Source organism: Mytilus trossulus, chromosome 14 (assembly GCF_036588685.1).
Source record: "Mytilus trossulus isolate FHL-02 chromosome 14, PNRI_Mtr1.1.1.hap1, whole genome shotgun sequence".
In the NCBI taxonomy this organism is placed as follows: domain Eukaryota; kingdom Metazoa; phylum Mollusca; class Bivalvia; order Mytilida; family Mytilidae; genus Mytilus; species Mytilus trossulus.
The window spans coordinates 5744736-5816824 of NC_086386.1; the positions used below are offsets into that span (position 1 = coordinate 5744736).

Below are 72089 nucleotides of genomic sequence, written 5' to 3' on the forward strand. Positions count from 1 at the left end.
TCAATGATGGTGATACATGGCTGTGTACATAATGTATATACAACTCGTCTAAACATCAACCCAACAATGTTAGATCTGTAAATTTGCTTTCGCAAATTTTTGGTTCTTCCCTCGCCGGGATTCGAACCCATGCTACTGTGATATCGTGACACCAAATCGCCTGCACTGCAGCCGTCCCGCTAGACCACACGACCACCTGTGCTCTCAAATAAAGAGCTTTCGGTGGGCATGTGTTACCTTTCCTCGTCAGTTTTAATCTAGCGGCGTACTACAGTACATGATATATAAGGCATGAAGATGTTATTGATTATATATATATGCAGATCGAAACTAAAAACAGCAACACTGATCATGTGGGGGGGAAATTGAACAAATTTATAATTATAAGATTTCAATGACAAGAAAATACTTGTTACAATTTGTTAATTCCAAAAAAGGGACAAAGATACCAGAGGGACAGTCAAACTTCTAAATCGAAAATAAACTGGCAACCGAGCTGGCAACGCTATGGCTAAAAATGAAATGACAAACAGGCAAACAATAGTACACATGACATAACATATAAAACGTAAAAAATAAGCATCACAAACCTCGCCAAAAACTGAGGTAATCTCAGGTGTTCTGGAAGGGTAAGCAGATCCTGCTCCACATGTTATGCTCATGTTATAACAAATCCAGTTAATAGTCTTATTCGGTAGGTCACATTCATGAAAGGGAAATGGATTGTAGTTACGACGTAAGGAACATATTCGATATCATCTGTGAAACTGTTATTCCGTAACGGTCAACCAACTATAATTTACGCATGGATGATTTCAACTTCACCATTTGGAAATCTTGATTTAAAAGCTCTCTTGCGTGCAGTAAACCTCTATCAAGAAAATCGTGATAGGAGAACAAGCACGGGAATATCGTATCAATTGGGAGATATAAACCACTTATGCAGTTGCCGCTGGAATGTTGCTTCATAGAAATGAAATGTTCACAATTTTTTTTTATTATTATAGATCTTTTTTGTGTTCAAACTACAATGCATACATACATACATACATTTTTACAATACATAAGTGATTGACCTATAGTCATACTATTGATATTTTTTTTAATAAGACATAGTAAAAAATTACAAGTAAATGAGGTGAATAATCGGTATATGATACAAGTAAAGGATACTTTGGAATACATTAAATATACATAATCATATCGAGAATAAATTTAATTAAATAACTTCCATACCCCACCCCCCACCCCCAATCTGTCGACAAATGACTCATGCTTGTCTTTAGAAAGATATAAATATTCTAATATCTTCAGACGTCTTTTAATTTTTTTTAGAAAAGCTTGCACAGATATAAACAATCTGTCTAATTGTGTGTACTTCACATAATTAATGCAATATTTTGCATGTAGAATACATTAGTTCAACACTAAGTTACCAGAATTCAATATACCAAAAATGACACTGTCTTTATTTAAAAATAGTTTTACTCCAAAAACTAAATGCCACCATTTTAGAAAATTCTCTCCAAAATTGTTTTATTTCTATGCATTCAAAAGATTTATGCTGTATAGTTTCTATTTCTTTACAACTGGCACATTCATTAGTTAAAGAAAGTTTATATTTTTCAAGGAGATAATTGTGTGAGACTATTCTGTGTAACACTTTATTTTGAAAAGCTTGTAGTTTGCTTTCAACAATACATATAAAAGCTAGTGAATAAATATTTTTCCACTTTTCGTCACTAATTTCTATATTATAACTTTCTTCCCACCTTTGTTGTGAAATAGGAGAAACACTCACCCGATCGATAAAAAGTGAATATACATCTTTAGCATATAATTTACTAATAGGCATTTTTTTAATTCTCTTGCTCAAAAACGAATCCAAAGGAGTTGCTCTTAGGTGACATGTGTTGTTGTAATAACAAATCTTTCCAGTCACGTGGTATAGTAAGTTTAATACATAGAATGTCTACAAAAGTAACATTCAGATTATATTTTTTGTTAATAGCGTCATGAGACAAAAATTCGCCTTTATCATCTACGAACCTTATGCCTTTCGTGTACCAAGAACTGTAAAAAATACTCGTTCTGTTAACTTTGATAAACGAATTGAACAAATAGATTCTTTTCTAACATGAAATGCATTTAACGGGATGAAAATACCCTTGAAATGTTTCCAAGCAGATAACACTTCTATATAAAAAAAAAATCACATCTGCTCGTAAATAAATCCTCTAAATCAAAAAGGGAGAAGAATGCTTTGGAAACATGTTTCCATTTAAATTCATGTTCTGACAAAAATCTTTTTACCCACATAATACGAAAGGATAACAGCTGTACTTCAAACTTTGATGCTTTCGAGGTGCTTTGACAATTGGAAAGCTGAAATCATCTCTTTTGTCGTAAAGGTTTTTTTTTCAACCAATCCTCATTGTCAATTTCTAGAGGAAAGTTAAGATATGAGGCCGACTTAACTGTAGCTGTTGTATCCTTTATCTCTAATTCGATTGGATAGATGCGTTCAACATAGTCACCAAATTTTGAATTATTTTTGAGAACATCATCTATATAGCGGAAAGTAAAGTTTATATAAAGGATATTGCTTACTTCTTATCTTATTATACCGACATTATGTAGAAAAACACGTCCTCCGAACGTAACAAATATGTTGTTATTCAGGAAATCAAGCATCTCGATAATGTCAGATTCAGAGAATTATTGTTTTAATCAGAGTGATCCTTTACAAAGTGTGATTTATATCTCCCTAAGACAATATTGTTGTATCTACGTTAGTCATTCTTTTTTTATGAAACAAAGCAATACCGATTCTTTCAATTTGTCTTTTAGTTTGGAATATGGAATATTTGTGTAAAGTGTACAAATGTCAAATATTTTAATACTATTGCAAGATGAAAGAGAGTTATAAAATAGAAGATGTGGTATGAGTGCTAACTATCCACAAAAGACCAAAATGACACAAACATTAACAAATATAGGTCACCGTACGGCCTCCAACAATGAGCCCATACCGCATATAGTCAGCTATAAAAGGTTCCCGATAAGACATTGTAAAACAATACAAACGAGAAAACTAACGGTCTTATTTATGTAACAAATGAACGAAAAACAAATATGTAACACATAAACCAAAGACAACCACTGAATTACAGGCTTTCAGAATTATTATATTGTTTGTACACTAAAAGACCTTTGGATTTTTTTAGAATCCACATCTGATTCACACCACCTCTAGAATAGGCAGTTTCACAATAACTCTGAAGCCCGGCTTTGATTGCTGATAAAATAGATGTTAATGATTCAGAAAGAGGTTTCATGGAGAACTTGGAAGACTCAGCAATATACCGTTATTTGTAAGGACGCTAGTGTAGATAGGGTATCCTATACAGTAATGAGAGATCTACTTTTTCATTTTTGGTTGAAATTCCAAAAGGAACATAGAACAGACCTATGATTATCCAGGATTTCCTCTTTGCTAAGTGTCGTGAGTGTATATGTAGAGTTTCCAAGTGATTTGTCAATACCTAATTCGTTTATCAAGCCGTTAATGTAATGAGTTTTACGCACAACAACTATGTTGTTTGGGGCTTTATCTGCGGGGACAACAATTTATTAGCCATGAATGTAGGATAAGTGTTTTGCAGCATTTGGGTCTTTGAAGATTGACGTAGCATGGACATTGATAGACCCATTCATTTTCTTAATTTCGAAAAGAACATCTACGTCTTCGTTCTCGCACTTAGCCCATTGTCCTGCACAATCCTCGACAGAATCCATCAAAATTTTGATATTGTATTTCCAATTGATAGATTTAGGCTCACAATATTTCGGACCTTTCGATAACACATTTCGCAGGTAAGTGTTATTGACAATATTGAGGTCACCGGTAATAACGTGGCCAGCCGATTTATATGTGTATTTGGACCTAGCACAAATGCAATCAGGAGGTTTAGACTTGAAGTCGTCAATATTGAGATCCTCCAATCCTCTCCCAGGCAGCAGCTTCTTAAAAACTATCAATACTGTGCCATCAGCACCGAATTCTCTTTAAAACAACCAAAATAATAAAAAGAAGAGAATAAACTTACGCAACGAGATTTAGCAAGTTTTCAGAGAACACCATCCTTACAAAACATTATTAGTCAACCAACAACAGGTATATTAAAAAAAGTACACACTCAGAAAATTAATTGCGCAAGTACTGGAAAAACATTTATATATACCAACACTTAATAATTAATCTTCTATTTCATTTAACGCACTATGAAAGACAACTCTAATTTGTCAATGGTTCAAAATCAGTAGCAGGGTTGATCAATGCTGGATTAAACTTCGTAATGATATTTACTCTCCTTTGTGAATAACAAATACGATTGATTTTGTGATTGTTCCATTTCTAGACAAGAAGTGAAAAATATTACATGTACCTTCATATTCAGGAGAGTGACCATTAGCAGTATAGGCAATAGACTGGTCGACAGAAATAAAGGACTGAAATTTCCGTGCGTCTAGCAAATGAGGCTGTTTCGAAAAGGTGCTGAAGAAAAGCGTAAACTAAATCTTCTATCTCATCACGTGAAGATACATATATACTTCCTTGACTTTCAAACGTTTGTATGTGTGCGTTTTAATTCAAGCATAATGCTTCGGACACACTAAATGTATAAATATCATTTTTAATTTACATAGTTGTACTAACACTAAATGTGTTTCTTGAACGAACAGTCATACCATTACCAAATCATTCAAAAAGAAGGATTGTACCTCATGATATCTACAAGTTGTCGTATCTATTTATGTTAGCATGTTATTTTTTTTATTTATTTAACGACCCGTGACTTATATTTCACACATACCTAAGTAGAAGATCGAGATTTGTGTTTTACCGGCATGGAAGTCTGAGTACAAGGTGTTATGTTAAATAAATGAGATTATTGTCATTGCAAAAGGTAACATAAAAAACCCTCAATGTGCCTTAGTTTTAACATATTTGTATATGCAAAAGTAGCAAATGGGATAAGACACAAGATATGATAACATTAATGACGTCCTCTCCCTTCATGTGCCTGTTGCAAAATTTAAATTACAATACTACTGAACTCAAATTCAAAACAGAAAATTCCTGATCAAATTGCAAAATCAAGAGCTCAAAAACATCACACGAATGAATAACAACTGTCACAATCCTGATTTGGTACAGGCATTTTCTGATGTAGAAATGTTGGATTGAACCTGGTTTTATAGCTAGCTTAACCTCTCACTTGTATGAAAGTCAAATCAATTTCGACAAAAGCTTTTGCAACTTTTTTAAAGTGGGGATTATAGTTATGGAGGAGTACGTCGTTCCGGTTTTTTTTCAAATCTTGAGTCCGTCTATAAACAACATTTTGAACTGCACTACATTTTAAAATGATAGACTAAACTTAATATCGGCCTTTCTTTTAATGCCCTATTTTGGTCATAAAGCTCCCTCAAGATTCAAATATTTATTGAGACTTACCTTTCAAATCTTTGGATTGCATCGTTCTTAGTGAAGGTACATCTTGTATAGCGCTTTGGATCCACTAAATATTATGGTATTATTGCGTAACAATTTTCATATTGGCTTAGTTATAGGTCCGAGGGTACCATATTGGCCTGAGGCGAAGCCGAAGGCCAATATGGCTGCCCTCGGACCTATAACTAAGCCAATATGAAAATTGTTACGCAATGATACCTTTATTAATTAACCAGTCCAATATGAACTCTAGCCGGGCCAATATGAAGATTGAAAATAGTGTGAAAATCTGACATTCAGGACTTCAATAGTAGTGATTTGAATATGTATCAATGAAAATTGATCTAAAAAAGTATGCTTATGTCAATATTTAAAGAAGAATTATCCTTCCTGTCTGTACAAAACTTTCACTTTTATATAACAAAAAACATGTATTGCATAGTAAATAAGATTTGTTTTGATAAATATAAAACAATGGTTAATATCCTTAAAAGCACAAATTACCAACTTTTGTCAGGACTGTTGTACATATACATCCATTATCCACAGAAGTATATATTCTGTGATTTCTAAAAGATTTAAAATATCAACTATTTAAATGATGGAAATCATAACATAATCTCACCATTAAATTCCAAATACTCCTTTCCATCAGATGTAGCTTTTAACTTGACATCTCCCCATGTCATGTTAACATGGTCTTGTCGACCTCGTAGACCAAAGTATGTTGCATTATTTAAAAACACAGCATTCAGTAATGCATCAGGGTTTTCTGGAAAAAGAAAAAAAAAGAACTTAACTAAAATACATGTATCTTAATGTAAATATCCAACTTAAAATAGTATTTAAAGGACAAATAATGTATCAAAATGCAAAAGACCTCTGGAGACACTCTCATTGTTCAAGACCTTATGTGTATTTTAAACATTTTTTATTAGAACAACCATTTAATAATCAGGGATGGATAGAGGGCGACAAGGAAATAAAATAATTTGTTTGCCACAAGGTTAGAAAAATGTTTAATTAAAAGTTACTGACTGACACGCTGGAATACAACATTTTTTTTAAACTTACGTGTTCCAATAACGCCTTTCTCCCTCAAGATTTGGATTTCCTCAGTCGTCAAAGGTTCAGCTCTGTTTGGCTTACTGCCCTTGCCCAATGACTTTAATGCCTTTCGCTTCGCTTCTAATACCCGTCTTGTGTGGTTGAACTCAGGATCCTTTTTAATACTGAAACATTAAAGAAAAGATATGCATAATATCTGACATGTAATTTTTGTATGTACATGTTTTATACTTATAGCAAAGAGAAACCAAGGAATATTCATTGTACACAAGCTTAAGATCATCAAAACCACATTGACCCAGATGATATATATAGTTTTTACCAAAAAAAATGACACAAGGCTAAAATTAAAATATTGGCACTGAATATTCGAGTCATAATGCTTGACAGAATAATGCAAAGGCTATCATGCTATATCAAGACAAGGGAGTTACATGTCTCGCAGATATCAAATAATCTACATGATAATAATCGTACCTTATACTACTTTTTGAGTCCTTCAAATGCAATGTCTATCCAAGCTGTTGAACATAGAGGATAAAGAGTCAGGCTCATATTCGTCACCATTTTTCTTCAGGACTCCAAGAAAAAATCTTGATAACAGACTGTCCAAGTCTTTGGCAGGTATTTCCACTGAATCACGCATTTCTCCAACAGATATGAAAAAATCCAGCATCACTTTCAAGTCACTCTTTGTTTTAGTTTTTGTGTTCTTGTTAACACTTAAAGCTAGAAAAGAGTCAGTGTCTTCATCAGTGACAGAGCGAAACCTCTTGCTACTCGAGCTATTTTCTTTGTCTGATTCGTCAATCTCATGATTCAGTGCATTTTCAATGTCCTGCAGAATTTCATTTGGGAAGTTGAAATTCGCTGAATCAACTTCTTCCAGAATCAAATTTCCTTCCCCATTGACATCCGCGAGATTTCTCTTGATGTACTCTGCCTCCCTATTAGATAAATCGTCGTAGTGAAAATAGTCTTCAACTAACGCATCCATCGCATCATCTATATTTTGTATAGAGCTATTGCTCCATCGTTTTGTTGTCATTTTCTCCTGTCAGACGATACTAGCCGTAGTTCTCTAGAGTTATCGGGATTTCAACCGATTAGTCTAGAGCTAATCGAATATGCTAATATTGGGCTTGCTAAACCCGGGCCAATACGGAAAAATCCGTATTGGCCTTATAGGACAAAATTATCGATTTGGCAGTTTTACTCGTATTTAGTCAAATAAGCTCCAGTTAATTAATAAAAAACGTTATTTTTGTTTTTCTTTTGTTGTCCTTTGTATGCCATATTTATTTTTCGTTTATCATGTTTAGCATACGGCTGTTGGCTTTGTCTTTCAATTGATTCACATGTTTTTATGCCAGGATTTTTTTTTTATAGTTTACTATACTATAGGGATTGTGATTGTTAAATGTCGTATAATGTATATATACATCCTCGTCCATGGCCACTAATGAATAATTTACTCATCCTACTATATATTCTTGTTCAAAAACACATACAACTGACTCATGTTCATTGTAGTATCTTGTAAAGAACGTACGGCGTGGTGCATTCTATTTGTTGTTGGTAACAATAATTGTTTATCTCAGTGAATTGGAACTTAGACCGTTGGTTTTCCCGTTTGAATGGTTTTACACTAGTATTTTGGGGCCCTTTATAGCTTGTTGTTCGGTGTGAGCTAAGGCTCTGTGTTGAAGGCCGTACTTTAACCTATAATGGTTTACTTTTTAAATTGTTATTTGAATGGAGAGTTGTCTCATTCACTGGGGTAAAGCTGATGACCGTAACTGCATTCACGGTCATCCCAAGATGTCCGCTGAAAAATTAGGTCAGTATTTTTATTGTCTGTTAAGGTGTTTCTACATCATTTTCTTTACAAAGCATACCTTGATACGATGTAAATTTATAAAAGATTCACACGGAAGTCGCAAATCTCTACCGAGGAACGTGTATAAAACGGGAATTTGGATTTGAAAAATTCGCTAGGATGACCGTAAATCGTAATCAAGATGACCGTAACAGGATTAGCGATTCATAACAAGGCTGACCGTAATTGGTTAAAAGATGACCGTAAATTGTTAAGGATGACCGTAATTTATAAAGAATGACTAGATTTAAAAGAATGACCGTCAATTGAAAGAAATATCCATATTTGTATGCATTGTTTTTGTTGAGTTTGTCGCAATAGGGACTGCAAACACTAGGTGATTTTAACTGTGTAACTGAGTGGACCTTATCAAATGAAACTCGTATGTCTGTTTATTTTGCTATCTTCTGCATATTTAAAAACAAATGCAACTAAAAAAACAGGTAAGTTAGTTTTTTTCTCTCAAACATAGACTTTACATAACTTTTACATATCTAAAGGTCCTGCCATGCTTAAAGGTTTATGTACTACCCTTCTGAAGCCATTTTTGTACGATTTTTATTTAAACATCAATTGAATCAAAACTACAGATATAATGAATAATAGATACAGTCCATTTTGAACATATACTTGATACAAAGCATTATTATTTACTGTTGCATTGCATTTAATTGAAAAAGAATACTTTGTGGCAAATTAACCAAGATTTTTATAGAAAATTCACAGCCTTTAATAAAGAGATTTTTGTTATAAAATTTGAAACATAGATTACTCACTTGCTTTTCTATGCTGTGCTAGTGTTTATTTTTTTACAAAAAGGTCTAACCAACCTGTAAATTTCAAAATACCTCGTGCAGAGTAACTAAAGTCGAGCGCACCCAAAAAGCTGTACTTGATTTGGTCCATATTTTTATTTGTTCTAACCAATAACTACATTAATAAACTTGTTTTAAGGAAATCAATGCTAGCACTGCATGCAATAATCCTATATCTATCGGTCATCAAATTGCCAAATATGATAGAACAAGGATAAAGGCTGTGGAATTTCTATAAAATTTCCATATGTTTAGCATTGAAGCAACACAAGGGTACATAATCCTTAATACGTTCCTAGCTGCATCAGTTTGTCTGTTCTCTTAATAGATATGTGTGTGTAGAAACGGCCATATTTTTCAATTCCCTCAGATGAACCTTTAACATTATGAATATCCGGTAATTGAGCCCATCCCAGTGTATTGTAGTTGAAACGATATAATATAAATGGGCCATTTGGCTGTACATCCATTGTCTCTTTGGCATTTTTATAAAGCTGTATTTATTATTTAAAGTTAATAGGAATCTCAGAAATAAAAAAAATCTTTTGGCTTGTAGTTGGATGCTACATATGATGAACCGTGTATTTGACGCACGTCTTATTTGTGTCTACCATTATGATAATGTTGTCTTATAAATACGTCTTACACTAATTAACACGATTAATTATTTGATACAAAAAAGGTAATACAAATACGGATATTTCTTAGAAATGACGGTTATACTATGAAAGTTACGGTCATCCTTTCGAAATTACGGTCATCATTTCACCAATCACGGTCATCCTTATTATATGTTACGGTCATCTTGAAAATATTTTAAAGATGATTTACGGTCATCTTAGCGAATTTTTCAAATCCAATTTCCCGTTCTATACACGTTCCTTGGTAGAGATTTGTGACTTCCGTGTGAATCTTTTATAAATTTACATCGTACCAATGTATGCTTTGTAAAGAAAATGATGTAGAAACACCTTAACAGACAATACAAATACTGACCTAATTTTTCGTCCGACATCTTGGGATGACCGTGAATGCAGTTACGGTCATCAGCTTTACCCCAGTGTCATTGGCACTCACATCACATCTTCCTATATCTATTATAATTGTCATTTTGCAAATGATGTTATTCGATATCTACCTTCAATGCAAGCATTACAACATTATTGTACTTTCCCCTGAAAATAAAGTGTCTAAAGCGACCTTTTCATTATTTTTATGATCAGTTACTCTCTTTTGTAACGTTTCCTTACAGAACGTTTAGCCATTTATATTTCAAGGCTATTTTGATTTGACACTTTTAAGAAGGAGTAATTGAACTTTTTTAACTACATATGGTAGCATAATATCAAGGTCTGTAATTATCTCATTTTTATTTATATATATATTTACATAGTTATATTGTAGATGTGTGTTTGTGTGATCAGAACGTACCACCATGCTATTTTCATTGTCGGAGTTATGGGACTTGCACCATTAATGGATTGTTGTAACTTAAGAACAACTTATTTGCGATACTGCTGGGAGAGTATTTGCCTGATAGCTTCCATATAAACTAATAAAGTATATGTTGCCAATCGATTACCAGTATACTAGGAGCCTATTGGAGCATAATGAGACTCCGAAAATTTTTCCAACAGTTTAAATTTCGACATTGAAAGGATTATCGATCATCATCCGTTATTGGTCATGTACTGCCATTTTTATTTTGTGATTTTGTTCGAATTATGGGATTTTCTAAAATCGATCAAGTGGATATTTGTTTTTATGTCGACTTGTTTTGTTTGTATTCTGATTCATGTTCTGCCACTTATTCTATAATATTAGCGTTTGACATTGTCCATGTTCCACAATTTACATATAGATATTTTGTATTGCACTCCACGAATTGTCTCGGAGGGAACATTTCCCTAATGTTTCACACTTGTATAACAGACGAAGAATTGATTGGTAGATAGGTTTTTGTTTAACCCCACTTTCAGCTTGTTGTTACTTCGGTGCGGTCGGTTTTTGTATTGATGGAGGAGGCAAGAGTGCATAGAGAATTTATGGCAAATATTTGACCTATAGTCAATCGAGATTGAAGATCATTGAAATCACAAACCTGCCACGTGCGTGACTCAAATACACAACGTCACCGTTGACAAACAAGTGATACAGAAGTTGACCTTCTTAGACCACTAGGCCACCGAGGCCCATACCGATGAGGGATATTGTACAACTTTGTGTTGTCTCACACAAACCAAGCAAGTATAAAAAAAATCATAAAAAAATAAAACAATTTATTTTGGTAAAAATCAAATTAATATTAATTTACATAATCATCTTTTAATATAAATAACAATTCATGCTCTCTTTTGCTCGAATTACATTCATATCATCCAGACATTTTAATTGTTGATGCATAAATTGAAGCTTTGTGATATAATATGTATCCTGTTGTTTTAATGATACATGTATACAATGATATGTTTTACTAAAGCAGACCTGGACGGTTTTTAAATCGATATTCTCAAACATAGTTTTGTAGAATTTCTTAGCGAGCTATTCTATGATTCTAACAATATTTCTACAAATGCTTTTTTCTGGTATGTATCTAGAAATATTTTCTAGTAAAATGATATTGAAACAGATATAATGTATTAGTTTACGATATGAAAAACATGACTTGGTCCCTTGTATTAGGAAAGTGTTATACGAAACAATTGCTAATATGTATGAAACGGAACAAAATGATCAGAGTTTTCAATTGTACGTAAAGAGCTCAAACTGATATCGATATGTTTTGTAATAAATTAATAATATGCAACTTTGTACAGAATGAATCAAAGTAAGCAAAACAGGTGAACATTGAAAATCAATCAAACAAGATAATAAACTATATCCCCTTATTAATAGCATCTTCTTCTTCATAAGAAATTGTGAAATGTCCACCCCCTGATTGATACTGAATCCGACTCACTTTAAAGTGTCCAGATTTCTGCTTTGAGCTTATAAGTAAGTAAGTAATTTTTTGAGCTTGTATGAAATGATATAAAAATAATAAAACAGTGTCTTCGCTTTTCACATTTTAATAGGTTTTGATTGACATTAAAATGTATGAGTGTTTGTTTGTATAATATAGTCTGTTTGATAATTTATTGATAATAATTTCAAAGAATGACATTAGAAATACAGTATTTGATAGCCAACCCTGCGATAGAATAACATGTCTTACACAAATTGGATATAACCTTACTAAAATCTTCTTAAATATTTAATACTTTCAAATAAATTATAATGTAGACCAGAAATTAATACTGGAAATCATAGAAACACATTCATGTATGTTATATGTCAAACTGGAGTCTTTAAAAGTTATTCTGTGTGCATACATATTACATCTTCTATTCAAAATATAATAAAAACATCTTCATTTTTAGCTTTCAATTATTCAAATATGCATGTTAACGTCTACATATAGAAAAAAATCTCACACTTTTAGCGGATAATATATTTTAATTTTGCACGGTTGATGGTTGACATTTTATTTTCGAATTAAAATCATTTGAGAAAATATTTTCAGCTACTGGCATATAATTATCAAAATGTTATTAATTGTGATTCATGACACATACCCTTGTTAACGTTGATTTATTTGTTCATTTTAACACAGAATTGCTCATTATGGTTCTTAAATCTCTGTAAATAACTGATTTAAGTATGGAGTTCAAACACCACTAACGATGATAGGCGTTACTACCCCTCCCCTTCTTTTTTGTGGGTTTAAACCTTGGACATTACAAACATATGTTAGTGAGTACACAAGGTTTTACAGTATGTCACTTCAAACATCTATTCTCGATAGGTGATCCTGATGTATTGTCTCGATAAAAGGTCTTTATTACAGTTTAAGCAACCTATTTATAATTCAGAACTACACAATGGCACTTAAATGATAAAAATGGTACCAGCCCCTGTTTAAAATAAATTTGATTTTGTTTCAAATTATTATTCGTGTTAATAACAACAGCGAAATTTTAAAATCTGTAAACTTGAAGTGGGAGTTTGAAATATTAAAAGGCTTAATAAGTCATTTGCTCAAAGTCATCTACTACATGTATCAAGTTATTTTAATGTTATTTCATCTAGCTTCATTAAACATTAATTTAATTATTTTCTTCTTTTTTTTTTTTTTTAATAATTATAACATCAAAACAAAGAAATGTGGGTTAGGCGCCATGTAGTTAAGTTTAACTACTTAATGCATTGTATCAGAAGCAACAACTATAATTAAAAAAAGGCATTTAGGATAATTCTAATCACAATGTTGTCAATAATTCAGAAAGGAATGACTGTAACCTTATTGGAAACCAATTGGCCATGGCAACCATTAATAATAGAAACTACAAACATCAAAGGTAACTTCGACCATATGGGAGAAAAAACATTTCTTTTCAATTAATACATTTTCGCACCATGAAGAAATGTAGATTTTTTGTTAACACAAGTCTTTGGCTTGTGAAAAAGATTAATTTGTATTTTAAGTGTTGTGTATGTATTTATGATTAAACAGGTCCCTCTGCCAATAAGTTATAAACAAGTATACTTTTTTAGCCACAATTATTTAGTTTTTCGGTGAATGATCTTCAGTTATTATATAATTGTTCTTAGTATGACCCCTTTTAGTATAGACTTTCCAGACATTATCAAATGTAAAGGTGCAATGCATGTACATGTACATCTAAAGTGTTTGCACAAGTAGCTTTCGTCTTGAGACCATACAAGACAAGACAAATACTTCATTTATACATTAGGCAGATTTGTCTTGATTATTTTGTGCCTTTGGGTTGCTGTCTTCTTTTATACATAAGAAAGGCTCCCTTTCGTTTAGTATGCCTTAAAAGAACAGAATAACACCGTCTGCCTTTTTCTCTTTAATCAATGTATAGTTTGATTGATGTTGCAATTTTAAAAAGTATAAGTAAGTAAATAATAGAAAGAGCAGAGAAGTAATTTTACGCGAAAAACAGAAGTTCTCGGTAACCTTGTATACAACCTTAGTAATATTAGTATCACATAAACTTGGTTATTTTAGTCTAAACAAATATTGTTGTCTAAGTAACAATCCATTAAAAGATTATTTTACAATTATAAAGGTGCATGACAATGCAGTTTACTTGTACAAAATATCAAAACTTTATGAACCATAAACTAACAAAAAATGTTAAGATTTAATACATGCTCTGTTAAACTGAGAATGATTTGATAATACTTTAAAAAGCATGAATATGTTTTAAATGTTCTCTAATTGTTATCAAAAACTTATTACATTAGGACAAACAAATAAAAATTTACAATTTTCACATGAATCATGAATAATAAGTTAGGTATTACATCTGTAAAATTTGCTTGTAATTCTATCATTGTAGGATTTTCAGGATCAAATAGATAATATGATAAGTAAGGGAAAGGATGAATATTTTATCACATTTGATGCACTTTTATGGTTTTTTTTAACAAATATTCAAACTAATGTGAGTCCCAATAGTTCTACCCAATAAAGATGAAAGACTTCAGATGACAAATTTTATGGAATTATAAAATTGAAAAATAAATATTTAATTGCACTTGGTTCAGTTTATTGTATGTTTCACCAGAAACATAGGTTTATAATTATGTCAATGCAAGCGGGTGTTAAGTCCTTGTCGTATTTTCCAATATAACTCTACTCTTTATAATTGACATGTTTTACATAGTTTTCTTTACTATGAATATTCAACTACATCAGATGCAGCTTCTGACAACAGTTCCATGCATAAAATGTAGATTTCTGAAAGGAGCAATACAAATGTATACTATGGCACAACTTCTGTTCGGAATAATGTCATTCGGATTTCCGTCATGTAGTTCCTGTCTGCATGGCATGATGATAATATGGCACGATATCTTCTATGAGGATTTCCTGAGATATAACTTGAGACAATTTGGCACTGGATACTTATATCTACCTGAAAAAGAAAGATGAATAAATAACAGTACTTCTTAAACCATTGTGTGACATTTTTATTTGTTACACTTGATTTATTATAAAGAGTTATATAACACTACGTCGAAAAGTACCATTGAAATTTCACCATTAAATCTTACTAGCTCTCACTGTAGGAAAACTTGTATATTAATTTCAAATATAATCGGCAGATTCCAGATAGAGCTGAATATTAAAAGGACGTCTGTTCAATTAATCATAGACAATAGAAACACGTTCCATTAATTAAATAGTGAGTTCCATCTTATTCTGGAAAACCACACATTTGGGACTGTAACCAGTTTATAAAATAATTTTACAAAAGATATCTGAAACCCCTTGAACAGGCTATCGGAACGACATACTCGATCGAATTAAACAAAGCAAAGTATGATGTACACTTTTAGCCAAACGAATAGACCACTTTCGAGTTCGTCCGTCACTGGAAAAAAACTCGTCAATTATACGCGCCTTTATCATCGTCATTTGTGCGTTTAGGGGCGTCGTCACTTCCTTCCAATGTTGAGCGAGTGGTTGGAAAACTATAATTCTATATTGTACGAATTATTCGGCAAATTGAATTCTCAAAATTGACAATCAACACTGCTGTCATTAGGGAAATGTCAGTAAGTACCTACAGAGCAACCATTATTTCTAGTTTATCCTGCACAAAGACGATCACTAAGACGCTTGATGAACGTAAATAGTGCAGGGATACAGGCGAGCCCCTCTATCTGGTAAATGACGTCATAAAGACGTGTATAATTGACGAGTTTTTGCCGGTGACGGATGAACTCGAAAGTGGTCTATTGCTTTAAGATGGATACACAACCTAATTCAAATACCGTACCTATAGCCAGTCGTAGGGAATGAAAAACACAAATATATTGTAGGTGGTAAATTTTATCTGCACTTTTACTTATGTGTTGAATGTAAGTTTTCATAAATAATTCATCGGTTAAATTGGAAATCGACGAATTGAAAACATTTTGTCATTCCTTTATTTGTTTTATCGTATCAATGGATATTTAGTTACACCATCACTTGAAAAATTAAGATTGGTGTTAATAAATCATCACGGTTTATTTAGCTGAAGTTATCAAAATTGATGTCCCAACCAGACTTATACCTTATAAAGTATTTATACTTTGAAGAACTAACAAATATACATATAGATATGTTGTTTAAAATGTAATACTGTCGGTTCCATGTTTTATCTATTCGATACCATACGACAGGATGCATATATTTTCTCAGGACTTCAATATATTTTGTTTATTTAATTAAGTAACCTGACAAAATAAACTATAAACTCCCATCTTTTATATCAAAAACTACTTTAATTTCATTTGATATAAATTTTAACAATTATAAACATCTAATCAATGTTCTTTAATATTCCTTAGTCATTATAAAAGTTGGAGGTTAAAATTTAATATGTAAACTTAAAAGAATAAATCATAAAAGTTCATAAACATTCCAAACCAAACGACTTCTCTACTGGTGAGTATAATAAGGGGAGGTAATGGCGTGAAACTTTACAACGTATGGATAGGATCAGTAAGGACGATTGATCAGTCATCATAAAAAGGCAGAAATTCACTGATTTCTTTTGATCAGACAACTGTTAATGTGGAACACATCTTTTATCACATTTGTAATGAAAACTTTAACTTTCTATGATTAAATTTGTTTATCTCAGATTTTAAAATGTTTAAATATTAAAAAGTTCTATATTTCACATAAAAGGTGAGTAAATTTAAATCAGATAAAATGGAGGTTTAAACGTTGTAAACGTATTTGGAGACTGTTATCTACTAATAAAGTAGATAAATCTACAGTCTTTTCCTGTTTAATCTTTACAGAGGTCTCTAAATTATGACAAAATAGGTGTTTTGCACCGGATTAAAATATTTTTTATAAAAAAAATAAAACATATAATTGCTGGCGGCAAAGATGGCATAAAACTAGTTCCCATGATAAATATTGATGAATGCATACGTCATATTATAATGTCCTATGTGTAAAATTTGTCACTTTGCGGGGATGCATCTTTTTTTTTATATATAATTACATTTACATTAAAATGAATGTGTTCACATTTAAATGAACGTGTTGCACATGATTTAAGGAGAGATCAGTCAGATAATATATTTTTATAAAAAGAATATAAGTTAATTATTTTTGTAACTTTCTGTTTAGATGAAAACGAGGGCGGTGGTTCGGCTTCTTAATTTGGTGGATGCATTTCTTAAAATCTATCTTTTCTTGTGTCATGTCAAAAGTCTGCCAATAAGGCTTACTATATCTCAGTTTTATCTTCTTAACATTGTTGTTTAATGACTCTTATAATGCATAATTCCTACAACATATAACAATAATTGTGCATTGCGTTAAGTTTTGAATAACGGACAAGTTGGGACCAACTTTTTAAACATTTTTAGAAAAAAATATCTACCATGTTTTCAAAACCCCATTTCTACTAAAATTCCCGTCTGCAATAGCATTTACAGAACCTATTTGTCAGCACCAGATGTGCTTTTAACAAATAATGTCTCTTTAGTGATTTTAAGGCCACACTGTTTTCAAGTAGCGGGGTAATAAAAGTGCATACAATACATACCTTACAAGTAGACACATTTGTTATACAACACAATCTTGTGGTGGATTAAAATCTAAATCTAGCTCCTGATCATCCACTACGTAACTTCCGGAAGTAGTTGTGTCATCATCATAGTCATCAATGGTTGCCATACTTCCGTTCAAAACGTTACTTATAGGATTCCAATGCACATTGTTTTTGTATGGCGGCCCACTACTGCCACCGTGTGTATACTGTCTATGGCAATTATTTTGAACTAAACATTGTTGATTTTGAGATCTATATCGTTCTTTTGGATGCATAAGTTTGTTCATATTTTCTTTTGTTAATAAAGGCCGACCTGGTGAATTCACTGGTGAATATCTGTTTTTCATATAATCTGAAAAAGTATTGATAAAATTGATTTCTGAAATAATATTGTTGAAATTCAAATTGACATGAATGGGCAGTTTTAACAAATATGGATTTCAGTTACATAGATACTTATATTCGACTTAAATTATGTTTTCTTATTATAATAGTTTAATATGGATTTTAGAAAACTGGATATAGGCAGGACATATATACATATTTCTATTATTACTGTTTTTATCAATGGTTTCCACTCATTTCAATGCCTTTGTTTACAAATTTAAAAGTTAAATTCCAAAATTGTTAAGACTACTAGAAAGTAAACTATAAGAAAAATAATGTCAAATCAAGCAAAAATTATAGTCATTTTCTAATGGAAAGGTTTACATTAATACCGATATATAATCTTGTAAATTTTAATGTTCTTCAATAGAAAATCGATAAAAGTGAACTAGAATTAGAGTAATTTTGTCATTCCACCGTAAAGTAGCGGAATAGTTTTTCTTTTGACTTAACCAGTCTCTATAGATAATTGTTATGATTAAGAACTTATTTCCAAAAAAGATTAAAACATCAATATCAACACCATTATAATGATTAGAGTGAAAGGAAACAATTATACAAGCTGAACTTTTCATCTGTATTACTGTACAATAAGATTAAGGATTAAGTTAATGTGTAATCTACAATGCCATAACATCGAGATGTGGCTTTCTATGCACGATATATATCAATTACTATGAAATAATAAAAAGGTACACGAGCTAAACATTTTCAATTCCAACTTGCCATGTTATAAACTATTCAGTGGCGGGTCCAGGGGGGTGGGGGTCTGGGGATTGGAACCCTCCTATTTTGGACGATCAATGCATTTGAATGGGGATATATAGTTGGAACCCCTCCCTGTAACCCCGGTCGGGTACCCACTCCTCCTTTTTAAAATGGCTGGATCCGCCCCTGCTATTGGTATATTTGATTGAAAAGTACGTCATTGGATCCGTTTTACTAGAAAAATTAAAGTTTCCAAACGTGGGCACTAGCATTGTTTTTATTCTGGTCCGCCATGCAAGTTGCAAGCCGATTTCAGTTCAAAAGCCATAAATAGACATAACTTTAATTTGAGAAGTTTATCATGATAAGATAGTAGATGTGTTCCTTTTTTCTTCAAATAAACTAGTCCCCCGTCTCTAAATGATCACACGCAAAAGAAAGTATCGTTTGGTTGCTATCTCATTGGCGTATACGCACATCTTCTTTCATTCATTAAGTTAAACATGAAAGACTGGGGTCTTAAACATTCACAACTTTAAGCTTACGGTATGCTTATTGCATAATATTTTAAATAACAAATTTTTCCTAAGTTTTTTGTTGTTGTACCTCCTGTATGTATTAATTAGACCTACCTAACTCGGCACTATGGTTAAATGCACTACTATGTATGTCGCTTTCACTCCCTCCTCTTCCACTATCGTTTGTTTCTCCTGATGTTTCACTATGGTTATCTTCATGCTTTCTCCCCATATTCTATAAATTAAAAAAAATTAAGAATGTGTTTAAGGAACAGTTCTGACAGATACTCGTCTTCTAATTTCCATTGCGCAACATACATGTAGATGCTGGGACCACATAATATGTAATATCGACTGGATCTTTGCAACGAAAAGAAGCTACAGGCAAACTTGAAAGGTTTAAATATTTTTTTAAAATATAATTTAAACGAGTAACGATAGATCTGAATTACAATCATTGGGATGGTTTGACAAAAACTTCTGTTTATGGTTAAATTAGTAAGAGCATGCACTGTAGCACATCTGAAATTAATACGAGGGTAGTTATCCTGGTAATCACATTACCTGTGGAATCGACAAAGTCTGAAGGTTACTTTGATGAAGTTGCAGTCTATTCATTTGCATATTCTGTAACGACTGACTTGATTGGCTTTTGCTCTTTCCAGAATAAGCAGACCGACCATACTTTGAAGATGAAGGAGATGGCGCCATCATTCGGTCAACAGTCTGAAAACAATAAAATTAAATAATTATTTCATGTATCAAAACGTTGTTATATGAAATAAGGAACTTAATGTGACAATGAAAAAAATGGGGACAAAATGTAAAATACATGTATACTTATAACGTAGATGAAAGGAACCTCTATCTGAAGGAAGACATGGGCAATAGTTTATCTGTGTAGTGGAACAAATATTTATAACATTCGACGTTTCTTTGTAAAATTACTGTCCAAATATTGACTATATATAAATCTATAATTGTGAAATCTTAAGATGAAACAAATTATCATTCAGTTTACCTGTCACTATCTTTTTCTAAACAGCATTGTCTTAAGTATGATTTATTATAATGAGAAAATAGCAGTCTTTTTATGGCATTTTGATGGTGGTATTCAATATTTGTTTTATCTTATTGAGTAAACAATTTATCCGTGTCATTTTCTTTTAAGATATCGACAGGTAAAATCCTTTAATTGAGAACCTGACAAGGATTAAGAGAAAAATGTTGATTTATAACCTCAAGTGTGGGGATAATGGGTACGAAAGTGAATTGAAGTACTCTTAAAACAGAAATACGGAAAGCCATTGCATGCTAGTTTATGCTAGAACTTTTCTCTGTAATAAAATGCTCGAAAAGCATGAAGAAATAACTCGCAAATGTTCGCGACATGTGTCATCGGTTGTCAACTCGTTGCATTGTTATTTTGGGCTTTTTTGTGAATCGACATTCAAACCAGCAAACATCACAATTATGGATGTGCAGATTTAAAAAAAATGTAAATTAAGAAAGAAAAGCACCGCCGATATTTTGTGATCGACTGGTAGTATTGTTAAAATTAAACCCAATATTGATTTTATAGGATTCCGATGTCTACAAGGCTCAAGCATTTTTTTTCAAAGTTGGTTTATTTGAATGTCAATGCGTGCCTCGAATCAAATGAATATATTTTTTCGTCTCCATCTTCAAGAAACCGAATGCAATTATAGCACTGAAACCATGTATGAAAGAAGTGACGACACTAACAAAAATGACTCAAATTTCTTCACTTTTAATTAACAAAATTTAAATTAAGTTTCGAGCCTTCAAATTTCATTACTTTTCGTACCAGAAATATATTGATTAAGTAATCATGTAAATTGAGAAAACACGGAATCGATCAACTCCGGGATATTTTTATAAGTAAAGATGTCACAACAATGGGGGATAATACTGTTTTCTTTAAAGGGAGATAAGTCGGTGAAATCTTCCTTGTCCTCGGGTCAGACACATGTAACTTTGTCAATTCCCCATTGTAACATGGACGTAACAGCTTGGATCACAGTTAATATCGTCACAAGCAGTGACACTCTTAGATTGTCTGCAGATTATATGCTAGCTTTCCCATTTTAATCTAACATCTTTTTTCTTGTCTATTTAAGACAAATTAATGTCGTCCCATCTCTGAGTAACAGAGCTGGCAAGTACAAGGATTTCATAATATCAAAATAGAAATTAAAGTCAATTTTACGTAAAACACTTTCGAAAAAAAGAAACAAACATTCAAAATAATTGCAGTAACTGCATGTCTGTAATTGAAGTGTCCATTATAGATCATTATAAACTGACCCTTGTCGTTAGGTTGCTCTGAGACTACTATTTTACTATTTTATAGTAGTCTCAGGGTTGCTTTATGATGGACGTTATGTCGTATACCAATTCTAATTTGATAAAATTGTATCTGCCTACATGAAATAAATCATACGGTCACTTAAAAATACTTGTTTCATACCAATAACTTTATGTATTTTTTTAATAGTATAGACTGAGTTCTATCCATTATTAATGTTAGTTTAATAAAGAACGGTATAGTAATCAAAGAATGTCACACTTTTCCCATATGACAGTGCAACTATTTAATATAAATTTGTTTGAGGATAGTTAACACTTTATCTTCTACTAACACGACATTTTTCATCATAGAATATTTGCATTCATCCATAAAAGTTGTAATATATTATGCTTTGTAAACCAGGTTTCTTTTGTGTCCAAGTCATAAAATTATAAGGCTTCATTTATATTAAACTAAATAGTGACTTTAATGTCAAAGAAAACGTTAACAAATCATGTTCTCTCATGCGGTCACATTGACTTCTAATTGATGAGATATTAACAAACTTTCTGTGCACAATTCCGTTCTTGAGACTTCAATATTGAACAGATCTCTTTGAACTTTGTGTAATATATAACTGTACTTCTGTATATGTACATATAACGTTAATAAAATATTTCATCTTGTTTTTGTTTTGTTGTAAATAATGATGTGAAAACGTGATTGATATATTTTCATATCTAACACAAACTCGGGGATGACTGATTTTTCAATATGATGTCAAACTGTAAGGTTGAAAATATGCTTATTACGAGTTTTGTCTAGGGTTAAAATATGGCATACTGAATTGAAATATGACAATTCTATGGTCAAATATAGTCGTTATATACATGGCAGTATTATATTTAACATAGTGCTTCCCAGGAAAGAGAAATTATCAAAAACCTTTTTCCCTAAAAAAATATATCTAGAACGTCACATCTTCCAAAGTTTCGTGTTCTAATTCTTCAAATATACACAAGGGAAATTACCCCGTTATTTTGTTTTCAGATGTATTGAACAATTCGTCATATAATATCCATATTGGAAAAGCAGTTCGTGTCCGGAAAGGAAAGATCCGGTATAAAATTGATATCTCTAACTAATAATAAAACACTTGGCGCTAATTATATGTTAATATTGTCATGTTAGGCTTTGATGTGGGATCATTTAGTCTATTCATTATTCATCTTGCTGATTTTCTTTGATTTTTTCATCAATTTAATTTCAGGAGAAAAAGAATACATTTGCTGGGATTTCTTTTTTATCGATTTGTTCTAATCTAAACTGACATGATGGCAAACAAAAACCCATCGAATAACAATAAAGCAGTAAGGACGTATGGTACTTTAAATTTAATGTTTTATGGTATAATTAGTTTGGTTTGTTGACAAGACACTAAAGGTTCAACACATTATGGTAATTTCCTTCACTTAAAACTTGTTCATATTTCCTGTATAAATTTTCTAAATGAAGTTTGAAAGAGTCTATAAAAAATTAGGTCCAAGCAAATTACAACACGCAACTTTCGACATACTGACCGGGCGGGCTATGTGAAGAAAAGTAGGACAAAGTTTATTTTTGATTTAGTTTTCGGGTTACAAATTTTGGGCGCAAAGAAAATATATGTCATATATGATGTGCATGTCCAATATCTAGAAACATAGAGAAAAGCACTAAAACAAAAATGAAATTATTTAAAAACTATATATAGTCTTCATAGAAGTATCCTTCATTAGGCTGCATATTTCTGTGGTGGTTTTTGGCAGTGTAATATGCTTTATTGTCTCACCATTCATTAACATTATGTCCAGATTTAAATCAATATATAATAATCAAACATAAAAAAGGACCAGTTCAAACTATGATGCAACAGAAAATTTCATGCCACCCGATTTCGGATCATTTCCAGTACATGCAAGGAATTGTAAAATAAAAGTGGTTGTGAATAAAAGTGATATGGAATTAAAGATCAGTCAGATGGCAACTTAAATAACACAATGAAATGGGAGTAAAGGTCAACCAAAAATAACTCAGTACCACAGTGATACGGGGGTCAAGGTCAAAAAGACAGCAACTGTAAACACACGGCAACATACAATGAACATATGCACTGCATTATCAAAACTTACAAGATTCTCGTGGAGTCACCTAGAGAAAATATCTAATGAAATAACATTGGCTGGCAAGAACAACAATACTACACTTTGTACGTCATCGATGAGCAGGTATTACTCATCAACGTTCAGAAACTATACCATTGCTTCCGTGATAATTGGATCTCTATGTTGTGGAATACAATAAAAACAAACAATAAAACAGAATAATTAACAATATTGAATACAGAACGAAAACCAGTAAATGTTTCAGTTTAAAACCTTTCTGCCGATTATGATATGTCATTGTTATTTCAAAACTAGATATGTCTAAATGAAGCCGAACCGGTAATGTCATATGATTTATAGATGGAAAATGGAATAAATTGATTTCACAAATCAGAACTAAAAAGATCTAATGTTTAAAATATTTGGGTTTTTTTAAATCAATTTTATTTACACTGCCTCTGTTTAAGCTTATTGTTACTACGATGTTAGTCAGCAAAGCAAGTGGAAGACCGACTGGTCACATTTAACATATACCAAACCTTATATGAGAGTGTGATTATCATTTAAACTTATAAAATTCAAAAAGTTTATTGACCTTCTTTGAGTTTTGCTTAAATAATACACACCGTATAGAATTTTTAATAAAAAGATGTTGTATGATTGGCAATGAGACAATATAAAAAAGAAGATGTGGTATGATTGCCAATGAGACAACTGTCCACAAGAGACCAAAATGACCCAGAAATTAACAAATAAGGTCACCGTACGGCCTTCAACAATGAGCAAAGCCCATACCGCATAGTCAGCTATATAAAAATGCCCCGATAAGACAATGTAAAACAATTCAAACAAGAAAACTAACGGCCTTATTTATGTAAAAAATGAACTCCAGATTAAAGCAACATGATGTACATTTCTAGAGTAATGTGCTTTTGACCATTTTGTGAACTCGCTGACTATTTCACAAAAATTAATGTGTATATTCTAAACTTTTCGGAATTCTGGGTTTGAAATTTGATCGAGAAAACGCTTAGTAGAAACCGTTACAGGGGCTCGGTGAAGGATTGTATAAACTGGTTGTGAAGGGTATTAGTGGTTATATGTGTATATGTGGTTATAAGCATTGTTAGCACCACACTCCTCCCACTACGTACCTCTCACAAGCAGCAATAGGCTTACACCTGAAATTGGAAACATTAATGGGAAGGGTAAAATAGAGTTTTATTATAATTAAATTTCGAAAACAAAATCCGGTTTCTTTTTTTTTTAAATAAAAATGGTTTGGATTATAACTTTCGAAAACAAAATCCGGTTTCTTTTTTTTAAATAAAAATGGTTTGGATATTAGAGAAAGAGGAAATTGCATAAGTAAAACCCGAAATAGAGAACGGATTATATCCGTTTTAACATGACAGTTATGTGTGACCTCTGGTTTCTGATTCTAGCTCATATTAAACCATTCTCTTGCTAATTTTCATTGTTGTTATAGTTTAACGATTCAAGGAAGCGATCTACTGAATAATGAATTAGAAAATGAAAATTGTTTGAATCGTGTTGATCCATACTTGTTTACATGTTAAATATTGAACAGAACCCCAAAGAATCTAGTGTAAATACTATGTAAAGAATAAGAAGATATTTCAAATATATCCCAAGTTGTTAAACAATATCGAACAAAAGAATTGTACAAATAAAAAATTTAAATTATATTTAAAATTTGAGTTCAGCCAGAGAAATCTGTCAATAAATAATCATGTATTTTAAGCTTTGCTCAAACAAACAGGGTCGTGAGAGAGACATTGCTTATTCATCCATCATACATAGACACCATTTACTTAGCTTAAACATTGTTCAATAATATCAATAGAATTTTTAATTCTTAACAGAAATTTAATAATTAACCATTTGGGATAAAAGACATTTTGCAAATCATTTAAAATATTTTTTTTAATTTGGTTTTAATTCTGAATGACATAACTTTGAACTAAAACTATAAACTGGCTTTATTTTATATTGAATTTCAACAATATTTGCAAGTTCTGAAAACAAAAATTTTGCCAGCACGAAAACAGCTTTGAAATTCTTTATTTCAAATTCCAAATTTGAATTTTTAAATGTGCTATAATTGACCAAAAGTAATTGGTCATAATAGCCTGTATTAGCCCTAGACACTCAAGGATAAAAAGTAGACCAGAAAATTATAATAAGAGAAAATTAGTTTCTTTATAATTATTCAGTTCTTTTGAGAAATAAAGACGTTTTCAAGTATGTCTTTTATGAACTCATGGGTCAATGAATATTAGTGAAGACTCTTAAGAAGGTCTAGTTGAAACCGTTTAACAAAATTATCTAAAAATATTTTAAATTCATATCGCATCGGTCGCTATAACTATAGTATGATTTATTAAGTTATGTAAATCATTAAATAATTATTGGATAGAAATATTTGAATATTTAACCAAAAATGTAGGTGTGTTGAACATTTTTTATTTAATGCCGGACCAATAGTTTACTACGAGAAACTTGACTGGAAATCCACACCAAGGCAAATGACCCGCTAAACAACTTAGTAGTGTAAAAATTTTATACTTCTCTCAAATAATTTAACTAATTTACAAGATTTCTTCTCCTTTAAACTATACATGTATATACAATTGCATCTTAAGCATTTATAAATTGTGTCTAATTGCTAATGGAAAGAAATGCTCATAATCACTTATTTCCTGCATTAAAATCAGATAAACTGTTAGTATAAATGCCGAAAGGTGTAGAAGAGATTGTTATCTGGACGATAATAGTCAACTGTACATGTGTGACACATGTCGTATCTGCACACATGTGTCATATGTCATCCAAAAAACAACAAAATACCAAAAATCAAGGAATACTGCATTTTACATACAGATTTTATTCTTATCAAACAAAACGTAATTGTTTTGTTTTGGATTTTTTTTTCTATTTAAAAAAGTTGACCTTTGTTTATTTCGGTCGAATGACATGAAAACAATCGTTTCTCCTTATCAGACAAATGACTTATTATCTCAAATCTGATTGGTTTCTGATAAACTTTTCTGCGCTGAAAGTGACAGTAGTTTTAAAATCAAGACTAGAAACCGTTTTCCCACTACAATCTTAAAATAGATCTGATTTTTAATAAGATATTAACGGGTACAAGTCAAGCATAAGCACAACAAGGGCGTGACCTTCTAATAACCGACAAGGTTGTATGTGTATTTGTTCTAAGTAACTAGCAAATTGTGCCACAGTTGCAATTCATGTTGGTATATATTTGTTATCAACATTTTGCCAACTTTATAATTCGGCTGAAATATCTGGAAAACTTTACCAAAATTGAATGAAGTTCTCTGGTTTCCAAAAGAAAGAAATGGAAAGTTAACTGGCATTAAAGATAAAGAGAAAAAAGCTAGAATAAGTATGACTCTTACCTGGGTGACTTCTTCCTGACGATGACCATTGGATAGCTGCATGTGTGATTTATCTTTAATACCATTGGACGTAGCATGTGTTGAAAAACTGACTTTCTTTTCGTTGTCAACGTCATCTCGATGAATAGTACCATTTTTATGAATAGAATCGTATAATTTGTCATTTTTTGGAGTTGCTGTGTTTCTTTTCTTATTTTTCTTCTTTTTGTCCATTCTTCGAATTAGGAATATTCCCATAATAATAGCACCAGATAGAATAACAGTTACACACACAATGACAACAACAATCAAGGCATTATCTTTTTCTGCCTCTTTACGTGGTAAGACCAATGGTTTGTTCGATGAAATAATAATTGTTAAGTTTTGTTTATCTCTTCTTTTCGGAGTACCACCGTCTTCCACTTGGACTGTAAAAATAAATGATTTCATGTCGTTTGCAGTTAGTGCCCTTGCAAGAGTTATCTCTCCTGTTTTTGAATTAATTTTAAAAGTGTTCTGTACCTCATGTTGCAGTATAGAGAATGTCAAAACGGCGTTATTGTCCGTATCATTGTCAGTTGCTTCTACGTATGTGATCACAGAATTTGTCGATTTTTCGTAAACCATTTGAACTGTTCCATTTTCCGCAGTCGGGAATTTAATAACCGGATCGTTGTCGTTTTCATCAACTACAAACACTGTCACGTGAGCTGTGGAATTCAATGACGGATTGCCTCCATCATATGCAATGACATTGAAGCTATATCCATGGGGTCGTGACTCTCTGTCCAGTGTAAGGCTTGTAAAAATTGATCCATCTGTTAAAACTTTAACTGCTTCAATTTCAGGTTCGGCTACGAAATTAACTACTGCATTTTTGCCACTATCAAAGTCGTGAGCAATTACCTCCCCTACATACAATCCTGGTTCTTCATTTTCTTTGGCGTGCATAACATAAACAGACTTGTTAAATTTTGGCGGGTTGTCATTAACGTCTGTTAGGTTAACGGTTACTACAGCAGTTCCAGTCAATGAAGGCGAACCCTTATCTTTTGAAAGAACACGAAATTCCATATATGGGACCTTCTCACGATCTAAAATAAAATTTGCACGAATATTTCCAGTTTCTGCATCAATTCTAAAATCATGAGCTGATGGTTCAATAAAGTAAACAATCTCAGCATTTTTCCCTAAATCGAGGTCAAGGGCCGACACTTGGACTATAGAGGCACCAACGAAATCATTTTCTGAAATTACGACTTCGTACTTGTACTTTTGGAAGGTTGGACGATGGTCATTTTCATCCAGAACCTTGACATTAAATTCAGCTGTACTATTTTTAGGTGGTGACCCGGCATCTTCACATACTATTATCACTTTGTAGATTTCAGTTTTTTCACGATCTAACGTTTTCGAAACTACAACTTTGTATTCGTTTTCCTCTCCAGTTATTTTTTCTAGTCTGAAAACATCATGTTGAATTGAACAGGTTACATCACCATTTTTGTCAGTATCATCATCAGAAACAGCAATATGCGCAACAGCGGCGCCGACGCTTGCGTTTTCTGATATTTTGGCCATGTCTGTGTTGGAAAGTAGGTTGACATTAATAACAGGAGCGTCGTTACCAGAATCAAGAACTGTAACAAAGATTGTAGCCTGTGACATCAGAGGAATGGTGGCGCCATCATTTGCTTCTACAATGATTTTGTATGGTTCTCCTGGAGTGTATACTAAAGGCTTTAGTGTAAATATACTACCAGTAGATCTATTGACGGCAAATATCTGTTTGATGTTGTCTGATTGATGAGGACTAAGCTTGTACGTAACCATGCCGTTCTCGTTAAGGTCAGGGTCAGTGGCCTTGACATTGAAAACCGTACTACTAACTGCTGTATCTTCTCTGACACTTATGCTATACGTCGATTGGTTAAATGACGGTGGATTATCATTAATGTCCGTTATAATGACGGTTAAATCGAGAGTGCCTGTAAATATAGGATTGCCGCCATCTTCGGCAATTATTTGCAACTGGTACCCATCGACTGTTTCTCGGTCTAATTTCTTGCTTACAACTAAACTGACAGAAGAACTGCCATCAACGTATTTCACAAAATTTAGTGTAAACGGAGTATCTTTTGGTTTTAGTGAATATTTCTGAACAGAGTTATCCCCACTGTCCATGTCGACAGCCCCAACTATTGGAGAAGACGACCCGACAACAAACGCTTCTGATAGTTCTAAAGACATACTACTTTCTGGAAACTTGGGTTCATGATCGTTTATGTCAGTTATTGTAATTTTGACTTTAATTTTCTTGAAGAAAGTTCCAATTATAGATTGAGCCACTATATCTATTGGTAAATCACATGACGTTGAGAATTCACATTCCTGTAGAGATTCCCTGTCTAGTCTCTTACTAATATAGAGAGAACTCGTCCGCTCGTTAACATTAAAATAAGATGCATACGTACCATCTAATATCGTATATTTCATATTATTCCGTTCAGAAACATTTAAACTTTGGTTTAAGGAAGAATCGTTCGCTACATTACCGATATAAGAACTTATATTCCTTTCCTCTGGGATGGTATAACTTAGATCCAATGATAAAACATGAGAAACGAAACAGCACACAACAGTATACGTAATAACAAATTTCTCCATTTTCAATTTAGTTCTCAGAATCTCACTTATTTCACATAAATATGCATTTTCTTGTGTTCTCCTTATCTTTATTTCCACATCAGTTGTCTAAATTTTGTCATAAAATTAATCCAAGTTTTCTGACTAAACTTTCCATGTAGGCCTGAAATAATAAAGATATACAAATATTGATGTAAACTTAGCAATATAACATAGTTGACGATCTTGTATAAAACATGTTAATCCTCACTATATAATAAACTTTCACTTGTATTCCTTTACCTTGTCGTTTTGTTTACAGTGTTAATGTGTGGTACCAGCTAATCCCCTCCTTCTTAACAGGTAAAAATTATACCGTTTGCATACATTTTCATTTTCATATTTTCACCTGGAATTACTATCTGTGTTAAAAGTCCCGCCCCTAATTACCGATATTGACCAATCGTTGTTAAGATATTCAGGTGAAAATCAATAACTGACAGTTATACATTTAATTGATTTTTGAGTATTTCTTCCTATTTTGTAAAAGAATTTATATGACAGGACAGAACATTGAATTTAATTATTTTAACACCCTGGGACAAATTTTATGTTTGTGTTGAAACGCATTCACTTCTAAAAAGTGTTACCAAATTATTGATAGGATAGATTCTGATCTTTATAAACTTTATAATGAAGATACGATTTAATGAAGAAATCACTAATTATCTTAATTTCTTTGCTGTAGTATATATTAATCTAATAATTCCATGCATGATAAAATGATTTAAATATTTCACTCTTGTCCGCACTTACGCTGTTTTCATATAAAAACCAATAGTTCATCAAAAATACTATTTTAGCCAGGAACAAACAAAAATTTAAAAAAATACACTGGATAAACATAGTCAACTCCCATGGAAAAACTGATCATTTAAAAAACGTTGAATTGGATAAAAGTGCATAATTTTAAGTGATTTTAAAAATCAATTATATAACCAAGAATCTTGTTAACTTGAAACTTGATCTCTATAATTTTACCATTTTTCTTTAATGTTAAACGTATTTCCATACAATTTATCAATATAAGTTGTAGCTACGCTCTATTATTATCCAGCGCGACCTAGGAGAGACTAATTTCTTTAAATTCATTGAAGAACAAAATTACGCTAGTTTTTAACGTGTTTAACAAGCCATAATTACTAAATACAGGACCTCCGTCCATCAATTATTTGTCCATTTCGTAATCACCCCCTCCCCGAAGACACTTACACTTATTATACGATTCAAGGGTTGATTTGAGATTTCTTGTCATTTGACAAAAGCATTCATGCTCATATGAACTTAGCAAATAAAAGTAAATAAAATTCAAAGCTTCAAATGAAAAGCAAATTCTCAATCAATCTAAAATGAAACTTACACAACTTTTCAATCTAATTAAAATTGGTAAAAACTTGAATTTGAGACTTCGACACATGATGTTAAGTAACTCATTCACTTGGAACAGATACATGCCCGATTGCAAATGCAATGATCTATGTCGATTGTACATCTGTTCAATTTCTACACATGTGTACAAACTTTAAAAAATACTATAGCATCTAACACTGATTTCAGAACACTACTGACAACAGAAATGCAACTAAATTGATTAATAATTGTTGGTTGCTTATCGTTCAATGGCAAATATTTCATGCATATTTGAGGACAACACTGGTTTTAAAATAAGTATAAATTCCTTACAATATTTTAACCATATATTTACAATCTGATGCGTTATAAATAAATTTATAAAAAAAATGTAAAAACAAATATTTGCCTCTCAAAATGAATAAATGTTATATAGTTTTGCATGTAAAGAAATCTATTTCTTTAAAACTCTAATTTCTGCGATGTATTTTCGAACTTAAAATACTAATGTTGAATTTTATATTCATAAAATAAATGTTATTTACTTTTTACTATATATTTAAGTCAGACTCGGTGAACCAGTTTCCTATAGTAACATAATGTCTAGATAAACGGAATAAGATTGTATAGTGTTGATATGCTTTATGTGCCAGTTGCGGAGATAATTGACAAGCAACAACTAAGTAATTTTCTATTTTGGGTAAATACCTATTATGATTACTTTAACATCTCCGAACATGCTTGTTGCTGCAAAAAACATAAAAACGACAACTATAGTATATGAATTCTCGACATACCTCTTTGCGCGCATGCAACTTGTTCAGTTTGTTTCTCGGAATGAAATAAATCAAGCTTCTATAAAACCTTGATCAATGTGACTTCACCATATGCCTTAGTTGACATTCCCCAGTTTTATTATACCCTATCTGTAAGTGGTCAGTATATTTATTTTCTCTAAATTCTGAAGCACATAATCACCCTTGCACTTCACCAGGAAAATTTATAAACTTATGGTCTTGGTGATGACTTTAAATAGAAAATATCAGGGACTTCTCTCAACTAAATAACAAAATAATCGATATTATATATACTCTTGTTGGAAATATACAAAGTATCAGATATTCTAGACTAGACAATACAAAATCGTACATTGCTTAGAATTTATTTTTTCTATAGTTCTCATGTTATATCTAGATCTTACAGTACACACTTTTAAGTTATTAATTTCATTCTATGCTGTTAATTTCAGCAATCTATTTTAATGCAGTAAATAGTTTTCTAATTTACATCAAGAAGTCATTTAAGTAATTGAATATCGTGTATTTATCGCGCTTTTCAATAACAGAAAGTCAAATATCTGAAAGACCCCCTCCTGCAACTATTGAAAGACATTATTTAAATTGCATTATAATTCTTAATATCTTGGTGTTAATGAGATATACCCAGTCAGGCTAATACTCAAATTAACTTTACCAACAAGGATGTAAATCCAACTGTTTCTGACTCACTTGCACACACATATTCAGTTCTCTGCACGCATTATCAGAACGTTTCTTTACCAGTATTATCAGAACGTTCCCTGACGGTACTATCAGAACGTTCCCTGAGAACATTTTCAGAACGTTCCCTGTAAATATTACAAGAAAGTTCCCTGACGATATTATCAGAACATTCCCTGAGTATATTTCCAGAACGTTTCCTAACGTTATTATCAGAACGTTCCCCGACGGTATTATCAGAACATTCTCTGATAATATTATCAGAACGTTTCTTTACGGTATCATCAGAACGTTTCCTTACGGTATTATCAGAACGTTTCCTTACGGTATCATCAGAACGTTTTCTTACGGTATCATCAGAACGTTCCCTGACGGTATTATCAGAACGTCCACTAACGGTATTATCAGAACGTTTCCTTACGGTATCATCAGAACGTTTCCTTACGGTATCATCAGAACGTTCACTGACGGTATTATCATAAAGTTTCCTTACGGTATCATCAGAACGTTTCCTTACGGTATCATCAGAACGTTTCCTTACGGTATCATCAGAACGTTCACTGACGGTATTATTAGAAAGTTTCCTTACGGTATCATCAGAACGTTTCCTTACGGTATCATCAAAACGTTTCCTTACGGTATCATCAGAACGTTTCCTTACGGTATTATCAGAACGTTTCCTTACGGTATCATCAGAACGTTTCCTTGCGGTATCATCAGAACGTTTCCTTACGGTATCATCAGAACGTTTCCTTACGGTATTATCAGAACGTTTCCTTACGATATCATCAGAACGCACTACCGCACACAGAACATTCCTAGTGTGGTTAAATAATTACTCTTGTATTTTCTTTAGACCAGTAACTTTACTTCTACATCTTACAAGCTCTCACATATGCTAATTTATTTACCCCTATTATAGTTTGTGATGAAACTTTCATGGTTTATTTATATTGATGGTAAATTTTTACATTACCGTAACATTTGTTATCGTTTTCTTGTTTTCAGTAATTGGGGGATAACGAATAGTCTTAACTCTACACCAAACGATGATTACTTTCGAAGTTCTTTGGCAAGTGAAAGATAATTTTACGGTTCGATTTACATTTACGCACAATCAAGAATTGAAATTGGTAGCAAAATATTCCAGATAGGTATCTCACTATTACGGTTCTCTTTAGCAAAGTTGTCATTTCTAGGTGTAAGAACGATGAGTATTTATGAATAACATTTCAATTTGCTATGATAATATCTGCTAAGTTGATTCAAATTATATATATATGCAAGCAACCATGATAAAAGTTACATGCTCCCTGTAGGATTTTTACTAAACGTCAATTTCATAACATTTCTATCTTGACGTAGTAACTTTCGCATGCAAATTTATACATGTCATGGTATTTAGCGATCGGAAAATCACATAGAATTCTGACTGTTATGTAATTTTTACAATGCAGCATTTCTCATTGATAGTCTGTTAACTATATATGAACAATGCAATAACTGTCATATCATTGTATCACGTGATCATATTTTCATTATTAACCAATAAATGCCAATATATTCACACTTAAAGACCAACATAATATTTTATCACCTTTTGAAACATCTAATGTGAAGTACACCTTGATACACAGGTGTGAAAATACTTCATGCTGTCAGCTACCTGTTAATTAAATCATAAAACCTTGTTAATTACCTGCCACAATTAACAATATCAGACACATTGAAAAAGGTGTTAATAAATTAATATTGTTCTAGCAGAAACTATGATAGCGGTACGTCTAAACACTGCTAAGGACTACTTAGTGCACTAAGGACTATACAATGCCACTAAGGACTAGAAGGAGTGCTGTTGTGAGAATTATTTTTACATATTATGTTAGAGATTGATATTTAATGCATAAATTTCAAATTTTATAGAAAAATAATCATAAATAAACAAGATATTCAACATTATTTAGGCACGTGCCCGTTTTTCTTTGATATGCCGAAAATCAATGAACCGTTTGACACGTGCCAATTGACATAACAATTGATTAACAATCATAATCTTTTTATTTTAGGTAATAAACAATTGTATCTAAAATATTTATGCTTAATATTTATAATTAAATGTGTTGTTCTTATGAAAAATGATTAAAAGAACAAATAATTTTGTTTTTGTTTTACTTCTTTTCCGACAAAGTTATTTGCCACAGGTACACAACTTCGATGTGCGCCAACTAAATGACTTATAAGTAAGAGTGTGGTCAGCTTGTTATGTGAGAGATATGAAGACAAAATAAATATATATATATTGATAAGTGTTTTGTTTATATTTTAATTTCGACATAGATGCGTGTATATATACAAATGGTTTCACTAAAAAATACGATGGAATTGAGAGAGAGAAAATTATGTGGCGTTCTTGGGGTTTTTCCAAACCACTAGTTGTTAACCAGCTTGATATTAGTTTACAAAGGCTTCATACGGTACTTATTTGTGTGTATATTTCGACATTTTATTATTCTTCTAAAAGTAAAAGAAGTTGAAAAAATCATTTCCCAATTTTTAGTCAGATTAAGTTTCATTTTCAAATATATAAAAGAGAAAAATGTTTTAAAAATGTTCCACAGTTTTTAGTACAGTATTCAGGAATTTTTTTCAGTATTTGTTAATTTAGAGCTAAAGATATAATTCTGACAGAGAAAGAGAATGCTTCGTATGAATGCCTTGAAATATGCCTTTACCACATGATGTGTAAATAAATATTTTTTTGTAATACAATATGATTAGAATATTCAAACCTAAATATATCACGCGAGAAAAAGAAAAAGCCGACAGAAATATTTTCAACTATAATTTCTTTAAATCTACTTTTCTTGAAGAAGAATAAGTATCACAGGCACTTGTCTCAGTTAAAAATTTCCTAAACGGGTATATCAGAAGGAAATCCGATTAAAAAATTGTCTGCTTAACATAACGTACGAAATAATTTATGAAATAATGACTTATGTGGTATGTGCTTTACTGAAGGCCCGAAATATATTACTCAAACGGGTCATATATGAACTTAGTGTGGTTACATGTAGTAAAAATGCATTATCTTATTGGTTTCGTTTTGTCCAGTTATTCATCTCTTAATGTCTTCATATATGAAAATAAATTTTGAACAGTGCACCAAAAGAAACAAACTAAAGTGTTCCAGCTCCAAACCAGTCTATTGCTCAAACGCATGTCAGTCGTCGCCTGTCACCACATTAAAGCACGCTTGCAAGAAATTATAAACAGTATAGAGATACGGGTACAAAACAAATTATAAATAACAAGATGAGTTTAATGAAAAAGCAACAAGCATCTGCCGGTTATTCAAACTTCAACACATACTTTAAAAAAAAATTATATATAAATGTGAATTAAATATCTATAAAAAGATGTATTTCAGTCACTTATTAATATGAACATCAAATACAAATCCGACATTATATATATCTCTCTAGTGACAAATTTATTATTTACAAGAAATATACACTTGAGAAAATACTTCTTCATTCTGAATTTTTTGTTAATAAAATTTCAACAACAATTCATTTATTAGTATCCAACTTTACCAAAAGGATTCCCGTGTAATCAGTTATGTAATTTGACACGTGTCAAACGGTTCATTGATTTCCGGCATATCAAAGAAAAACAGGCACGTGCCTAAATAATGTTGAATATCTCCTTTATTTATTATTATTTTTCTATAAAATTTGAAATTTATGCATTAGATATCAATTTCTACCGTAATATGAAAAGAAATTACATATAACAGCTCTCCATCTAGTCCTTAGTGGCATGTTATCCGTCCTTAGTGCACTAAGGACTCCTTAGCAGTGTTTAGACCCCTATGATAGTTTTCATTGTAATTTAGTCGGATTTTGGAGACGATTTTACAAACTTTTCATCATAAGCTTAATTTCTATTTCAGAAGAATTCAATTGATATATTTACGTTTCAACACGTCCTTAATTGAATGACAAAATAAAGGGATTAACAGAAATATTGTAAAACTAAATTTTTAAGCGTATGCACAAATTTAAAACGGTATCTAGGATATGCGTTAAATTATCTCTTTGAAAACCATCTGATCTTTTTATGATGTGTATACAGATAGCAAACACAGGGTCTAATTTACAAAGGAAGATATGAGAACCATTCGTTTGCCGCTCTTTACTCTGGGATAACATTGCTAAATATAAAGAATTGAGTATTTAATTTTATTGCTCCAAATTTCTGTATGTTGTTGCATTTTCTTCAAATATGGTTAGTAATTTATCAAGATAGATAAATAAACAAAGAGCTTGTCGAACCAACCTAATCTGACGAAAAAGAAAACAGAGTATTTACATTATCCTAGAAACCAAACAATATATAAGAACGCGACCAAAGCATAAATGGAGATTTACACCAGATATAACAATAAACTGATTTTAAACTTTTTGTTTTATGTTATAGATAATGCATATTTTAAGGTTTTTCTTGTCGTAGAACACACCGAGGGGTGTCAGGATTGATCAAATGAAAGACCGACCGGAGGGAGGTCTTTCTTTGAACAATCCTGGCATCCCGAGGTGTGTTCTACGACAAGAAAAACCTTAAAATATGCATTATCTGACTTATATACCGTCAAAAAAAATATTAATTTTATAAAGATTTGTAAAATTTTGTATTCTATTTTACCGACAACACTAAAGTGGGATATTCCTTTCTAATGTGTTCAGGTTTTAATACGCCCTGCGGCTCACTTAGAATGTGAAATAAAACTCACTAAATAATTTAGATATAAACCTTTTAAAAATTATTATCCATACACAATAAAAATATAACTGTAACTGCATGCAGTAAGACACAAATGTATTGTTACCATCCGATAACGGTGTATGACAATTACAAGACACATTGTAAGTAATTTATTGTACCTCTTAGCTTATGGAAAAGGGGGAGGGGTATGTTTTTTTCTATTTGCTATGTTATTTCTATCGCGGAAAAGTGGTGATTTCTTTTTTTAACAATTTTACTTAAATCGAATGAAAAATTTAGAAAGATTGTCTTTTGAATAGCAATATATTTATTAAAAGATAATCAGGATATGATTATATACCCTCCGCACCCGACCCTTTTTTTTAGTTACATTAATGTTATTTAATAGACTGATATATTATCTTATTAGTTGATCATTTGATAAAGTAAAAGGTATACATAAATTTTAAAAAGTTAAGAACTGACACGAAGACGAATATAAATACATGTAGGTCACGGTATGATTTCCTATTCAGTGTGTATCGTTCAGAACATGCATGAAATATTTGCCACTGGACGTTAAGAAAGCAACCAAAAATCAATCAACCTATTCAGTTTGATCCAATAAGATTTTCAAAATCTTACACAGGAATATATCAAATCTGGATTTATTTTCTGAAAGTCTACATTAAAATTCATCTGACATATATATGATAATATTTCTTTATTGTAACGATAAATTAAGAAAACTTCACGTTATTTGTTTCTAAAAGTAAAATGTGGGACTACAATGACAGTTTCTTTTACACCTATCATCGATTGAACTTTAAAAAATAAATTTCCAAATCGGCAACAAAAAACTATTAGAAGAATAAAGTTTTGAAGTAGGTTATAGATTGCATGTTTATCAAAGGAAATAATGACCTCACACAGGTCATTATTTTATGCCTTGGAGCATATATCATTGAAACATGGTATCGTCCGGGGCGATTCTGAAAAAGAATGACCTGTCGTTCTGAAAGAAAATAACTCCATATAGGTATATTCTTGTAGCCCTTGTTATTTCAAGTCAAGCTAAAAACATCCGACAAAGAACAAAACAAAGTATTGTTGGAGCCATTTTGAACGTAGTTAACAAGTTGTTTTAACGTATCAGGAAAAGGCAGGAATTAAAAACGAAATCCAAGTCTACAAATTGTTCATGTTTTCGTCAGTGCACGACCGTCAAATAACCTTTTGAAACAAAACACATTGTTGACATGTTAAGATGGAACTCCTTACTCTCGTTCATAAACTATTAACAAATAAAAGGAAAGGTGCATTCATTTGCATTCTTCATGTTCTCAATATTGTTTGTATTTATAACAATGTCTCACCACTAAACCAGAACTAAAGGTCACAATACATGCAATATAAGAAACTCCAATCTTTTATAAGAGTTTGCTATTCATGCCAGATTCCATTATACACTTTTATTATGTATCATTAAGAGACTCTACTCAATGAAAACATAATCTATTCAAAGTCTTTTTACCATTAAAATCAATAATATATTTTTTGTGATTTATTAAAATGGTTCTCGTTTCATTAATTCAATATAGAAATTCAAGGGTGAGTCGAGTACATCTTGGGTAAATAATTCACCCATTTCTAGATAAAGGTTAAATGGAATAATAAAGATATGATTAATACCATTTCTAAAGTTTGGGAATATTTCTTTATAAAACATGGAACACACTGAAATATCCACATAATATTTTCAGATTGGTATGTTATTTTTTTTTCATTTTTGAACTGAATCTTTGCGTTTTAATATTTTTGATATCAATGATAAATTGAACTAATAAAAAATACGTGGAGCTGCGTAAAGTAGATGGGTTCCAAGACACACTCTCCAACAATAGACAACAACCCTAAAATAACAATTACACTACAAATATGTTTACTTTTCTGCATTGGCTAGAGGTATAGGGGGGGGGGGGGGGGGGGGGGTGAGATCTCACAAACATGTTTAACCCCGCCGCATTTTTGCGACTGTCCCGAGTCAGGAGCCTCTGGCCTTTGTTTGTCTTGTATTATTTTAACTTTTAGTTTCTTGTGTACAAGTTTGGAGTTTAGTATAGGGTTCATTATCACTGAACTAGTATATATTTGTTTAGGGGCCAGCTGAAGGACGCCTCCGGGTGCGGTAATTTCTCGTTGCATTGGTGACCTTCTGCTGTTGTCTACTTTATGATCGGGTTGTTGTCTCTTTTGCACATTCACCATAGAACCAGAAAGACGCATTTAAATGGTAACATATATGGTCTTGACGACAACAACCCTAAGAAACAATAAAACCAAGAAGACACTTTCAAAGGACAGCACACATCTATTAAAAAAACAGAAGACCCCACTCCAAAGAACAAGGAGACCTTTTATAAAGGATGACATCATCTCATCTTAATTCACCAGATACATAGTGATGATACGTGTGCTTAGGAACGTATATAATGACAGATATAATTGTTCCCAGATGTATTATTTACCATGATTTTTGTCAAATGTTTTTGAACGGAATACGCTTTCTTTTAATATACTGATGACTTGTTTATTTGTTAGTTAAACAATACTCTAAGAAATGGAATATATTTTCAGGATAGGAGATTGTTAAAACATATAATCAAGTTGTTAAGATAAGACAGATGATGCAGCGGACAAACTGAAAGATACGTAATCAGGCCAGTAACTGAAAAGTGGACCGTATTACTTAGGTCAAAACTTGAATCATGAAAAAAATGTAACAAGCACCTGTTTTTCAAAGTGAGACACGCACATAAAGTACGTTAATCTTCTATACCATGCATGCACTTCTTATAGCTTTAACGTCCCAAAAAAGACCGATCACGATTTCATTTCTTTATATTTAAAATCCGGTCACCGCCATCAGCGGTCAGACAGAATAAGTTTTGAAGAAGTAAAATACAAGAGAACCAAAATTAACCACAGATTTAATGGACCAATAATCAAAGTGATCTCATAAATAAAGTCCACATTTGTAGTTATAAATATGATTCAACATCGGATTGGACATGGTTGATTTACGGAACAACAAGTTATGTATGTGGTCATTACAACTAATCTATCCCATTATCTATTATGTCACCAACAAAACCCTCTACTCAACATACAATTAACTGGCCATGTCTTTTAAAAACAAAACATGATTTTATGAAAGCGTGGCGACTAATGTTGTTCAGAACCGATGGACACACATTTGTTTTTCTAATGCTTTCAAGTTTGTAAAATTTCTTTTGAATAAATGATCCATGTAAACCCTTTTCTCATAACCTCATAATAAATGAACGTATTAAACAATTGTATATGAAAGCATGTATACATATATTTGGGATAACCAGACGATATGTCTCATGTATAAGGATTAACTTCTTGAACAATACAAACTATTTTAAGTAAGAATAAAACAATATTTCTAAACCCAATTTATAAAATGAAGACTATATATATGAGAATTTTCTGAGTGAAAGGTACATTTTAGATTGAATCACGGTTGGTAAGGGATCTCTCTCTCTGTTCGAACCAATTGTCCTACATGATTATAACGAAGTCACATTTTTTTCAAAAATCTTCTTTTCTAGTTAGATATAAAATATCTTGTGGTGCCGTACGATTGTATTTATATCACTATGAATCCACGTATAATAAAGGTAACTAAAAATGAAACTTTTGAGTTGCATGCCTATCGCCTATCTTCACAAATGATTGTTCTCAATGCCGGTTTTACACAAAATCTCTCTATTTTTCTAGTTATTGCACACGGACTCCAAGTATTTACGAGAAGTGTTTGGTTTGTTTTGTGCAAACTCTACCTCATGTCAAAATCAGAAATGTTTGTAAAACTAAATATGTCAAACATATTGCCGCAAAACCCTCCAAACCTTGTACAATCTGTCACCTAATTAGGATTTTATTGGTGTAATTGAATTATCAGTATTTGATCGGTGTTGTGGCAGTCCAAGATTTAAGTGGGACTAATATTTAGACAGAAAATGATTAATGGGTTTAACACCTTCGACCCTTATCTCCGTCCCCTACTCAAATCTAACTAACATATCTCTTGTCCTGCGCGGACTAATTACAGAACGATGATACACGCACTACTCAATGTTTTAGAGTTACGGCAGTTGTCTGTCACACATAGTTTTGGATTGATATAAATCGAAAATTAATAAACGAAACTCTTGAACGTGTGGTCAAATAAATTCTTTGGCATTTGACCACGTCTGTGCATAGAAATTCAAAAAAGGAAAATAGCTATTCTTATTCGCAGGCTCATGTTCATATTCTGATCAACGTCTGTGGCAAGTTTTACAAACAGACAAACAAAACGCCTCGAAAATAAATAACTATTTTGATTTCAGAAGTACACAACGAATGTTAAATGCCCAGGAATATACGTTTTTTACATGCCTGAGAACTAATCAGTTACATAGAAGTTGAAAGCTTAGTTTTTGTCTGCTTTCTCCCTTACATTCTATAAAGCCAAAAGATTGTTTTCAGAGGTAAAAAACAAATTCTTCAAAGATTTATGGTAAGTAAATCGCCTGGACGGTTGTGCAAAAACAACATCATTTAAAAGAAATACACTTATTTTCGAATTGCATGCAAAAATGAAAGATTTTCATGTAAAATCTACATAAATATATCGATAATTCCTGAATTTTACAATCAGAAATTTATTGCATAAATAACCTCAACTGAAAGAAATACACTACTTTTCGAATAACACCAAAAAAATATATGAAAAATTGTCCATTCGATATCAATACCACTAAATATTGCGATCATTAAAGCCGATCTGTTACTTCTACTTTTAGAAAGCGTATACCTAATTATAGGTGTCAAATTTAAACTTAGACTTACCTGTTAAATTTCAAAGGAAAAAACGTTTTTATGATCGTTATCTTCAGAAGGATGTCACCTTAACTTTGTAACTCTTTTGTCCTAAGTTGACATGTATCACAATTTTTTCTATACCCACTAGTTTTCAGGTAATTTAGGTGTTTGTACAAGATATAAGATAAACTGCAATTATTTAGACAAAATGAATAGAAAAAGGCGACATGACATTATGTTTTGTAGCTTGAGGGATGTTCCGAACGGACTGCCGCCATCAAAAGAAAAGCGGATGTTTTCCTCATTTATGCAGCGCCAATTACCATGGTATTTCACGACTGTTTTCTCAGTCAGTTGAATCGACTATAAAGAAAAATGAAACGCTGCACAAAATAAATATTATTCTTTCATTTGTAGTGTCAAGTTAAGGCTCCTGTCGAGAGAGGAGTGTAAACTCATTACGTATAAGATCTATATGTTTATTCACGTGTCGAAACTTACATGAAAATATTATCATGGAGAACAATTCATTATGCACAAGACTGGGAAAAGATAGAAAATACTATAATCCGTCTTTTCAACCTAAGGCTTTGGATTAATGAGATTAAACTCTTCTAATAGATGTTTTTGCTTTCATTTAAATATTGAATAGCTGATTATGACATTTTTATTCTGTTTAAATGTTACGTTAGGATATTTAAGAAGAAGATCTACTCTGGTATGTGATGTTATTGTCGGACATTAAATGAACACTAATTGATTAACACTACGGTTGTAAAAAATGGCGTAATATGATTAATGCGGATTATTCGGATAAACCACCCAGATCTTAACTGGATTATTAACTTGACAAGATTTTCAAAATTTTGATAAATATTGTTATATTTTAATCTCTTGTATTCTTAATGTATGTTTTATATTAATTGTGTAGCGATGACTCCCTCCTTAATAAATTCCATAAGATAAGTGCCAATGCATAAAACATGAAATCCAGAAAAGACCACATACGGGTATTTTATATAATCAAATCAAATCAATATATCCTTTCTATAAAATAAGTCATTGTCGGAATAAATCTTTAAAACACGTAATTTTACCTTTTGAATCTGTTAAATTGTACCCAAAACACAGATTGACCATTTCCTAAAATAAAATGAATCCATATAACCAATTTAAACTGTTCAAAAGTAGTACTGTGATTAGTTATGCAATGATGTGACAGAGTTGTCTCTCTTTAGTAGTCTTCATTATAATGCAATATATTCACACAATAAATGTTTAAAAGACCAGCAGGCGTTTTTAACACGTACTGAATTAAATAGCTCTAAAAGGACATCTCGAAATAAATGTCACTTCACAACGGATGGTGTATGCAAATCCGCCATACACTAAACCGCGGGAAACCTTTGACAAGGTATTAATTAAGCTATTTACTCTTTTACTATTCACATTAAATTAGTTTCCGTTCAGTGAAAGGGAAAACTTTGCATTCCTTCTTCTTTGATTGATAATGGATATTTTTGGTTTCTTGGTCCAATACTGAAAATATCAATAATTTGTATAAATTGGTCGATGATTCACTCCAAGGTTGGGTTTATAATTTAACTATTAGAATTGAGAACCATCCATTTGGAATAATTTGGCTTTTAAGTATTTGAATCTGGAAAAATTGAAAAGATGCTAAATAATTTACTTTGTATGACATTTGCAAGGTATTGTAGAAGTATGAGTTCAAACTGGGACTGAACATATTCAGAGGCAAAAATGCCTTCGTGACCCTGAAATAAGGGTCATATTTGTTTTGGGTTTGCCGAAAGCAACACTTGAAAAGTGACTGATTGAAGTTTACATATAAAGTTCTTGAGTACTCTAATAGTATTAGAATAAACAACATCAGGTTTTGGGCCTAAAATGACGAAAATTAATTAACGATGTATAACTATAAAGCTTTACAAGGAGGGTATGTGCTTTGCAAGAGACATCTGGTTATTCCAAGCAAGACAATGAAGCGTATAAAAACTTTATTTTATTTCATTATTCCTCAAAGTTGTAATAACAAACTTATATTGTAAAATTGTTTTCAAAACTACATTAAAATGGCCTAATTTTGTTTATAAATGTGATCTGATCGACATACTTACAATATCCACTTAAAAAAGGGGTACGAGGACGGCATTATCGTCATTATTACAATTAGCTTTTAACTAAATGATTCGCAGTCGAAATTCAACGCAAGAGATGAATGATATATATTAATTATATAAGTAGTTTTAAAACGAATAGCGCAAACATAATATTGGTGAAAATAGATTGTGGTGCAATGGAAAAATCTCCCTTTAAGGATGTTCGCTATTCTCGTTTTAATAAACCTACATAAAATGGCCAACAAGAAAAGCGACAAAAAGACAAACCGTCAACGTTGAAAAGAGTCCTTAAGATTGAGTTATACATACGTCCACCATATCAATTACCGGTGTGACGGAAAGACTGTGCCACTGTGTTAAAATATCAATGGCAGGCGAATTTAGTAAATATGTATTTTGTATAAAGAAAAAGAAAAAGAAAAAGAAGAAAACAGGAGATGGACACATTCGAAAATAACGAAAGTTATTCTGCTTTGCGATATGTCAACTATATAACGACCCTAAAACCACATATTATTGGACCACAAAGTATAGAGATAAATATGACACTTTCACTGGACTGAACTCTCTAAGACCATTTATTACATTTCTGTTCTGTCGGGTGGAAAATGTTTGCATGACCTCTTTGTTGTCTTCATTCCGTGTCAAACATATAATGGTTATAATTATGGGATTGACAATATGGATTTTTTTTTAAATTATCGATTTTGAAATCATCAATATCTAAATATGAAAATTTAATTGTGAAAAAGTGGACAATATGATATATATTAAAAAGTTCAAATAATATTTTTGAAAACTTTATACAAACGTTTGAAGGACCGTTTGTGCAGTCAATAGACAAATCGGTTCAGACTTTGACTCTTCAGTTAGGACATAACATATATTTTTTGAAATTCCAAAACATAAAATAACTTTCAGTACAAAGTAAACATAGTTTTGTTTTATCTCAATCAAACATCAAAGTTAAATGTATTTCGACATAGATCTCGTAAACCGTGTCGTTCATTTATCATCTGAACAAGGAACCAGGCATGTAATAAATCTCCTGGTCACCTAGCCGTGTATTGAAGGAATGTTTTGGACTAAAGAGCAATATTTTTTGTTTGTTTGTTGTTTTTTTATTCATTCAACAACAAGGATATTATTGAAACATAGACAGTCTGTTAAATTTAAGTAAACATGTACACATGGTATATGAAGCCCCTATGTTTTCCTACAGGAAATAACATGTTACAATCAGATGTAGCATTAAGTAAAAAAATATATTTTCCCGCGACTTAAGCAACGAATTGATACACACACATATAAATCCGTATAGAATTGACGTCTGGATTTACTAATATTTTGCTAACTGGCGCAACTGTGTGATCTGTACAGTTATTTGTAATTGCCCCATGAACAGTAACTTGTAAGTGGGTCCTCTTTTCCACCATCCCCCTCTTTTCCGACCAAATATAACATGGAATAGCATTACGGATGTAAAAATGAATAAAAAAAGAGGCAAGCAAAGCATACTGCATTTTAAGAAATGGAATAAAAGTTTCAATGTTGGGCGGTCTTCTCCCACGATATACGAGAGGTACAACAATCAAATCTCGTATACTGTATGCCGCCGACAGATCGTAACTTCAAACGCTTGTATTAAAAGTTGTTTTATTATTCTTTTACCAAATTAAAATATAAAAGTGCTATGATATAAACAGGAACCATGCACAGTTCTCATTTGACTTTAAGTGTTTGTGACAAGATGGCGAAAGGCAAAGAATGAACATTATGTTTGTCTCCACATGCAACGTGTATGACAATAGGACCACAATCGACAATGAAAATGGATAACAATTGGTTGTTGACCCTACACCAGCAGTGCGTCAAGAAGAGGTTTTTATGCTGCTTTTAACTCCTATTCAGTTATAGAATTTATTGAATTGATGATTTGGTCAATCTCAACAGGCAACCTGACTAATTGAAATTAAGCTGGTTATAATTGTGATTGCTCATTTCACCATAAAATGATCTGTAATTAAATAAAGCTTGAGCTGACCACCGCAGTTCGAAATCTGTACTTTGTAAATATGGTCCTATGAAGACTGTTCGGTGTTCCTATTCTATTTTGAGACGGAAAATACATAAATATAAAAATATAGATGTGACCTGTGATTGCCAATGAGACATCTCTTCACAAAAGACCCAATGACACAGAAATTAACAACTCTAGTTCAGCATGCGGCCTTCAACAATGAACAAAGTTTACTCTACAATTATGTAAGATACCTCTCGGTGTAACATTTGGATATTTGATTCGTTAGGTTTCATTATCATGTATTTCAAGTCTCCCTTTTGATCGTGTAGAAAGTCCATGGTTAACCATTAAGGTATATTTATATGCCGTATATAAAAGGTCTATGGATGGCTTCTTATCCGGTCGTGCGAGGACTGTTTAGCCAGTCAAGGTCTTTAAACACTTCCCTCATAATTTGCCTCTTACAGTTTACGAACTGATACTGTATCATAAGAGTTTAATTAACTGGTACCGTATAAACACTGAAAGCCGTATACGGTGCACTGCATGCAGCTGTTGACATCATTGGTCTTTGGTTTTACATGCTGAATGATTCCGCAGTCTCATTGGCAAGAATTTCGTTTCTCGATATTTTTATACAAGAAAGTTTCAAAGGTCCTTTTATGTAAACATGATTAAACCCATGATATAAAATAAAGCTTGCTGTTCTGTGTGAGCCAAAGATCCGCATTGAAAACCTTGGTTTACTTTTACAAATTGTGACTCGGGTGGAGAGTTGTCCCATTGGCACTCATATCACATCTTATTATATCTATAACACATTAAACAGTATACCCTCGAACTATGTAAAATACTCAACAATAAACTAAATGTGAAAAATAAAATAAAGAGATATCAATTACACTCTGGTAATTAGATGCAATAAAACGAAAAGACCATATACATCAGTCAGTAAGAAGATGACGGCAACTGAAATACAGATTTCTAGGACGGGACAATAATTATTGCGGCGAACTTATTTAACAACAAAACAGAGATTCACACCATATATAAGATTTTGGATATCTATATCGTGTAAAATTTGAATTAAAAAATACAACTAACACTCTTTATTCATATTTTAACTTCTAAGACATTTTGAAGAAGATCTAGGGTTTATAGCCCGTCCCTTTGTCGGGCATAAACACGTTGCTAATGAATGGACAAGTAAAAGTTGGTTAAATAATTGATATTTACAAATCAGAAATACAACACATAAAACAATTTATTTGACGATTTTCGTCCATTAATCACGGTCATGACTACCGTGCAATAAACCCCTAATTGTATCGACTGACAGCAGAGTCCATACATTTGTACATGAAATAAATATTGACTTTAACGACTGAATTATTACCCCATAAATTTTAACAAATGGTGGGGCAATCACTAAAATATTTCGTATCATGATGGTCAGTTTAAGGTGGTATGGGTGTCTTTTGCCATCTTGGATTGTAAAAAAACAGAGAATCTAAGGTCCATATTTTCTATCAAATTAGCAAAATTTGATGCAAGAATGCAGATATTTCATGTGTTTTTACATTTAAAAGATCCAATTTATAAGAATATAACTTATAAATATAAATATATGTACAAGTGTAGATTATTTTTGGTTGTTTTTAAATATTTTGAAATTGTCATTTTAAGGGGAGGTAACTCTAAAACAGTGCATTTTCTGTTGGATTGTTCATGGAATTTTCCTACTTTGTATTTTAGAAGGAAAAAACGCACGGTGACCCTATCTTTTCTTTTGATATTATCAAAGCATTGTTTGAAAGCTATATTTTCCTAATTTATTTTACAATTCTATCATTTCATTAAGTTTCTATTCACAAAATGGTGTTTTTCCCTGTATAATCCATACAAAATGTGTCATTTTGTCACGACCTGTAGCTTGAAAAAATGCACGGTGACCTATCATTTTTATAATATTTTTTAACATGTATCAATAGATACTACATTTTGGCAAAGTATGAACAAATTCTATCATTTTTATTTTAGACTCCCATACCACCTTAAATGCAAACTTTGTCATACGTTACCCATTTAAAGACCGAGTGTAGTATCGAAGAAGAAAAAAATGTCTAAGACATTCAGTTTGTTACTAACCGAATTTAAATGTTTATAGGTGCTCTGTCTTCGTTTTAATAACACATAAAAAAAAACTTGCAAAATTGAAATAATAAACACAATCAAACGTATTTATATATATCTGAAACTAGAAAATAGTTGGAATAAAACACGTATTGAGCGCAGAGAAATGAATCTTTTTGTTGCTAGTTTGGTTTTTTACTTAGTTTTCGGGGAGGGGTCTTCTAAGAGTCAAATTGATTTTTTAAATGTTCGTTGTATACCGTTCGACTTTTTCGTATATTTATGTCTTAGATCAATTCTTTTATGAAGTCATTTACATCACAAAATCGAATTTGTACATATTGGATATTTTTCACGCATTCTCGGTGACAAAAGGGAAGACTCTTTAGAATGATGTAGACATCGCGTGCATGGAGCAGACGACATCATTTGAAGTTTGTGTTACATGGTGCTAGCCCAACCCCTCAACACAATTATATGTTTAATTGACTTTTCTGATGAACTTCAGATAAACTATAAAATACCGTTCATTACACGATATAGTTAACTGCATGGTGACAATCCAACTTATTAAATAAGAAATCTGACATTCATAAACTATTTACCTTTTGTCGTTCATTCATTCATTCTTTGAAGTGCTGTTTCTTTTCAAAAATTTCTATTACAGTTTATAATGACACTAAATCAAATTTTCATAATTTTTCCATCTGGTATCACCCTATCAATGAATCTTTAATCGTATCAGTCCGCTTCATATCACATTAAAGAATCATCTATTGAAATATGTTTTTCTTTTTGTTTTCTCTCTGTGTTATGTCCATCTCACTGAACTGTCCATTGGTCAATACTCCAGACCATTGGATGTTCTTCAGTTATAAACACTAATGACCATGCAGTCTGCAGTTAATTCAATTAATTACCAGATATATCATTACCTCCACACGTCTTATCTTATATTTATTCCTGTACAAATGTGTGATCTTGACCGATAGAATTTTTTAATATGAAATAAAGTACCTCCAACTCGAGATCTCCAAGAAAAATTAAAAACTATGATTACGGTTTTCCAACCAAAATCTTAAATGACAAACTATATAGGAAAATAGGTCAACAAATTATTGATGTTACGTTCAATCCTAATAAATGGATGTTGTCATTTAACTTGTAAAATAATCCATTTACAACAAGAGAAAAAAGATAGCTGACACTTTTATACCTGATCCGGACACAGCTTGTGCTGTCATCCGTCTCTGACTCCGGTATTATTTCTTATTAACGAAATCAGAGAATACACCAGAGGTAAACAAAATGTAATTTATGCAAATGTGATTAGCGCTAATGAATTAACAACTCGTTAAAAGTGACCACAGAGAGTATCGAGTGCAAGATGCAGCAGACTGCCAAAGGTGCTCCCGACTGCATAAATCAGGAGAATTCAAAGAAATAATTGAGCCCCCAACCGTTCGACGTAAAAGAAATTGAGTTTGCATTTATTGACCAGTCATTTGTGGCTGCGTTAATATTTTATTTTTATAAAGAGAGTAAAACAATTTCGATTTTTTAATAAATAATTTCAACATAAGATAATTTACAGATCAATACGGATTGTTTTTTTATAAAAATAAGAAGATTATGATTGCCAACGAGACAATTCTTCACACGCAGAAACCAAATTATGTGATATACTTAACAAACATTTTATGTCACTATACGACCTGCAACACTTAATAAAACCCATACCGTATAGTAAGCTATAAAAGAACAAGAACGAATGAGCCGGGCTTAGGAATGTTTTCTGGCAACAAACCTTCCCCTTGTCTTGGACAGTATGGTGTAAACGATAGGCGAAAGATACCAAAGGGACATGCAAACTTATAAGTCGAAAATGAACTGACAACACCATTACTAAAAATAATAAAGACAAACAGACAAACATAAAACACAAAAACTGGGAGTTATATCAGGTGTTCCGTAAGGGTAAGCAGATCCTGATCCGTGTGTGGCAACAGTCGTGCTGCTCATGTAAGATAACACCCAGTGGTGAGTCTTATTCTACAGTTCAAATTCAACTTATATTGTAGATTTAACTGTACGCTTTAAAGCTACTCTTTACCAAAATAGAAAAGGTCTAACACAATTTCAAGATTGAACTAAAATAGAAACTTAGGATATTCGGAAAATGACATGTACGTTCGCTTCAAAATATTCTTAAAATATCACCATGTTTTACAAATTCGCGCATTTTCAAATTTGATGGAAAGTATATATATATACATATCATATCAAAAAGGTATATCAGCGTCTGTGGTTTTCGCTTAAATTTTATAAATTCAAGATTTAGAAAAAGTTTCTCGGTTTGAATATATTGACATGATTCATTTGACATCGTGCTATTATTGAAGAAGGATATCTGTTATCCGAAATATCTAATATTTGTTCATTTTATAGTTATTTAATGGTGATGTTGTACCCTTTTTGACTTGTAACATATCATATCATATATATATATATTGTTGTGAATCGAAGTTAATATAAGTCTCGACGATTGTTGACATGTTCCGTAAAGTGTTTATTTGCGGTATATGTAAGGTGGCATTAATGACAAGCTGATTAATCATGAAAACTGACCACACAGAGGTGATCATGTTGGTTTTTAATATCATTCAAGGTCGTACATATATTACTTTGAATTTGATTCTAATTAATATTTCGTCCAATTTTCTTAAAAACAATATTATTCATCCAAATCGATTTTCAAAATCAGTCTTCACCATGCAGGAACGCTCAAACCTTGATATTCAAAAACCAGGGATGTATAAATAGTTAGCAGCTACCGTGAAACATTTGAAACTTCATCGATGATTATAATGGATTATGCTTTAATTAATGATGATTTCTGTATATATATATATAGCATATATACATGCCAAGTTTATATGTTATCGTCACATTTCATTTATAGAGCCATGCAGCTTCTGAAGAACTTTTATAAATTTTCATATTCGTGATATTTAAAAGTTTATCAAATCTTACAATCGGGTTTGGATCGGGAAGCACGACTCTCACTTTCGGCTTGATTTAAAACTGAAATCTGAGACTTTTATGACTGACATATATTTTCTGTTCATACTTAACTAGCTTATACTTAATATTACTTTTAAATATTTATAGAACATTTCCACGAGTTTTACACTGTTTTCTGAGGGTTTGTCGTTAGCTGTAGTGATGTACTCGGGGAACAACAAAGTAAGCTTTTCTGAGGCTTTTGGAGACAGTTAGATTTACGATACAGATTATGAAGGTGAAAGGCTCTAGTTTAAAATACCGCGAAATCAAAGATGTTAATCAGTATAATCATTTTTATTTCATTCGTGACACTGTTTGTGTGAAAGTTCAATATTGACGAAGTCTTTGTCCCTTTTCATGGTCGACCACTAATCAACAGGGTCATAAAAATGTTTTATCGATGACCAAGCAACGCCCGCCATGATATCCCCAAATACCGATAAGGCAAATAAATGTTATCGAACGTCCATCTTTATTGGTAGTTTTAAGTGGAATAATTGAAGGGGAAATGTTTGCTTACATTGATATAGATGTTGGGTTATTTGTGTAATTGCTATATAAATTGATAAATATTTTAAGTAAAATTCAGAAAAGAACCGTATGTTCCATATCGACATTTTACAATGCAATAAAACAAGAATTACATCAGCAGAAACAACAGCCAGAAACCCGTGGCTGTCAACAGTAATCCAGCGAAATATATTTCAGAATTTACAAAACTCTGTATTTCACTATAACTGACACTAGTCTCAATACTAGGATGTACAATAAATTAGTTTCTGGTGTATGCCACACAACGAAAATGTATATATCGTTCAATGCTCATATCCTATCTTATATCGGTTCTGTCTCAAATAATGAGCAGGGGCAATAACCAGACAGCCAGCCGTTCTTGTGTGCTTGTAACTTTGAATTACTAGTCAAAGATTTTGTTGGTTTGATTAGACATATGATAATTCTATATTTATGAGTGAACGCCTTCATTTTCTTTTTTTTTCATGATGCATGTATACCGTGTCTTTCTTTTTTGCTCAATGACCTGTTTTTGCTCAACACAATCGTTTACTTGTCTTGAAGCAAGGGTGTTATATTGCTTGAAGTATACTATAGTACAAAATAGTTGTTCCCTCACTTTGTACGGACGATAGTCCTTTTAAACGCTTGTCGAAGAAAACAAAATCTTCCGAGGAAAAAATAATCTGGCGGCAAAAATAAACCTATTCAGTTAAAAAAAAAGGAGCCTATATTGTATCGGTTAATATCTCGACCAAATATACTTTCATTTATCTCTAGTCAAAGTTGTCCAAAAATGCACCCTGCGCAATGAGTGAAATATTAATAAATGTGATAGTTACCACTGTCTGTTAAAACATCAACTTATTCAAGTTTACTTTTTAATAGGGTTTTATCATATTTTAAAAACTTCTATTATAATTAAAGACGTTTTTAGTTTCAATGTTTGAAATCTATATATCTAGAATTTTGTTTCTAGCCTAAAAATTGTTATAATGTATATTTTAATATTTTCATCATGATTCGTTAAAATGTGATAAATTGTAAGGAAAATATAAACAGACTCACCATTCTACTGTAAGACCAATTGTTGAATTAAAATAAAGTTCTTAAATCCTTCGTCTCGTTTTGTTTCGTGTCACAGTCACATGCCCGTGATCTGAAAAACAACATGCTTTCAGATTGGAAATTAGAGTTCTTCATAACTATTATAATATCGTCCGTCACTAATAAGATAATTATTGAAATATCACGCCATCAAGGTTGAAAAAACAACTCAATATTATAATGATCAAATTAGAAAATTGTCCTGTTTTACAAGTTTGATAATGACGAAGGCAAGAAAAGTTTAAAAATACGGCGAATTTTTAAATTTATAATTAACTGATAGCGAAGGAATGTTTTTATCGCACAATTTGAAGGTACCGTGGATAATTGGCCGGACGCACGCCATTTTTACTTTATATTATGTTAAATCTTTTTCAAATATAATTATAATATTCATTTAACTATGTATGAACATTTAGATAAGTACGTGATACCATTTAAAAGCAAATTGATGTCGTTGGTTATTAGATAGATTCTTCCTGTCAAATTGGACACGGGGAGCGTCGTCTAATGTCATTTTTCATCCTTTAATCAAGAAAGGCGACAGGAAATTGCACAAAGTACAAATAAATGGATAAGAGTCTTCGTTAATCAAATTATTCCGCTTTTCAATGTATTCTCATTTATTAAACATAATTAAGCAAGATAAAGAGAATGTCTGATACATCGTAACTATAACGTTCATCCATTCGGAATATCTCTTTTTGACATTCCTCATATATCTGAAATTATTTGAATTACGTATCATTTCACCTTTTTTATTGGAGAGACTTTATTTATTAAACCGATTTGGCAAATGACACATGACAAGAAAATAAATTTGATTAATTATGCTTTATAAACGAGATCATTTGATGCTATATCATCTTTTGAGCAGACTCGCAAAACAGTATTATACATGTAGATTCATAAGTAAAGACAGAATTTATATATTCATGGTTACAATTTAGTCATTTAGAAATTTTATATTCAATCGTATTGCTAGTTCTAGGAAGCTCTGAACAACAGGTTAGCTAAGTGCCAATGTTGTCAGTTCGTATTTAGAAATCTGATTAACCATGTGATCTGTTTTTGGTACAGTGAATCTCAGGGGTATGATACTGGTATTGTTATTACAATGGCTTCATCATTAGGCACAATGTTTACATAACTATAGCCAGGATGTCAGCAGTAATATTATTGATTCTTACAACACAATAGCATCTGCATTGGCATAATGCACATTTGAACAATGTTATAAAGAATTTCGTAAATAGATATAAGAAGATGTGGTATGAGCGCCAATAAGACAACTCTACATCCCAGTAACAATTTATAAAAGTAAAACCCATTAAACAAAGTCGATGGTTCAATTTGTCCCCTTCGACGTTAATATATTGAGTAAAATAGAGGCGAAAGTTTCCAAATGCACATTCAGACAAATGAGTCGAAAACAAACTGACAATACACTGACAATGCATGGTAAAATACCCAACGAAAACGAAGAAAAGGTAAACGACAACAAAACACACAACACCGAAAACTATTATTAAAATTATTACTGTTTCTTACAACACAATAGCATCTGCATTGGCATAAAGCAGCTGCACATTTGAACAATGTTATCACAGGCACTCGTTTCAGAAAAATAATAATTCCTATATACCTTTATATATATAAAGGTATAAAGGAAAGGAGGTGAAAGATAACAAATTAAGGACGTTCAAACAGATAAGTCAAAATAAAACTGACAATACACTGACAAGGCATGGAAAAAAAACACGAAAAACGACGAAAAGGCAAATAACAAAAAAACAGAACACATGTAGAAAACTACAGACTGAGCAACATGAACCCCACCAAAAAGCGGGGTGATCTAAGGTGTCCAAAAAGAGTGCGCAGATTCTGCTCCACATGTCACGGAAAACATAGAAGAGGCTCACCAAAGCAGAAAGCTTATTAGCTGATCCGAAATGCCAAGAAGGTGAATGAACAAAATGACAGATGAGAACACATAACCAAAATGGCAAAACTAAACAGAAACATGGAAACATATATGAAAGTGTGTTGTTGAATTTCAGCAATAATAAAGAACTTTCTTACCTTCAACAGCATTCATATATTTAAAGTTCAAATGTTGAGAAAACAAGCGCAGCTTACAGATAACATCTTATATGCGAGATAACGTGACAATTGAAAATCAAAATATTTAAGGTATACTTTTATATAAGATAATGCTTGAATTACATGAATACGCAAACTATTTTGTAAAATGACCACTATAACAGTTATTGGCACGTTTATTTTATAACTATTTTATTTGAATTTCTATCTTGGAATGTAACACTGTCGGTACAATTACGATGCTGTACGTGCGTACTCTCAGAGAAGCCGGTACAATAAACGTCTCTACGGTGATATATGCAATAGTCCTCTTTCACGTATTCAGTAACATTACACATGTGATATTCTCTAGCTTACAAGTGGGGCTCCCTATTATTTTATGGGTTTTAAAAAGTGAGAACTTTGTTTTTTGCTTAAAACTCTCCTACGTTATTTCCAATTATTACGAATTTGTAAATTTAAAGTATAGAAACATTTATATAAATTGTTACAAATCATCTATTATATTAATTTACGTTCAAGCTTAATTTACAGCTATACATTTTAAGGCTTTTTTTAACATTATGTCCCCTTTCTCCCTCAGTCACCGTTCATAATGAAAAATTGATTGGATCATGTGACATATGTTTTTTATATATCGACTTTCAAAAATTGAAGAAAACTTTGTTTAGTTTAAATTATGTAAATTAGGTTTCATGGCAACAGTTTGTGATTTAGCAATTTTCTGCAATGTGATATTTACTGCAGAACTGTTATAGCCGAATCATTATTCATGATGTATTATAATTTTGTTTACAGACACGAGATACGGTTGCTAAGATGAACAGATTTCTTAATTGAATGTCACCTCGTCTTAATTTTGTGTATGTGTAAACTCACCCATAGGATAACCGTTAAATACGAAGTGACATTAAACACAATTGAAATTCTACTTTTGTGATGCATACTTAACGATTTATATCAGAAAAATTTCATATACTTGAATTACGAGGAAGGTGTTTTCATCAAAGGATCAAGAGATACAAAACTTTCATCATTTATCTATAATAGAATATAATACGAAAGAACTCTTTTTGTCCTGCAATAAGTCAACCTTTGTCAAATAACAGGTTTACACATACATGTGTACCTTATTTGTACTTGTACAGATAAAGTCTGATATTATCTTCCTGAAATATTTAGCGAACTGGAATGTTTAAAAATATATAAGTGAAATTATTCAATTGCAGGGGAAATTTTGAACATTAAAGAAGAAATGATATAAATTTTCCTTAGAGACTTGACGAAAAGCAAGTCTATAAATGCCTTTCAAACATTTCCGTAATTATCAATTCAACAGACAGCTTATTAAAAAACTTTGTCTCTTTCTTTTCTTGCTAAACGTTTGCATCCTTAACATGTATTGTCATGATTGGGATTAAAAGTTGGAGAACCGGGTAATCATTAGATAAGTCAAACCCGTCACAGATATGTTAGGTTGTGTGATTCCTTACTTCCATGTCGTGAATCTTATTGTTATAGTAAAAGGAAAAGGATTGAGTAACCGGATTAGTCAGTTCCTTCTCCTTAGTCATGACTTTCTTTTGAACTTGTATTCTCTATTTTTACCTGAGTGTTTTTATATGATTTATTTTTCGTTCAAAATTCTTTAGTAAGCACTTGTAAACAAATTTTGATATGGAACGGCCATTTTGATCTGATCTGTCCATTTTCAGTATAGTTGTTATTTACCTGTACACATCAACAACGTGATGAATTTTATGAAAAAAAACTTAACAGAACTGAATTGACTGCAAGCAAATTGTCTGAACATTACTGATTTAACAGAATTGTCTGAACAACACTATATATATACACATGGAAAAAAGTATTGCAACACCAAATTCAAATTGAAATTAAAAAAAACACTTTTTATTTTTTTGTGATATACTTTGGTAAAATAGAACTACTCAAACATCATTTAAGTATCACCTGAGTTTAATCAATAAATATCGACTCGGTAAGTTTTTATCTGCACATTCAGCTACTGTACCCGTAAACAGTAAAAAAGATGTTTTCATCCTCATTGTTTTCAACACTTTAAATAACAAAGTTTTTAAAGTTATGTGATTGACACCTTGTAATGGGTCCTTGACAACTCTAAACTGTAGCAAGATGACAGATTATCAGCATGAGAGAAGCAGGGATGTCGCTGTAACAACTGCACGTATTGTTGGTCATCACCATTCCACTATAAGTATTTTTGAGATTAAAAAATGGAACTAAACTATGTTAAAGACCTTCCGAGATAAAGAAGACCCCCTATACCATTTGCTAGGGAAAATCAAGCATAATAAAGGTTGGTCTAAAGGTAAACCATTGCATACAATACAATCCCAAAAAGAGAGTGATGGGCATACAGGAGCCTTTTAACAAGAACTGTTCGAGATCGACTCATCGCTACTGGTTATCGTGCGATAAGACCATTTCGGAGACCTTTGATTACGAACAGACACACAGTTTTTCTTATCCTATGTAGTGCAGAGCGGCTAAAGTTTAAAATTAGCATCGTGGAGGAAGATTCATTGTTCAATGGAATTCGGGTCATCTTCCTTGGACGGGTCGTAGCCCATATTTGAACCATATCGAGCATATATGGGACACTATTAGGCGGAAAGTGCGCGAAAGGACACCCCAAGTCAAACACATCATGAAATAAACAATGCCCTTCATCAGAAATGCTTGATGCTACCTTAGCAACAAATTAGTCGATTTATGGCAGGAATCAGAAGACGTTAAGATGCGGTTATCCGTTTGAATGGAGGCTGCGCACAAAGTACTAATTCTTTGGCGTATAACGATCAACCATGCTGTGAATAGTCATCTGAAGATTAATTTTGAAATGTCTGACATTGTAAAGTTCGACTACAGTCAAAGTTGTAAAATGCATTTTTTTGGACAAAAAACACTTCATTTTGTTTTTAAAATTGTGGTTATATAAATCATTTTTTTTCAAACATTTTTTGTTCGTTTCAATGCCAATGTTATCATAAACTATGTTTCAATAATATCATACAAATATCTTATTATATATCATCCAAAACAAGAGGCTGATTTTTCAACGGTTTTGAAAAATCAAGGTGTTGCAATAATTTTTTCCATGTGTATATTTACCGCAGTTTATATGTTTAAAAATGGACTAAAAGACAGAACATGACGGACTTAAATCATCGTCTTGCGATTTTTCAAATGATTTTAAAATAAAAAAAATTATACCGTGTTAGACTGATATTTATTTACTAGGAGTTCTCCGTTAGATTCAGGTCGAGGTAACACTATATATATATATATATATACAAACTACTAATATGAGAACATAACTCGTCAATGCCTCGACCACTGTTATACATCGTCATTATAATAATGAACAAATGAATAACTAGTTGATTATATAGTGCAACCTGCATATATACAGGTTACAATACACCATTAGATTTTATGGGCGCAGCCATTTTATGAGCATAACATGGTATTCAGAATTAAGAGTATGGCGAATCCTGATTGGTCGATATGTGCGCCCGTTATTTTTTATTATTAGAGACTTCGCACACTCTGCTTTATATAAAAGGCAAAATAAAAATTATTCCGTAGCCCTAAAGGCACTGAGATGACTTTTCAACGCTAGGACAAGACACGTATTTTTAAGGGCAAAATTGATAGGCATGGGAGATAAGTACAAAATACGCTAAGAAAAGCAACGCGAACCTATATTTTTTGGACCAAAAAATACTGTCCTAATAACTTTTCTTTGATTCTAGCAAGGTTTCGTTAACAAAATCAACTTTATATAGTCTGTATCTCGAAAAAGGCTACCATTGTCGCCTATGGGGAAATTAATTGTTTATTTCAATCTACAATATGTACATGATATATATAAGATGCAAATTAAACGAACTCACAAATAAGTCCAATTGCCTTTAACTTTGCCTAGTATCGCCTTATTAAACACGTGCACGGACCATGCATGTATATTGCCAACTTTCTTTATATCAAATTTGATAAAGCGGCTCGAAGAATATTAACTAGATAAAGAAACAAACAAAAGACAAGCGATTATTTGATTAAACCCAGACACTGTATTCAGCCTAATTGCACGTAGTTTTATCATCTAACGCGCAAAATATCCATCTAACTTGATTACTGTTTGATTTAATTGATCACAATTTCATTGTCACCAGGAGAGACATTGCTTTTAATCATATAATCTCATTTCTTCAATTAGCATCAAGAAAATGCAGAATTTAAGGACGGAAGGAAGGGTGTAAAGTTCAAGTACCAATTATACAAATAAGATGGGATAAATTTACTAACATTGGCACAATTAAATCGACAATTTGGTGCACGGATGACTTGACTGCATTTTAAGAAATTAATGCAAAATGAAAGGATGCCTCGCATCCAGAAGTTTACCAGATAGACGAAAGAATCAAAGAAAGGACGCAATGAACTAAGGGCTCTAAAGAGCCTGTGTCGCTCACCTTGGTCTATGTGAATATTAAACAAAGGAAGCAGATAGATTCATGAAAATTGTGTTTTGGTGATGGTGATGTGTTTGTACATCTTACTTTACTGAACATTCGTGCTGCTTACAATTATCTCTATCTAAAATGAACTTGGCCCAGTAGTTTCAGTGGAAAATGTTAGTAAAAATTTACAAATCTTGTGAAAATTGTTAAAAATTTACTATAAAGGGCAATAACTCCTAAAGGGGTCAACTGACCATTTCAGTTATGTTGATTTATTTGTAAATCTTACTTTCCTGATCATTATTGCTGTTTACAGTTTATCTCTATCTATAATAATATTCAAGATAATAACAAAAAAACAGCAAAATTTCCTTCAAATTACCAATTCAGGGGCAGCAATCCAACAACGGGTTGTCTGATTTGTCTGAAAATATCAGGGCAGATAGATGTTGACCTGATAAAAAAAAATTCCGTGTCAGATTTGCTCTAAATGCTTTGGGTTTTGAGTTATAAACCAAAAACTGCATTTTACCCCTATGTTCTATTTTTAGAATATGGCGGCCATCTTGGTTGGTTGGCTGGGTTACCGTACACATTTTTTAAACATGATACCCTAATGATGATTGTGGCCAAGTTTGGTTTAATTTGGCCAAGTAGTTTCAGAGGAGAAGACTTTTGTAACAGTTAACGACGACGGACGACGCCGGACGCCGGACTCAAAGTGATCGGAAAAGCTCACTTTGCCCTTCGGGCCAGGTGAGCTAAAAACGAGATATAGAAAATTGCTTACGTGTAAGCATACTCAGAGTTGTTAAATCATTTCAAACAATTGCATCAATAATCGTCCGTGGTTGTCTATCTTTGTATGTAAGTCTATTTGGTGTTGTTTGTTTTTATTTGAAAGTCTTTTAGTTGTTAAATGTCTTTGTTTGTAAGTCTTTTTGTTGTTGTCTGTCTTGGTTGTAAGTTTATTTTCAGTGACTTCGCTGATGGTATAGTTGATGTGTTCCATTGTACTATCCTATATTGTTGGTATAGTTGATGTGTTCCATTGTACTGTCCTATATTGTTGGTATAGTTGATGTGTTCCATTGTACTGTTCTATATTGTTGGTATAGTTGATGTGTTCCATTGTACTGTTCTATATTGTTGGTATAGTTGATGTGTTCCATTGTACTGTTCTTATTGTTGGTATAGTTGATGTGTTCCATTGTACTGTTCTATATTGTTGGTATAGTTGACGTGTTCCATTGTACTGTTCTATATTGTTGGTATAGTTGATGTGTTCCATTGAACTGTTCTTATTGTTGGTATATTTGGTGTGTTCCATTGTACTGTTCTTACTGTTGGTATAGTTGATGTGTTCCATTGTACTGTTCTTATTGTTGTTATAGTTGATGTGTTCCTATGTACTGTTCTATATTGTTGTTATAGTTGATGTGTTCCATTGTACTGTTCTTATTGTTGGTAGTGTCCTTTTTCTGCATAAGTTTACGAATTAGAACAAAAACTGTACTTACAAATCATTTCAAAGTATCAATTAGCTTTATATAAGGAACAATTACAAGCCCCACAGGAACGATGGCAGAAAATTCGGAAATCCGATATGATTTATTCAAATTGAAAAGGTCTTATCATATAAATATTGCCTTCCAAATCCGAATATGGTGTGAAAAATTTTGCACCTCATGTTGTGGTTTACCATCTTTGCCGCAAGGTTATTGTTTTTTACTTGGAATTAAATTAATATAGAGATCCATTTTGTTACACCTTGTGATCAATTTATTTGGCAAGCGTCAATGGCAGTCAGCAGAGTTTAAGAACAACACTTGTTCGACCTGTTAGTCAAATGCGTTTTGTTAAAATATATTTTTTCACTCTGTTGGTCTTTTGGAAAATGTTGTTTGTGCTGTATTTAGATCCCTCTACAACGAAATTTGTTACATGCACACGTATAAAACAATGTGGTTTTTATCCAACGCATTTATAGGTTTGAAAGTTGTTTTCAATAAAGACTTGTTTTTTTTTTTATTTTAACGAATAATGTCATTTATTTTACTCTCATTTATTTTTGGCATTAAGCTAAATGCCTGCACACATTTTTTTCAGGATTTAAGCTTAAATCCTAAGATTTAACACTAATGCCTAACATTATTTAGGCAAACAACTAGCTGCCTACAATGTTAGATATGCACATTTGTTGTTCTTCCCTCGCCGGGATATATATAAACACCACTGTAGTATGAACAAAAACTGAATTCCATCTAACCCTCAAATTTTCGCATCATTTTTTCACTTTGCACTTTCGATAAGATGACGTGACTAGGTTTTCATTTTTTGGAAAGAGCTTAGACATTAAGTTAATGCCGTAACCGATGACACTCAAATATTAACAGGAGTTTCTTATAGTCCAAGTTGTTCCATCAATTGAATCGAGTGATAACTTTCATGATTACAAGTTCTCTTTGGGGATGTGAGATTCCAATATCATACAAAAAAGCGAAAGCACATCGCTAAAAATAAGAGACAATTAAGAGTACTAAGTAAAGGGAACAAACATTCGTTTGTGGTATTAGTTTAAAGTATGGGTTTTTTTCTGCTGAATTTCTGACAGCTTAAAAGGAAACACAACCTTCTCTCGATTAGTATTTTTTCGCAAACATAGTCCCTCAACATGATAGCTCTATTCAATATAAAGGTAAACTTACTACCTTGAAGTTTAAACGTTGGTTGCATTTACACCTTGAGTGAATAATTTATACCAATTTAACACTGCAGAGGGATTTTAAATCTCTCGCATGTAATTATTATAAAAAAATAATCTTTAAGATTATGTAATAATTTATGCAAACGGTGTGATTTTTTTGTGTATAAAATTGAATAAAAAATACGTAAATTGAACATAAACCTACTGCAGTGTCACTGTAAGGACCAACACGGGGAACGAAAGATGAAGGATTAAAATATACAGTGTACTTGTATTGAATATATACGATGGCTGTTTAGTTCTCTGCTACCGTGGCCCTCATGGGTAGTCAAGTTCGTTAAGAAAAAACTTTGCTTATTCTTAGTTCATAAAACCAGAAAGATTGGCCTGGATTGTTTTACATTTGTCAGGTCGGATACTTTTAAAGAATGCTATGTGGTTTGGGTATTACCCATTGTCGAAGGCTGTACGGTGACTAATATAGTTGCTTTCATTTTATTTGGTCTCTTGTGGAGAGTTGTCTCGTTGGAAATTATATCACATCTTTTTATTTTTACATAATATAAAGATAATGATAGTACGATTGTCAACAAGACAACTATCCACCAAAGTGCAACAAATGCAAGTGCATGCATGGATGTTAGCAATTATAGAGGTAACCGTACGGACTTCAACAGTGAGAAGGACCAATACGTTTAATCGACAATAAAGGCCCCGAAATAAATAATATGAAACAATTCAATTGAGAAAACTAACGGTCTTATTCATAACAAAACAGTTTAAGGGAAACAAATGAGACAGACACATAAAAATGACAACCACTTCATGTTCATGACATGGGACAGGAACACATATAATGCCGGGGTTAAGCATTTTTTGTGGGAGCGTCTAACTAGGGGCAGTGGTGTATCACCACAACATAAGAAAAACTATGAATATCAGTTGAAAATGGATAAACTCAGCAGAACAATGCAAACAGAGAAACATTAAACAAAAGCACAGACCGGACCGGATGTGGAAGGGTATTTATCCATCCCTCATCCTTAACAACACCGTCCAAAAAAGGTAATATAACACTGCTTATCACATGCACACAAATTGAATATTGATTAATATGAGACCTTTCTTGGAAGTTTTAAAGAGGGCGATGCAGAACCTAATTTTAGTATATTCATAGAAATGGGTGAAAATGCTTACGATTTAACTTATCTATAAATGCAAGTTTGGCAAAATCGTTTATTATAATACTTTGATATGCATGGAGATACTGTAAAGGTTTTTTTCTATAGATGATTAGGTGACATCTCACCCTGTCATCAGTCGAATTGTAGGGAAAATACATTATTAGTTGAATTCAAACATTTCCGTTAGGATATAAATAAGCAAATTCTATTGGACAAAAAGAAATTATTGAAACGTAGATGACCGATGACAGATGTATTTTATTTACATCATAATAAAGTTAATTTTGTCTATTTGAATTTTCTAAGCTTATGAATCATATGTATTGTGATGCCAAGTGTAAATGATAAATGTTATTAGATCAATGTTTAACCTGTGTTAAGTTTCTTGTAAGTTAGTAAACCTTTGTAAACCTACAGTCTGGTAATTTCAATGGTGTTTAAGATTGCTAAAATCCTGATATATAATTGAAAGTTAAAATATAATGACACCCGTTATGCCATCTTAATATGTTATTAGGTCCCACGTGTATAACATTTTTTTCATTTCCTCGATTATTTTTTTGATGTGCCATCATTTTGATTTGTGTTATTTAAATTAAGTTTTATTTATATGATAAGATCTTTTTCAATTTGAATAAATTATATTAGATTTCCGATTTTTTTTCAAATGAACTAAAAACGTCCTTTAAGTTTGAAAACGTACATTTATCATATGTCCCATAAAGAGAGTGTTATAAATTGAGAGATTTGTTTTTCTTTACATTTCAAATCAATTAACAATAGCAGTTCATCATAGAGAAATATTTTCTTCTGTAAATGTGGAAAATTTATACTCATTTGAATGTACTTGTAATGTTATTTTTCTTATTCATGGGCACTTAAATGTGTTTGCGAAACAGAGATTTGAGGTTTACAAGGATTGAACTAGAATGTTTATAATAATGCCTCCATTTTACGGATATTGAAACGGAACTGAAACATTAGCGTGTTAATTTTCACAAGAGTTGACCAAACTGAGTAGTGTGTCATTTAAGATGATAATGAGTGGTATAATGTATGCAGCTCGGTTTAACCATGAAATTGAAAATAAAAAGTCAATGTTATACTTCCATAGGCATATCAAAATCTAGTCACACAGTAGTTCTTACAGTCATGATACCGTTTTACAAGAATTCGGAAAAAAAATATATATATATTTTTACAATGTTGAAAATATGTCCTTTGAAAATTATAAAGAAAACACATTTATAAAGGAATATGATGTACAATTACATGAAGACTATTTTTTTCTTTTCAATTATTATAAAAAGTTTTGTCTGTCGTTGATAGAGATTTAGGAGAACTTAATGGTAAATGTATCCTTTCTTAATATAAAAAAGAGCGTTTTACACAAACTAACAGGTTAAAACTTCCAAATTGAACCAATGTTATTTTCACAATTGGAAAAAGATATCTGTTCAAAATCGGGCTTTAAAATAGATTTATATATGATAAATAAATAACCGTTTGTTTTGTATCAAATGACACCAAGTGTTACAGTCGCCAGATAAATTAGAGTTACCTCCCGTTGAATGTCGTTAGATGTGTATTTCTACTCGCGAATCTAACTTTTTATTTAAGTTATTAGTTTCTTCTATCCTTTATTGTGTCGTTTAAATGGTTTTCTATTCAAATACTCATTTAGTTAGTTTTAATCATTTCTAATTCTTAGAGGAGGTAAAGACAGGTTCCTAAAACGGAGTTAACAGATGCTGTTAGACTATTAGGATGATGCTGTTAGACACAAGGTGAATAATAGAAGATGCTGTAAGGGAACAACGGACTTTGCTGTAAGAGAACAAGGGACGATGCTGTACGGTAACAAGGCACGATGTTGTTATAAAAACAAAGGGTCGATACTGTTAGAGAACAAGGGACTTTGCTGTTAGAGAACAAGAGGCGATACCTTACGATGCTGTTACACAACAAGGGGCAATGCTGTAAGAGAACAAGGCACGATGCTGTTACACAACAAGGGGCAATGCTGTAAGAGAACAAGGCATGATGCTGTTACACAACAAGGGGCAATGCTGTAAGAGAACAAGGCACGATGCTGTTACACAACAAGGGGCAATGCTGTAAGAGAACAAGGCATGATTCTGTTAAAGAACAAGGCACGATGCTGTTTTAGAACACGACACGTTGCTGTTAGAGGACAAAATACGATGATGTTAGAGAACAAGGCACGATGCTGTTACACAACAAGGGGCAATGCTGTAAGAGAACAAGGCACGATGCTGTTACACAACAAGGGGCAATGCTGTAAGAGAACAAGGCATGATTCTGTTACACAACAAGGGGCAATGCTGTTAGACAACAAGGCACGATGCTGTTACACAACAAGGCACGATGCTGTAAGATAACAAGGCATGATTCTGTTAGAGAACAAGGCATGATGCTGTTAGAGAATAAGGCATGATTCTGTTAGAGAACAAGATACGATGCTGTTAGAGAACAAGGCATGATGCTGTTAGAGAATAAGGCACGTAGCTGTTAGAGAACAAGAGGCAATACTGTACGATAACAAGGCATGAACGATGCTGTAACACAATGGGCAATGCTGTTAGAGAACAAGGTACGATGATGTTACACAACAAGGGGCAATGCTGTAAGGGAACAAGGTACGATGCTGTTAAAGAACAAGGCACGATGCTGTTTTAGAACACGACACGTTGCTGTTAGAGGACAAAATACGATGATGTTAGAGAACAAGGCACGATGTTGTTAGAATGCAAGGCCTGGTGCTGTTAGAAAACAAGGCACGATACTGTTAGAGAGCATGACACGATGTTGTTAGAATGCAAGGCCTGGTGCTGTTAGAAAACAAGGCACGTAGCTGTTAGAGAACAAGACACGATGCTGTTAGCTATATATATATAGAGCGAGAGAACAAAGCACGGTGCTGTTAGAGGACAAAATACGATGATGTTAGAGAACAAGGCACGATGCTGTTAGAGGACAAAATACGATGATGTTAGAGAACAAGGCACGTAGCTGTTAGAGAGCATGGCACGATGTTGTTAGAGAACAAGACACGATGCTGTTAGACAACAAGGCACGATGCTGTTAGAAAGCAAGGCATGGTGCTGTTAGAAAACAAGGCATGATGCTGTTAGAAACAAGACAAGATGCTGTTAGAGAACAAGGCACGATGCTGTTAGAAAGCAAGGCATGGTGCTGTTAGAAAACAAGGCATGATGCTGTTAGAGAACAAGGCACGATGCTGTTAGAAAGCAAGGCATGATGCTGTTAGAAAACAAGGCATGATGCTGTTAGAAAGCAAGGCATGGTGCTGTTAGAAAACAAGGCATGATGCTGTTAGAAACAAGACAAGATGCTGTTAGAGAACAAGGCACGATGCTGTTAGAAAGCAAGGCATGGTGCTGTTAGAAAACAAGGCATGATGCTGTTAGAGAACAAGGCACGATGCTGTAAAAGAACACGGGACGATGCTGTTAGAGAACAAGGGAAGATCCTGTTAGAAAACAAGGCATGATGCTGTTAGAGAACAAGGCACGATGCTGTAAAAGAACAAGGGACGATGCTGTTAGAGAACAAGGGAAGATCCTGTTAGAAAATAAGGCATGATTCTGTTACAGAACAAGGCACGATGCTTTAAAAGAACACGGGACGATGCTGTTAGAGAACAAGGGAAGATCCTGTTAGAAAACAAGGCATGGTGCTGTTACAGAACAAGGCACGATGCTGTAAGACAAAATGGTCGATGCTGTTACTTAACAAGGGGCAATGCTGTTAGAGAACAAGGCACGATGCTGTTTGAGAACACGACACGATGCTGTTAGAGGACAAAATACGATGCTGTTAGAGAACAAGTCACGACTCACGATGCTGTTAGAATACAAGGCCTGGTGCTGTTAGGAAACAAAGAACGTAGCTGTTAGAGAACAAGACACAATACTGTTAGAGAACACGATGCGATGCTGTTAGCTATATATATATAGAGCGAGAGAACAAAGCACGATGCTGTTAGAGAACAAAGCACGATGTTGTTAGAAAACACGGCATGGTGCTGTTATAGAAAACGGGACGATGTTGTTAGAGAACACGATACGATGCTGTTAGAAAGCATGGCACGATGCTGTTAGAGAACAAGGAACAATGCTGATTGAAAACAAGGCATGATGCTGTTAGATAACAAAGCACGATGCTGTTAGAGAACTTTGCACGATACTGTTAGAGAACACGGCACGATGCTGTTAGAGAACAAAGAGACGATGCTGTTTGAGAACAACAGAAGATGATGTTAGAGAACAACAGAAGATGCTGTTAGAGAACAAGGCACGATGTTGTAATACAGCAAGAGATAATTTTGTTAGAGAACAAGGCACGATGCTGTTAGAAAGCAAGGCATGATGCTGTTAGAAAATAAGGCATGATTCTGTTAGAAAACAAGGCATGATTCTGTTAGAGAACAAGACACGATGTTGTAAAATAACACGGAACGATGCTGTTAGAGAACACGGCACGATGCTGTAAGCAAACAAGGCACGATGCTGTAAAAGAAGACGGGAAGATGCTGTTAGAGAACAAAGCACGATGCTGTTAGAAAACAAGGCACGATGCTGTTATAGAAAACGGGACGATGCTGTTAGAGAACATGATGCGATGCTGTTAGAGAGCATGGCACGATGCTGTTAGAGAGCATGTCACGATGCTGTTATAGAACAAGGCATGATGCTGTTAGAAAACAAAGCACGATGCTGTTAGAGAACAAGGCACGATGCTGTAAGAGAACAAATCACGAAACTTTTAGAGAACACGACACGATGCTGTTAGAAAACAAAGCACGATGCTGTTAGAAAACAAGGCACGATGCTGTTAGAGAACAAATCACGAAACTTTTAGAGAACAAGGCATGATGCTGTTAGAAAACAAGAGAACAAGAAACGATGCTGTAAGAGAACACGGCACGATGCTGTTAGAAAGCAAAACATGATGCTGTTAGAAAACAAGGCATGATTCTGTTAGAGAAAAAGGCATGATTATATTAGAAAAAAGGCACGATGCTGTTAGAGAACAAGGCACGATGCTTTAAAAGAACACGGGACGATACTGTTAGACAACAAGGGGAAGATGCTGTTAGAGAACATGGCACGATGCTGTCAAAACACGGGACGATGCTGTTAGAGAACAGGGAAAGATGCTGTTAGAGACCAAGGCACGATACTGTTTGAAAACAAGGGACGACGCTGTACGATCCTGTTATAAAACAAGTGACAACGCTGTACGATAACAAGGGACGACGCTGTACGATAACAAGGGACAATGCTGTTACACAACAAGGGTCAATGCTGTACGATAACAAGGGACGACGCTGTACGATAACAAGGCACAATGCTGTTACACAACAAGGGGCAATGCTGTAAGATAACAAGGCACGATGCTGTACGATAACAAGGGACGACGCTGTACGATAACAAGGCACAATGCTGTTACACAACAAGGGGCAATGCTGTAAGATAACAAGGGACGACGCTTTACGATAACAAGGCACAATGCTGTTACACAACAAGGGGCAATGCTGCAAAATAACAAGGCACGATGCTGTACGATAACAAGGGACGACGCTGTACGATAACAAGGCACAATGCTGTTACACACCAAGGGGCAATGCTGTAAGATAACAAGGCACAATGCTGTTACACAAGGGGCAATGCTGTAAGATAACAAGGCACAATGCTGTTACACAACAAGGGGCAATGCTGTAAGATAACAAGGCACGATACTGTACGATAACAAGGGACGACGCTGTACGATAACAAGGCACAATGCTGTTACACAACAAGGGGCAATGCTGTACGATAACAAGGGACGACGCTGTACGATAACAAGGCACAATGCTGTTACACAACAAGGGGCAATGCTGTAAGATAACAAGGCACAATGCTGTTACACAACAAGGGGCAATGCTGTAAGATAACAAGGCACAATGCTGTTACACAACAAGGGGCAATGCTGTAAGATAACAAGGCACGATGCTGTACGATAACAAGGGACGACGCTGTACGATAACAAGGCACGATTCTGTTATAAAACAAGTGACAAAGCTGTACGATAACAAGGGACGACGCTGTACGATAACAAGGCACAATGCTGTTACACAACAAGGGGCAATGCTGTACGATAACAAGGGACGACGCTGTACGATAACAAGGCACAATGCTGTTACACAACAAGGGGCAATGCTGTACGATAACAAGGCACGATGCTGTACGATAACAAGGCACGATGCTGTTATAAAAACAAAGGATCGATACTGTTAGAGAACAAAGCACGATGCTGTAATAAAGAACAAGAGGCGATACTGTAAGTTTACAAGGCACGATTCTGTAACACAAAAAGGGGCAATGCTGTTAGAGAACAAGGTACGATGCTTGATGTTAGACAGCAGTCGACGATGCTTCAATACATGGGGACGATGTTGTAAGACAAAAATGGACGATGCTTTAATGCGAGAGAATGATGGTCTTAGACAACAATGGACGCCGTTTTCAGAAACGATGGGGTCGGTGCTATGAGAGAACATGTAATTATACTGTTAAGACCTAAACACTCAGGTACAATGATGCTATACTAGGACAACCTGGAGCGCTTTCAAACAATCTAAATAAGCAAAAAAGGAGTTGGGGTTATCCTATGGAGAACCAATAACAATAATTTAAAAAATATATAATAACCAGAGAATTCCGAATATCTGTCAAAGACAAGAGTAGCGAACATCTTTCAGTTATACTTGTTTAGAGAAGGTATCACGCTCTCTGTACACTAAAAGAAAACTTAATAATTCTCTGAGATAACCGTATGTAGCATTTCCAAGGACAATAATGTACGAGTCCCAATATACATGTACTCTCATTTTACAGGAGATGTCGGGATTTTACGCCCTTCATTCTTGTAGATCTATTCCTTACAGAACATGCATGTTACATGAAGTGCAAATTTGCTGTCGTCCTTGACATGTAAAGTCTGTTATCATAGTACTCAAATTTGATTTGAATGTGCAAATTCATTTCACGTATAAAGGATTAAAAGTTTTACTATAAATTCAGACCAAATTATGTCCTAAAGTTTCTTTATACAATATAGCAAATCCGACCTTTAGGACGTTGAGCGTATTTGACAAAATAATCGCGACTTTTGATTAAGCCAATTAGGATTTAAATCGAAAGGGATTATGCGCAGTTTTTATTTATAATCGGGTGACTTTCTTTTGTCTAATCCCACAATTCACAAGGAGTTAACGTGTGAAAGTCCCGCTGAAGTCTCGGCGGTAAGGGAATTTATTTAATAGTAAATTATCAAGTGTTTATTGTAGAATATCAATAAGTTTAACGTAATAAGATCAAAAGCTTATAGGCCATATTTTATAGCATTTAATTATCTTCATAATGTTCTAAAATAGAATTATGGGTATACAAAGATAAAATAGAATTATGGGTATACAAAGATAAAATAGAATTATGGGTATACAAAGATAAAATAGAATTATGGGTATACAAAGATAAATGGGTTATGGATGACTGCTTTAATTGATTGACTGGCGATTGCTTAATATTGCATCCTCACAATCTCTGACGTTTCCGACATGGACCACTTAACAGGTATCCCTTTATTGTCCATGAACATTTACTGTATACAGCTCAAAAGATCTACTCCGTTGATGTGTTGGTGACTATTGAATGTTGCAATAGTTAGTCAATTGATATTTCAAATTGGTTTCCGTCTATTCGTTTTTAATTGAATTTTTTGGTTTTTTTTATGTTTTTTCATGCACCGATTTGTTATTATTTTTGTTAAATTTTGTGTCTCTGATCGATAAATCACAATAACATATTTTAATTATAAACTGCTAAACTAGAGGATAAAACAAATTCACTGCTTGGGAACTATTTTAATATGGTTTCTTTTCAATGCGCCGATATTTCGTGTTGTTGCAGACAGGAA

The 72089-nt window shown here is 32.7% G+C and overlaps 1 protein-coding gene across 7 annotated transcripts; it reads right to left on the bottom strand.

Annotated features, from left to right (window-relative positions):
• Positions 1-11544: 11544 nt before the first annotated feature.
• Positions 11545-53613, bottom strand: LOC134695687 (protocadherin-9-like). 7 transcript variants are annotated; one of them, XM_063557041.1, is made up of 6 exons: positions 53548-53613; positions 27428-30215; positions 20091-20252; positions 19641-19761; positions 17908-18265; positions 11545-15267 (listed from the first exon to the last, which is right to left on the bottom strand). In XM_063557041.1, the coding sequence occupies exons 2-5, from the start codon at positions 30071-30073 to the stop codon at positions 17928-17930; spliced, it is 3267 nt and encodes a 1088-aa protein (XP_063413111.1). In that variant the 5' UTR covers positions 30074-30215; positions 53548-53613; the 3' UTR covers positions 11545-15267; positions 17908-17927. The 7 variants fall into 7 exon arrangements, with proteins under 7 accessions (XP_063413111.1, XP_063413107.1, XP_063413109.1 ...); XM_063557037.1 differs by lacking the exon at positions 53548-53613 and adding an exon at positions 49506-50011; XM_063557039.1 differs by lacking the exon at positions 53548-53613 and adding an exon at positions 42628-42889.
• Positions 53614-72089: the final 18476 nt, after the last annotated feature.

Coding starts and splice junctions, on each gene's coding strand:
- LOC134695687 (XM_063557041.1), bottom strand. CDS start 30,073: ATGGAGAAATTTGTTATTACGTATACTGTTGTGTGCTGTTTCGTTTCT. Junction 19,762..20,090: donor AGACTTTGTCGATTCCACAG/GTAATGTGATTA, acceptor TTTAATTTATAG/AATATGGGGAGAAAGCATGA. Junction 18,266..19,640: donor TAACCATAGTGCCGAGTTAG/GTAGGTCTAATT, acceptor ATACTTTTTCAG/ATTATATGAAAAACAGATAT.